The following is a 72,089-nucleotide window of genomic DNA, read 5'->3' as shown; positions in this document are numbered from 1 at the left end:
CTCCTCCTATTTAAATCTGCTGACACAAGAAAAAGCAACATTAGCTAATGCACTACTTAAAGACCATAATCGCTCTTTCCCCTACTGTTAATGAATGCTAATTAGAAGTCTGGAGCAGTTTCTGGCGTGTGCTGGCTGCTCCTCTAATGTGCCGTATTGTTCCTCTCCTTGCTCCAGCTCAGCACTAATGCTGCTGTGCCAGCTATTAAAGTCAGATAAGCTATCCATCTTTAGCATTGCCAGCCAAAAAAGCCACTAATAGCTTAGCCACAAAATTGTTAATTTCCATGGTTTCCTTTTCTTGTTTGAGAGTTCTCTTTCTGTGTATAAAACGGGCAGATATTCCTCTTGGTCTCCATAGTGTCGCTCTGTCTGCCTGCTGCGCTGCACATGATCCATTTTCTTACCGACATTAAACACCCCAAAACACTCTGTCAGGGAAACAGACCGCTACATTTGTGGGTGCCTCTTTACAAAGCCTGTTTCACCATGACACTTCATCATGGACACTGTCATGAAAGCTTAGAGGCAGTACACAGTGCTCCATCCATGATAAATGTGTATACTACTACTAAACCAATACAGCAGTGCATTTTAGGAAGCCATCTTAAAAATGTGGGCTGTAATAATGTGATCTAATCCATGAAACGACTTGGCTGTAATAAGGTTAATCACAACCACACTTTTAACGAGGATTAGGAGACATTTTAGCTGCCACATTATTCTCATTCCAGATTCCTGTTAATTTTACAACTGATTTTAAGATCTGGCAGTTATCCATTAGCCAATTTAGGCTACATAGGCCACAGAGGATTTGAAGTGAGACCTGGGAGCAAGACAAAAATAATACAGTCTTGTGCATACATGTTCCTGTGACACACATTTCTAATGTCTGTAGTTAATACATTGACAAAAATAACTTTATTAATAGTAATTGTTAGTAATTGCTTATTTTAAAACTGGGCTGATCAGCTAAGGGCTAAGGAATGGATGCAACTTTTAAATTATATGTTCAGTGGAAAAGTTTTACAACACAATGAGTTTTACCCTAATTAAAAAAAAAAATCCTCATATAAACTTAAACATAGGCAGAGATCCATATCCAGCCTTAAAACTAAAGTTTAAGAGCAACGTAGAAATGGTCTGATAACTCCTGACAGTTTTTATCACTTTATAAGGTCGCGACTTTGAACCTTGTTTTGCTTTAGCTTATTGCTTTAATTCCCTTTTTTGCCAGTTTTGACTCTGCTTTAAATTGACTTTTTCTAACTCTTCTAGGCTGTAACTAAAATTGAACGCCTTAATTTTGTTTTTGGCTTTTTATGTTTTGTGTGTTATTTTATTACCTTTTCTATTAGTCTCTGAAAAGCGCATTAAAACTTTGACAATACAATCTCACCTTAACGTCTGTTTTGTAGCTCTTCTGGAGTTTTTGCTCATATCAAATGATTTTTATCAACAAACAGAGTGTTCCCAAGTGTCATGGTGTAAATCTAGAAGTTTTTGTTTAAATTGTATTTTTTTTTTCTGAGCACTTTAAGGGCTTCTTGTCCACGTTGGCTAAGATTGAGCTTAAAAGTGTTCCTAGCTTAAACAAAATGCGATGTGATATGAGCTGCTGTTTCGAAATGTACATAAACATGACTATCATTTAGTGTAAGTCCTTAAACTTTCTGTCACCCTAATGATGCTCCATCATTCACATCCTGTGGGGAGTGTGAGCAGTCCAGTGTCACTGAATAAATCAATGACCTACATTTTGCTCTGGTGAATGAATGAAAAGAGAGTCAGTCCATGTTTGTGAGACACACTTTTCAAAATCACCGTGACACATTTTGGTGTTTCTACAAAATTAAAGGTCTGTAGGGTCAAACACATCTACTTCAACAAATAATGTCCTTAGTTCAAACAACCTTAAAAGGCCTGGGTGCAATTTGTGAGGTGATCACCCAGAGCTATCCAAAAAATGAATTTAAATGTGAGTGTTTCGAAGGACTGAAATAGTTGTTACTCAGACCATTTTTTTTGAGAAAGTGCCCATAAGCCCATAATGATGCTTTTTCCTCAGATATCTGACATAAAAAAACTTCCCAGCCAGCCAGATGTTCAGTTTTGACACCTACAGACACCCCTGTCTAGGTCACACCCAGACAGAGGCATCTTATTTCATGAATCTGAAACTAAATCTATGAAAGTGTACAGGACAGTGCCTCTGTGAATGTAACAGCTCCCTTATGAAATGTCTTTTTTTTTGCCCACTGAGTATTCAAGAATCAGGTGATACGCGAGTGTAAATTTCAAAACCCCAGATTTTTCATCTGCACACAGATGAAACTGTCTCGCCTCAGAGTGAGGAAACCCATCAACTGATTAGTTTATGGAGCGTGCATGAGTTATGGTCTTGTGGTTCTGCAGACGTGCCTCGCTCTGTGGCAGCGCAACGTGGGAAAAGTGAACTTTTAATGCTGTGCAGCTTTATGATGGTTCATCATGTGTTTTTCTTTTGACATCTACAAATGTGAGGTTTACCACTTGCCTTGATAGTCTGGTGTTACACTCACCAAAGTTAATGGATTTAACAGATCCTAGCAGTGCTTATATTTACGCCAAAGTTCTGTGTGTCACAAACAAAGAAATACATCTCCTTTCTACATTATGTGTGTAAATGATTTATTGTATATTTTATGGAACAACACAGAAGCTAATTTCAGCCATAATAAAAGATAATGGTTTTACCCAATCCTAACATAATTCAGCGTTTGTGCTACAATTAGAGACTAGTTATTATCAGTAGGGCTGCAGCTAGCAGTTATTTTAATTATTTTTAATCCGCTGATTATTTTTTATGATTAATCAATTAAATGTTTGATCTATAAAATGTCAGAAAACAATGACTTATTAATAATTTCCTAAAGACCTTGCATCTTCAAATTTTTAGTTTTTCTGAACAGTTTAAAACCCAAATATATTCTGAAATTCAGCAAATCATCACATCTAAGAAGCTGAGAGCAGAGAATATTTGGAATTTTTGCTTGAAATTTGACTAAAATGACTAAAAATGTTGCTGATTAGTATTCTGTTGATCAACTAATCAATTAATTGACTAATCATTTCATCTGTACCTATCTTAGTCATCCACTCATAACATATTAGGAGAGAACAAAACTAGATCTAGTGGCTAAATATTGCCTTTCAAAGTCAACAACACTAAGAATATTGTTGGCTGCTAATTTATAACTTTTACATACCGACTTTAACATCCACTGTTTAATAAGATTTGATTAAAATACGCACAGTAATGCATCTATTTGAGGATAGAAAACCACATGTACTGATTTGAAGAGTTGGTATTGATTAATTTAAATTATTACATTATAGTACTTCGACATGTTTCTGTTCCTTCCTCATGTACAAACACCACATACTGTGCCATTAACAAAAATAAAAGACTCTGAAACAGTGCTTTTCTGTCAGATTCACATATGTTTAGGGAGAACTAGTTTAGTTAATGTTTTACGATTTGCATTTGTAGGAGCTGCTTTACTCTTTGGATGGACTGAAATTAATTAGATTAAATAGAGAATTTATGCCACTGAATCAAGAGACAAATCAGATAGTTTTTGGGTTAAATTATTACTTTTGTGTGAAATATCACGAAAATGATGGGATGGATTGCCATGAATTTTGGTTGAGACATTTCATGTTCTCCTGGTGTTGGTGAGAGAGATCCCTTCCCTTTCAATCTATTACCATCATCATGTCAAAATTTGAATCTGTGCAGTTGCACTTTGGTTCAGCCACAGCTGCACTTAGTGTTTAGAGCTAATTAGCAAACTTCAGCCTACCAGCTCACTGAACTGAGATGGTGAAGATGGTAAACATGAGCATGCTGACACCACTGTGCCTATGTACAGCCTAAAAGAGCCAGTAGACATCAACATGTCAATATTAATTCAGCCAGAAATAAGGTGGTGGTATTAACCACCTGAACACAGGCCAGAGGGAAACACATAGTACTGATTGTGTAAGCAAGAAGACAAACAAAGAAAAAAGTTAATCAAATTCATGGAACTGCTATTTCAGTGTGCGAGCGTAAAGCGTCACACATGACCCCCCGCACCCCCCCGGCACTGCCTCAGGCTCTGGGACCTTCAGTCACATCACTCTTCCCTTTCATCTCTTCATACGTGTGATCATGTTACAGGTCTGAGTGTGATTACACCACAAACAAGGAGGAGGACGCAAACCAGTAATCTTCACACACTTATATTTGTTACATATCAACAATTAGTCACAATGATTGACAACAAATGACAACTATCCACTAGTTGAACTCATACGAGAAAACAAACCAAATGCTTTTCTCTGACATGTGGATGAGCATGCCTTCAGGCTCCTACAACCTTTTGCTGAACTGTTCTGCCTTGATTGTGTTGTGCAAACGTGAGGGTTGTTAATAATCCAACGGCTCTGCAATATTTTTTTTCAATAAAATCTCTCAAATCTGGATTTGAGTTCTTCTTGTACTGTCACTCTCCAGCCAGGGGGAGATGGCTCCACAGAGGAGCATGAGTCTGATGCAACAGCACTTAAATTATAAACCTGACACTGTGGGTCGAATACCACAGAATACTTTAAGATCTGTTTGCTCCTCCTCTTAGAGAAATACTATCTACAGCATCCTGTAATTGTCAGCGGTTTCCCAGTGATGTGCCTACAGGGTGGGGTGGTAACAGTGTGTGGATTGACAGGTGGTTGAGCGGTTAGCTTTAAGTCATCCAGCTCTTTCCTCAATCCCAGATCAGTGGAGCTGTTATATGTGACCCACACACATATCCCTTTCTCCACCCCCCACTGCACCGACACAGCCACTAACAAACAACTTAACATGCTGTGGAATGTGGCTCAACACTAAAGCAGACAGCGAACAGGTCTTAATGAACCACAAACAGCCGCAGGACTCTGGGGCGCCAGCACCTCATATAGCAGTGACTATTATTATTATTATCATTCCTTCATTTGCTCTATCATTTCTCAGATAGTCTGGCTGTTGCCAAAACAACAGCTTGTTATCTAAAGAGTGATCAGCATGTGCTAGCAGAAGGTTTGCCCGGGTGAATTCTCACAACAGGCTTCACATTTGGGTGAAGTGCTACAGGTGTGAACATTCCTTTGCGGACTGTGGAGGGATGAAAAGATTGTCCTGTGAATGAGGGTAGGAAACTGCCGCACCTTTGAGGCTCAAGATTCCTGAGATAAGGATTACCTGTGAACCAAAGGTCAGACAAAAACAAAATTCCCACCAATCTCTACTCCATCTATTTTATCCTTCTATAGCAACTCACAAATCAGAGATGCTGTTCTTTGGTATGATCTCTGACAAGCATAATCCAAGACCGTGTTGCACCTCTTTTAGACTTAATTGCTACCTGTCACAGGACAGGAATCTTCCCTCTTTTACAAGGCCCATAATAGCCAAGAGCATTGATCTTCTTTGTGGTGTAACTCATCAACCTAAATGGGTGGATAAGTAATCTGGCAGATGAAAGATAAGAGGGAAACTGTGTGAGTCAATGCAACCAGATAGAGAAGTAGCTTGTGGTAAAATTCTTTGTGTTTTTCTGGGCGGTGCCGCATTGCTTCGTTTTGCCTTTAGCACAAAAGGAAGAAGCAGTGCAGCAAGCTTAAGCAGCAAGGAACCTGACAAAAGGTGTCCTGTGGTGTTCACTGCTGCCTTGCCTGCCAGGCAGATGGGAGGTGGTGACACATCCTGGGTGTCAGCCACTCCCTGCCCTGAATCGCTCCTCTACCACAGAATGACGCTGAGGGAGAGGGAGGCGAGCTAATCGCAGCATTTCAAAGGTGAGTGATTTATATGGCAGCTGTTCCCCAGTGTGCCGTTCTGAGTGCCCATGCCCCATGTTTAACAGCTGACAAACACATGCTTTTTCTGTCATGGTCGCATTTATGGCCCCGCACACAATTCTATTAGCGCAACTTCAACCATACAAGGATATAAAGAAGTTTTTATGATGCTGTTATCTCAGTCAATCAAGCAGGATGACTAGTTCAGCAATGCACACACTGACATAACAACGCAGGCATCAGCACGATAACAATGACTTAAAGAGCAAACTGTTCCAACAGCTGAACTGTTCTCAAGGACAACACTTTTATTTGTTGTTTTATTACTGTTTACATTCAACAATCCCAAAACTTTCTCTTTATATGATGTCTGAGCTCCTTAAAATGAGAGAAGGCTCAGAAGTAGTTTCTACAATTGTTTGATATTTGAGACCTCTCCATTAACCCACAGCAACACACTGGGAGAGTGTAACCTTATTTCACGCTGGCTCTCAAATAGTGCTGAGAATTTGTGAGGCAGTTAGTGGCCGTCATTAATAACGGCCTAGGCTGGGTTGACAGCTGCTGATTGGAATGAAGAGCCGCGCTACAGCAGACAGCTACAAATTTCCCTGACAGCCAGGTCTCCATTACTGGACGTCAGCTGCCAAAACAGCAGTAATCAGAGAAGGAGAGAGGAGAGAAAACACGCTTTCTCGCCACAGACACCTTCGTTTTCCCTCTACTGTTAGAAAACAACACACAAACACGTACGTACGCATAGAACTTTCTCTGTTCCTGCACCAGATTAACTGCTCAAACAACTGGTGAACATCTGATGGGTTCTGTTTCTGGAGGCCATTATTAAATAACCAGTCTGGTGTGCTCTCGCCTTTACTGGAGTTTGTCCCTGTCAACTAAATTAGTCAGGTACATCTCAGTCTCAGTAAATGCCATTCATTGAGGTGTCTGTATTATCTAGCTATATAGCTAAAAATGATGTTTCCACATTACAAATTTGCATCAGCAAACATGTTCTGAGAGAAGAGTAGTGCTGCTCCAAACGTGTTTTTCAATAACATAACACTGGTCTAACAAACATTCAGCACATTTGTTCGACCTCAAGGATACACACAGTGAGTTATGGTGAGTGAAACTGAATGTTAGCATTGCTTACAAGAAAAGTGTACCTTTTAATTTGAACTTCAAGGGACGCATTCAGTTTAGGACTGAATCTTAGATGAGGCACAAAATTTGTTAAAGTTCTAAACAATTTATTTCTATCAGCAACCAGTGTGGTACAACATTAATACGTATTAGGCTCATGAATGGGTCTGCCATTTGGCTCAACCATGTAGTGGTGGCAAAGTGTGTAAAGCTTCCTTTCCACTTTTCCCCTGCTTTCTGCATAAAGCTGAGGCAGCATTGTTTTTCACAAAGTCAACTACTTTCATTAGCTTTTGAAACTTGGTTCTCCTTCATTCTGACTGGCATCCTTAAACAGTAAATTGCACTCGCTGGGTCCCCACTTTGTTTTGTGCTCTTATCATATAGGGATGTCGTACAGGAGGGTCTAAAAGTGGGAAAGAGGTCTCAGACTCTTGGACCCCTAAGTAAGACAATTTTTCCCATTCAAGTGAAGTTAATGCAAATGTAATTTATAAGACATAGGGTTTTAGAGGACATTTAGAGAACATATATTGTTCCCCTCTGTCTTTGCTTTCCTGCATAGAACACTCAACGAAAGCAAGCCAGAGACATTTTGGCCAAAGGCAATGCAACCAAGAGATTTAATATCTATGTGCAAAACTTCAACAAGCTGCCACAGAGTAATACAGTAATTTTATCAAAAATAAGCATCTGCATAATTTTCACAAGGGCAAAATTATAGATGCTGGGCAACTTTCAAGCCTCACAGTATTTTCCACATGAATGGCAGGCTGAGATCTACTAAAGCATGCATCGTGTACACTTATGCACACACAATTTGCTAAAAATGGGGACCATCTAGTGTAATGGCGAGAAGCCAGAATTACACCAATATGGTCCTCAAACTGTCTGATCATGTAACGATACTTGTATACGTGAGTAGGGCAGGCGCAGCATTTTTTTAGTGGGAGGAGTAAAAGTGAGAGTCTGTGGCCTTGAACAGTTTGATCCCTGTAATGACAGAGGGCTTTGGTATGGGTCAACCTGTCAGCGCTCCGCTTCCACTGATCCCTGCTGCTCCCTGCTGCAAAGCATTTGAACATGGTCATCCACATGCTGTCACACGCGCACACACACACACACACACACACACACACACACACACACACACACACACACACACACACACACACACACACACACACAGAGAGAGAGAGCTTGGAAAAATGTCCCTGGGTGTGTCCTACTGTTCACCAGAGAAGCTGTATCTACTGATCCTGATGTTTTAGACTAACTGAGATAGACTAACTGATCACTGAAACACACAGCACTGCTCAAATGTTGTTTTATGGATGGAGCCGTTAGCTCATTGTGGGTTCTGGAAAAAATATTTGGGACACTTAATTTTAGCCAAAACTCTGTCAGCCGAAAAACAGATGCAGTCAGCACATTAAAATGAATCATTTCTCAAATGTCCTCCTGATGTTGTTTTGCACATAAACTTCTGTGTGCACTCTGTGGCTGGAGAACAAGACAGATTAGGTATCAGAGATACCACATAGATTACAGTGACACAAATAATCAGTGATGCCTTATATATTTTAGAAACTCACTTTCTCATCTTATACGACATGAACAAATAAGCTCACAATGCACATCAACCCCCTACATGCATATACAGTACATCTGAACATGCATACAGACTGCAGAGCTTTCACAGGGGGTGGCAGACAACCAAGAATGGGAGGCTTCATTTTATAGCTGCCTCTTCCTTGTCAGCTTTACTCCTGGCAGCAATAAAACACTCCATAATAAAAGGCATAAGTATCCAAGAGAGGCAGCAGGACTGCAGCTATAGATAATCCACTCAGCTCACACGGCTTGCAGAGCGTTTGCATTTCTTGTCCCAGAATTCATTTTGAAGGTTTACTTCAGTGTTCTCTGGGTTTGAGCGTAATGGAAAGCAGAGAGCTTTGGCTTAGCTGCTGGATCAACATGAACAAAGCAATATCATGACCTTAGCTACAAGTGGGAGAGCAAACTGCTTAATTAGCACCTACTACATTATCTAAACAAGACCTTTAGAGAGAAGACGTAATTAAACCTCCAGATAAAAACTAATAAGGGAGAAAAGCTGTCGGGTAGTAAATTAATATTTGCATTTTCGTTTCATGTAGACACGAGTTATTGCAGTTATTCTGTAACATAATAAGAAAAAACCTGCATGTACTTCCACATACTATAAGGCTATGTAGCAAAGCTTGGTCACAAAAAAAAAAACAGGGCATAACTCTACACATTGTCCACGTGTTTCACTGAATACCCTCGCTGCCTCTAAATCATTCACCGCAATTTATGTCTGTACTTGTAAATCTGCGGTCAAGGTTACTTGGAAGCATAGCAGAAATAGGCATGTGCCCTTATAGGCACTACAATTCACACAATATTTATTACACAGGATGTCCCATCTGGAGGTGCTTCCTGTCTGCTGGCCCCCCGAGGATGGGCTGCCTGGAGCTAGTAGCACTTCTCTGGGACATCTGCTCTTCTCCTTTGGGTGTAATGCAATAAGGCCACCCCCAGCTGAAAACAATTTGTCACCAGAGATGTTGATATGATGTTTTTGCTGCAACTATTGATTATTTTCATTGTTGACCCATTTAATCTAGAGCTGAAAAGATCCGTTAATCACTTAACTGACCAGCAGAAAAAGAAGTGAGAAAATATACTGTTAACTGTTATGTCATTTGTCCTAGCCCAAGCTGTCTAACTGCAAGGGTCTGTTGCTCTTTTTCTCTGTTTAAAAAAAAAAAAGCTCACCAATTAACATGATATATGTCATTGCTTAGAAGTACAAAAAAAACTGCTCCTGAATTGTTTGGTTTGTCCAACCAGCAGTCCAAAATCCAAAGATACACAAACCCAAAGTTTAATATCATAGCAGACAAACAACATTTGCCATTTAATTAATTGATTCGTCTGTTGAACTAATAATTTCAGCTCTATAATGCTGTTCAGTACACTATATGCCCGACCAGTGCAAAGAGTTCACAGCTGCAGAATTGGCAGGTGTCATGCTGGATCGCTACAGTGAAACATCAAGGGACGGTGGATTATTTGTGCTATTGTGAGGATGTGTGTAGATAACACTGTCAGTAAAAATATCTGTACATTTGTCACCTTATAATAACCATCTTTTTATATCCTAATTCATTGGATTTGGAGGCCTTGGTATCAGATGGGAAAGGTAGGTGTGGCCTGAGGGAGCAGACTCTAACAAGGCAGCAGCCCTGATTTAACACAGCGTGAAACTGCTGTTAGTCATAGATCGCCATGACAGCAGCTCTCATTATCACTACCTGGATATGCATGGCATGGTTGTCAGAGCGACGCAGGCACAGGGGACGGATACACATGATCACCACAAATCAGCCGAGAAATGGGATGTCTGATCATTCTCACCAAATCTGATAGAAGAAATTCAGCTCTGGCTGTTTGACTTTATGGATATTACAAGTGGAAATACCGATGCCTTATTAAGGTACAAATTGAGAGGCAGAAATGTTCAACTGAGTTTATTTTCCTGTGTTTCTTTTAAACACAAAGAATAAAGGTGAGATAATACTAGAATTTCAATGTAACAACACTAAAAACAGGGAACATTTGAGGAACAGTCCTTAGTTTCGCCACCTTCCAGCCACTCACAATCAGACCAGCCTCTCATCTCTGTGTCCTTCTGTCAAGTGTTGCTGGGTTGCCAGTTCCTCTCTCCCCCACCGCTCTGTGTGCTGAGGGCTCCAGGACTGCAGGTGCACAGACTGTCTGCCCACTACAGGTGGGCCCAAGAGAGAGCTCACATCTCACCCTCCTCTTGGCTCATTAAAACCTTCAGCTGTTTCCCTCCCTCCTCCCCATCCTCCATCCTTCAGCCTCATACGGCTGCTCACACCACGCTGATCACACCAATCAAGCTTTGATTTACAGTATTTACACCATCCTCCTGTCCCCATTATGGCAACAGGGAATCTGTGGAATGCCCCTCCCCTCCCTGCCCTCAGTGCAGCCAGAATGCTGCTAAATGTGAGCCAATCATTGGTGGTGGGTGGAGTGCCAAGCCACAGAGCACTTCTTCCGTTGGCAGCCTTCCCTGTGGTGGCTCTGATCACAGAGCAGTGTTAACAACACGTGACCTGGCCCCGCAGCCCACAGTAATTGAGGTTACATCCCAGGCAATACCTTGATGAATAATTAAAAGGCCAGAAACAGAACTCAGAGTGACTTAGCCAGCGCCCTGGGGTCTAATAACGTGCTTGGACTGTATTAGGTAATCTATCCACTGGTGCCAGTTAGTGTCGCGCAAACGCACACACACGCACACACACACACACACACACCACACACACACACACGCACACACACACGTACACACGCACGCACACACAGACACACAAGCACACAATTGGGCCCAGATAAAGGCAACACAACAGTATCAGTCATTGTCAGGGCAGAGTGCTGGTTATGGCTCTGCAGGAACAACATGAGGAATTATTTCAGGGAGAGTGGTGGGGATTCATCTTGCCAGCGACATAGAGTAAAACTGAAAACGCAGTAAAAAACATTTAGTTTGGTTTTAGGTAATGTACAAAGACATGAACTGCTTAATTATAAGAATGTTTTAAATCAAATTGCCAACAAATAAAACCAAACCCAAACAATATTATTACTTTCCCTTGAAAAAACAGCAAATCAAAGAAATCTGAAACATGCATGTGTATGCTGTATAATATATGTGTGTATCAGCGTTTGTGTGTACGTGCGTGAGTAACAGGAACTAGTTTGTGACCTTGACTACACTGAAACCTGAGTGTGGAAACACTAGCCCCATTTATAAGTTGCCATCAAGCCTGCAAAGGTGATAAAGATGTACCTCCATACCAATACCAGCCGTTAAAGCCACTAGCGTCATTCACAGGGTAACAGAGGTCATTCACACTATGCTAAAATATGACTTGTTTTATGGACTGCAACCCTGAGTATAAGATTAGAAACTGCACATCAAACTGAATCATTTCTGTGGTGACACCTCTACAAACAACATAGTCTTGTAAGAGCAAATGAAATATATGTAATCATAAATAATGTGTTGCGTATAGATAAAAGGAGAAGGTACAAAGAATATGTAATAGCAATATCAGAGAACACCTGAAATTACACAATTGGCAAAGTAACTGTGAGCGAAAAGATGACAAATTCTGTCAGCATGAAGTAAGTACTAAATACTGGCACAATAAATGGCACTAGGGTGCAAAAAAGAGTGTTGCTAATTTAAATGACAGGTTTGTGTAGAGACTACTGTGTATATACACTGAAGCAAACTGCTGTTTACGTGTTCTGTGGGTGCAGTATGTTAGGGAGAACAGTGTGGGCCTTTCCTCTGACAGGCCCCAGTGTGTCACAGCTTCAGCAGTGAGCAGAGGGGAGCTGCCAGTGCAGAATAATTAAGACCTCTGTGGAAGTGACAGGGTCACTAGGAGGTATGCAGCATAGCAAAGCTCCTCTTCTCAGCTGCTTCCTCTGTTAGCTGTCACGGCCGCTGCGTATTTATAGCAGCATGGTGCGGCACTCTCCTCTCCTCTCCTCTCCTCTCCCCTCTACCTCCCAGACAGATGTCACCTTCAAGCCACCATCTCTGGGGCTAAACACAATGCTTTCAGCAGCCTAACAAGCTGCACACACAGGCAATCAACAGAACAACAAGAGTCTGAGGACAACATCAACGTCGCCTCATTCATGCTGACTTTGCCACGCATGCAGGCAGCAGTCCGCCTCTCCCATTGGACCAGGCTTCTTTACATAAGAGCATAAGCCAGAGCTAGTCAGTTACTGTTAGTCTGCAGCATGAGGGCCTGAGGCTAATGACACAATAACACACTCAGTCAGGAAGAAAAGTTACAATGTCTGCCACTCCAGAACAATGCTTCAGCCAGCACTCAACCCTGAAAACTTATTTTTAATAATTTAATTCAATGCTGATGTTTTTGGGTACAAGTATGAGATTTTTAATTTGATTCCATCAATAAATAATAGCTTTCAGTGCTTTCTAATCTTTGCGTGTTGTAAACAAGGCAAACATGTCCTCACGGAAGACAATAGAAAGATTTCCGAACTCATTTAAATTTCAACACAAAAATATATTTAGAGAATAAACACGGGGGACAGTGGAATATCGTGTGTGTTCGTGCACACGTTCTGTGAGTGTGTGTGCGTGTGTGTGTAATGTAGCTGACTGTATGTCTGTGCCTCAGATAAGAGACGACTGGGTGCCTCTGTAATGTAAGCCTGGCTGACTGAATGTGTTGACATAGCTTTAATTCAGCTTGATACCAGACACCAGTAGTCTGTCTGAGCCTCTGAGCACAGGGGGTGTTAACCTCTCAGAGATTCTCAAAATACACAAACACCAAGCACGACTGGCCAGGAGGGATTAAAATAACTTTTATGAGTGCCATGCTCATATACTGTTGTTTCCACACTTGCCTTCGGTCAGCAATATAACTTATTCAAACATAGCAAAGGACTGATTAAATGATGAGCAAACCTTTTAATTTAATGATCTTTTAGGTGTGTTTTTGTAGATATGATTAGAATCACATTTAGCCGGGTACAATCGCTCTGCTCTGTGTATCAAAGAGGCAATAAAGTTCAATTACTGCGTACAAGCACATAAACATCTTGTACGGGCAACAGATGCAATTTATTACCGTGGCTATGATTTGATCCTTTAACCTTAAACAGATTGCTAATGTGTCAGACTATCTGCCCAGTAGTGTGTTCTCAAGGCTAGGGTAACACAGCCTGAGCCTCTGGATGAAGTGTTGGTTACTCAATATGAGCACGTCTTGCAGGTCATAAGCCTGTCACTGCCAAAGTGGGTTTCTTTTACTGCCACAGTGGCGATAATCAGCTGATGCTGGCTGTCAGTCGACGTGGCTATGGGACAGACAGGGGACAGACTCAGAGGACACACGATCACCCTGCTGACAAGTATCCCTAACCCCAGCTGCTCCGGCGGCTCCTCTGTCATGTGGGAGTAGCAGGGTGGGGGGGGTGTTGGAAGAGGGAGCCGGGTAGTGGGGGACAGGCTGACGGGGAGGTGGCAACAGGACCCCGCTGAGAAGGGGAGAGGGAGAGAGTCTTATGACAGCACAAATTTCAGCACCCCTACATTGCTGTGCTCTCCACCCCTCTCCGCAGGCTTTTCCCCATTCCCTTCCCTGTCGTAGTGCTTCACTAAAGCCCAAAGAGAGCAGGGAACCGCCTGGACGACAGTAACCACAGGCCCCACAATAAGCCAACAATCAGGTGCTACATTATTTAAGAGCTTTAGCTCAGATTAGACCGCTATTGTGAAATGTCACGGGGTGCTTCCATATGTGTGTCCTTCCTTTCATCCATATATATACAGTATAAATATAGTGGTGGAAGTACATTTACTCAAGTACTGTACTAAAAAATTATAACCTTTCTTTAATCTAGAATGCCTCATTGAGATGAAAAATATCTTTTTTGAGCACCCTGGCCAAGATAGGCAACTCTAACCTTGAAACAATCCACGAGCTGTCCAAAACATGAAAAAAAATAACCCTGTTATAAAACAATAACTTCATTCCATTGTAAAATACCCCAAATCAAGAAAACTGAATGCTGAGGTAGGTAGCATTTCATGCTAGTTTGTGCTTCACATCTTTTCAAATATTTTTAGTATAATATTTAAAATAAATTTTAATTAATTTTAAATATTTAAATATACCAAAATATTTGTGATAAGCTAAAATAATACTGATGATGTTTAACTAATTAATAATAATATCTGCACCTTTTACAGTACATTCTGCTGATATTGCTGTGCTTTTATTTGACTATAATGTATGCATATTTGCAAAGGGGAGAAGCAAGCATCTCTCAAGTCTCCCAATCTCTGCACTCAGGTGGCAGTTTTCATTTGGATTCAGCAAAATGAGGTGTTGGATAATGTTCCCAGCTGTAAATAATCCTGCTGCATCTAAGATTTAAATATAGAATTGGGTCCTGCTGCTTGGAAAGCTATGCATTGCCTTGAAAAGTTCAACCCCATTAATTAGTGTAAACTTAACTGTGGCCCCTTATAGACGTGGTGTACTCACTGTGCGCTGGCCTACACGCTGACATGCTCAAATGATCCTACATCAACACACATGCGGCAGGGTTCATCTGGAGACCCACAGTGCATGACGAGTTGAGGCTGTGAGAGCGTGCTATCCCCGGGGGAGGTGACCCCTTCGGTTTTGATTGGCAGGTAAATGGCTCAACCAGAATCTTCTTTCCAAGGAATGTGCTCGTGTCTGTCAGAGCAAAGAGCAGCTGGCAGAAGTAAAGACAGAAGATCAAGTCAGCTTTAAGTGTTAGAATAAGATCCTCACAGCTCTCCCTGTCATTTAACAGCACACCAGACTGTCTCACTTTAGACGCTCATTAGCAAACCACGGACTTGTTATTGCAGTGCATAAGAAATGCCTGCTCATGAACAAGACATACTTTATTCAGTCCAACCTAATGCTGTGATTATACTGACAGACCTAATGCTTATAGGACCCACAATTACTGACACACAATAAGGCATGAAAAACGTGTTCATAAACACAAGCAACTGCAATTGTGATTTCCCAACTCCTGGCATCAGCTATCATTCACATAGTAAAGGACTGAAATGTTATTCTGATGGCTCCTTGTGCGGATTCAATGCCAATGTTCTCCTGAGCTGCAGAAAGACACTCGCACATTCCCTCAGTTGCTGCCAATTGCGAGTGTTGAGGTGTTGAGTGTTGATGTATGCATATCCTCTCACATACAGCAGTCAAATTACCAGTGAAGAGGCCTGAAGTGCACTGCTCTCAGACTCTCACTGCCTCACTTCCCCAACTGAATGAATTAACACTCACGTCACCTCTGATTTAAAAAAAAATTATAATAACTTAAGGAAGTTTTAGTGTCATTTCTTCATAATGGATTAGAAAAGGGTACTCCCTGTATTAACACCTGTTATAAGAGAAGTAGCTTAACTGCATTGTATGGTCTGTGACCTTTATATGTCTGTTTATGAGAACACAGAACTGACACAGCTCAACAAGTCAAAATATCACATTAGTACTGATGACTGAAGAGAATTTGTCTCAAGGATGAATAAGTAAAGTCACTGCATGGAAAGGTCCTGACACACTGACTGCGGCCTTTTGGTCAGATGACCATTGGCTGCCGTGCCAGACTAACCCTGAATAAACCCCTTTATCTTCAAATCCCCAAACTTTCCTTTAACCCTAATCTATCACTTCAGTTATCCTGCATGATTAATCGGGGGCCTTAAATAACCGAGGCAGGCTTAATTAATCGAAAGGGGTGAGGTGTTGAGATCTGGCCTTACAGTGAATGTGCAGAGCCAGCACACGCCTTGTACTTCTGTGGCCACGGCCATCTGTCTCCCAGTGGGACTTGTTCCTCCACAGCGCCCCTCGTGATTATTCATCTACATTACTAACACATTTCTGACACATATAACAGAGATGTCCTTCTGCTGCGGGAAGTCCTGCATTGTAGAGACTTAGCAGACTCTTTGGAGCAGCACTCTGAAAGCTTGAACAACAATATAATGCTTCACTGACAGCTGCTAACTCTCTTAAATCATCAAAATGTTTAAGCAGCACTGTGGCATATACGTTTATATCTTATTTCATATTGAGTACCAACCTGAAAGGAAAAGTATACGATATGTAATATTACCTGAGCCAGCACATGTTAACTGTCTTGCCCAGTGAGAGTTGAGACAGTGGCAAAGAGGTCTACTAATGGTTCCTCTTGGGCAGCAGCCCTGGTGGCAGACAGACAGGTCAGACAGGTGGCACACATTTGGCAGTGGTAAATCTCTCCTCTACTGGCAGAGAGCACGCTTCTCCCCAAGCTGCAGTAAATGTGAACTAATACTGTATGCCTTTCACTCTGAAGGTGAGACGAGAAATTGCTCCCTGGAGGAGCTGAGAGGGGGTTTGCTCAAAAGAGGAGTCACGTCTGTGGTGTGTGTCTGTCTGTGTCTATGTGTAGATGTGTATTCATTTACAGTGTGCACATGCATTTGCCTGCAGTCTATGTGTAAATGTATATTCATATACTGTGTGTAAATGCATGTGCACATTTCAGTGACTATGCAAAACCCCTATCTACTTTTGTACAGTTTGTCCAGCAGTAATAGAGCCAGACCCAGGCTGATCCCGTCAGGAGTCTCTGTTTACAGGCTCCTGATGAAAAGTGGGAATGCTCAGACTCGTGCTTGTGGGAGTTTTGCATAGTTGTGCCAAAACATATACAGTAACACAGCATCTGTATAATAAGTATAATGAGTATCCGAGAGAAAAGTATTTTACACTCATTTTAACCAAAAAATCAGAGATTTATATAATTTACCTTGGGAAAGGCTTACATTGATTTGCCAACTCTGGAAAATTTAGGGAAGCTCAATATTCCAATATAAGGTCAGACAGACTGTAACACAGTCTGTAGGTACTAAATCGCCATGTTTTCTGTCTCTCATGAATGTCAACTGTAACAACTCTATGGTATTTTTACAGTATCATTGTTTGCAGATGGTTTGTCTTGTTCTGCTCTGTATGTATTCAAATTTTTGGTTTTGTGCATTTAAAAGACCCATCTAGGGATGGGAATTGCAAAATAACTTGGGTTGTAAATGTAGACTGTAAATAAATGTAGCATTGGTTCATGCTATTTACTTGTCCCTATGCAAACAAAGATTAAATAAATAAACTAGCCTACAAGGTAAAAAAAAACAAAACTCATTTGTACATATTTGTAGGTGCATGGACATCCCCAGTCATGGGCATGGGGCCTTTTGGTCTATGATGATTACTTTAAGGTGACTGGCGCTGTAAAATTTATGATCATCGGATATTCCGGTTATCAATTTGCAGAATCATGAACCTTGTTCTCAACCAAGTGTCTGCTCTGTCATTTTTTCCACATCTGAAGGTCATGTGAGCCATAAAATAGGAGATATGGACATCTAATCACTGCATTCGACCTGATTTTGGTCTCAATGTTGTATCCATATCTATAACTGGCTAACCTGAGTGGACAGCAAGGCCTACGGTGCAGTACTGCAGCTCTCGCATGAACAACACCCCAATTTAACTAATTTCACAGAAAAAACAACTAAGAATAGCTAATCAGGGCTACAATGAATTTCATGTAATAATCATGGCTTGTTTCACACTGGACTCAAACCTCTCTGTATTATTTTAGTGCTACATTTTCCACCCATCTGATAATGACACCACATACTGGCCTAATGATATCATAAACACTACAGTTAATGCAGCTATTAATACAAGAAGAGCTTTTTCAGCATGTCTTATTAATTACACCCTGATGAAATCTGACAGAGATGCTCCTGGGCTGGACAGATGCATATAATTACCACTGCCTTTCACATTTCTAGACAGTAAACACAAGCTAATGCAAAGCACTGAGACTTCCTCTCCGTCTCAACAGTTGCCATTTTGTCTTTTCCGCATGGCTAGCCATGTAAGGTAGGCTGACGCAGAGGTATTTTTTGTCTTCCTCACAGGCTAGGACAAGGTCAGTTTAATTTTCTGTCTAATCTTTGGTCTCTCACAACGCCAATTATGAGATGAGCTTGATAGGTACATAACCCGGGGCTCACACCAGAGACGACATCTCATTTACTGTCAGAAAAGCAGATACGAAGTGTTGATTTATGAAAAGTCACACAAAAGTATATTAAGATACTATTTACACACACATTTTGCTTCAGTTGACACAAGGTATAGATATATTGTATAGGATCTGATCAGTAGCAATAACTTTGATACAAACATAGCAGGAGTGTGGTAATAATATCTTACTTGTGATAGCACAGAAATGTCTAGATCCAGAAATCATTATACAATTACAATGGTATACTCTTCCTTGGATAGATATAATAAAAACTTAATATTCCCACTGCTATTATCTTCTCATCACACTGATGAAGAATGCTGCAGCTTAACACAGTTTTACTGGTCAGTGTCTTATTTTCCACCAGACGGGGGAGGGGAGGAAGTGAGAGGAACATTCTGTTAATTGGACATCGAGTGAGGCTGACAATAAGCTATGCATGGCGAGATTTGCCTCGGAGAGCTGGGGTAAGGATTTGGAAGAAGAGGAGTTATAATTGGCCGTAAGATGAGGAGCTCAAGCCAGCTGTACATGTTCAAACTGTGACAGTGGACTCTTATTCCCCTCTTCTCCGTGAAAATGAGCTCAAGATTCGGAGCCTCAGGAGACATAATACATGTCACAGCCTACAATAATGGTTAATTTGAAATCATGTAGCACCCCTCTCTCTTGCTGTCTCCCTCATCTCCCCCTTTCTATTTCACTTCCTCCCTCTCTCTCTCTCTCTCTCTCCCTGAAATAACCCATTCATCCTAAAAATGGTTTTCATCATTTTTTTTGCCTCCACCCCCAGCCCACCCCCGTACACCATTAGTCCCATCCCTCCATGCTCTAACGACCAAATGCATTTCCTAGATTTTCTCTGTAGCAACCCTTATTATCCTGGAGCTAATGTTTTAAATTCAATTGCAACAATCCATATCCAGGCCAATTTACTGTCTCCTTTTTAAAGGCAGCCCTCCCAACACAAGCTTTAGAGAGCACGTCTGTGGAGTGAAGATAAAAGCAGCTGGCTCAACATATATACAAGCATCCCATCCCAAAACAACACCACGTTTGTTGGTAATATATTCACACAGAATGTCTCGGCAATACACAACCACCTCCTCCATATTTATAAAAACACTAATGCAAATGGGTTCAAAACACGCATGAACATCTAGACATTCATAAATGTGCTCTCTCTCTCTCTCTCTCACACACACACACACACACACACACACACACACACACACACACACACACACACACACACACACACACACACACACACACACACACACACACACACACACGCACACGACCTGCATTGCTCTCTTACCAGCTGTAGGCAAACTGCAGCACTGGCTATTAATGTTTCACAACATAGTGTATCTGTGTCTCTGTCTCAGTTTTTTTTTCAAGGGCACACTGCCAGAGGGAAAGCGTGGGAGGGGTTTGGTGGAGGGTTGGGTGTTCAGACACAGACAATATTTCCCCCATCTCTAGTGCCTCAATGCTTCAGTGCTCGCCAGACTCAATCACATGTGCGGTGTGCTTTCATGAATTAATAACGGGCACTTTGGAGGCCTGGCAGGAACATGGTGACCACACGCTGATGGAAGTTTAATGAGCAGCACGGGGACCGCGCTGCCATGGCACCGGCGGGTCTCTCAGCGCACTAGGCCATGTCCCCAGCCCTCCCCACAGAGCCACACTGTTTGGGCTCTCATTACCTAGATAAATATATCTGCCCTCTGGATCAGCCCACAGGCCCTGCTTCCTCCACCCCCCACCCCACCCCCAAGAGATGCTATCACGGCCCTGATTACACTTCCCTGCCCTTGGGACAATAGCTGGGTTGGAATCACAAAAACACAAACATCAGTCTCAATTCACTCCTCTGCTAAATATCAAGCCTTAGCACAGTAGCAGCACAGCCGCAGCATTACATAGGTTCAGGATTGTCCAGGCTGAGATCACTGAGACCTGTGACTGCGGTGAGGTTCAATGGTGTTTCCAATAGGCAATTATCTCAATCGGATCACATTTGGATTCAGGCAGTAGCACAGGCTAATTATGGAGGTCAGTAGCTAAGAGTGTACACCCCTCCCTCCTCCTCTTTCCAAATGTCTATCTCTCTCTCTGTCTTCCTCTCCGTCTTCTTTGCTACCCAGGCTCTCGGGGGACTGTCCACTGATGAGTCTCTGAGATGCAACACACTCATTGATTTAAAGCCCGCCACAGGCATTGATTTGAAATGGCTGAGGTACCAGGGCGCAGAGCACCCTGCCCCTCCTAATGACTAGATCAAATGCATCACACCTCCTCAACTGGCCAATCCAATACTGACTACATTCCAGACCAAATACAATCACACAACTAATTCCCTTCTAGACTCTCAAATTTATTCTTTGCTCCTTCTTTACTTTAATCCATAGGAAGTGATTTGATCATATTGATAATTTACCATGAATGAAAAGCAGGTTAGACTGCTACAAGAAAACAGCTCACAACCAGTGGTGGAGGGGCACCCTTGTGGCTTAGAGGTTAAGATGCCAACCAAGAACCTCAATATCCCTGACATGTCTGTATGTCTGTCTGTCTGTCTGTCGTAATGGTGCAAAATGCCCAAAAAATACTATGAAAAGAGCAGATTCAGCGTTACATGCATCATATCATATAAGATATGATGCATCATTATTGCTACGTGGTTAAAATGGTTAAATGAGCCTCAGCTTCAAAAGACTGCTTATAACAACTCAATAATAAATAATAACTTAAAAAGGGACAGGGGACAGCACATTCTAACAATAATATTTTTACTTAAGTAATATTTTTAATGCAGGGAATTGTCCTTGTAAGAGTATTCCACACTGATATTGATACTTTCACTTTTATGTAAAACATCTGGATATGTCTTCCACCACTGCTCTAAACAAGACATGTACAGTGCACATTAATATATCATAGTGGTCTGTTGGTGCAATTTGTATTCAAAGAGTAACTGATGGCTTTGGAGGCAGATGTAATATGCACTTGTAATGAAATGGAAGGGCCTCCTTGAATTCCCCGGTGTGGAGGGGTCTCTTCGTTTTCTTGCCTCTTGCACCTCTTGCTCTCATGTTTATATAACAGTATAGTCTCAATCATTCTCTCCATCTGGTTGAAGGTTACCAGGGGCAAGAGGGGTAACAAATGGGCTCCGCGCACCATCTGAGAGCTAGCAGGCTGAAGGCTGGATAATGGCCTGTCATAATGGACAATATAGGCAGAACCCTCCTGAGACCAGGAAACCAAAGAACAAGTAGGCTGAATTATTCATGGTTACCATGGCGGCCCGCACAGCTGCATTACATTAGGCTCTTCATTAGCCGTGCCGTATTCTACAAAAAGCTTGAAACTAAAATATGACCAATATTTCCCATTGAGGGAAGACATTATCATAAGCTCTCAAGGGGGTTTATTTCTGCTTAAATGTGCCTGAGTGCTGACCTTCCTCACCACAGTAATAATGTGGTGAGGATTAAAATGTGATTCCATCCACGACAAGAGCTTCTCATGCTTATTCTAATGATGGCTGCACTGTGACAGCTTGGGCTCGTCTGACACTGCAGTCATTTCCCACTAATAAGACACTTAACACAGGGCCTCTCGCTCCTCTCCTCTTGTCTCTGTGAATACTGCGATGAGGTAGACACAAGTAGCTGAGGGAAAATTGCACTCTAGGTTATATTTGCTTTTCACCTATATGTACAAATCCGCCTGTCATTCTCATTACATTTAGAAGATAATATGGAGAGTGGTATAGCATTTTCTATATTACAAAAGGTTGTAAGCTTTCTGTGTGCATACACAGAGGGATGCAATCAGGTTTTTGCTGTAATTTTCAGAAGGAACGAGTTAAGGAAAAAAAAAACTCTCCAAATTTGCAAGTGAGATTAGGCACTGTATTTTCAATCCTAGCCAGGAATTTATGCCAAGAATTAGTTTGTTCGTCAAGAAATTTTAGAGCTTCTCAGCCAAAAGCCTGAACTCTCCTTACTTATTATCACATTCAAATCTGAAGACTCGTTGCTCAACTTATATGAATATGAATGAACTTATATGAATTCAGCTCTGTTGTCAAAATGCCAGCCCTCAAAGTTGTGACAACAACAGCTCATGCTTACATGTTCATGACTGAGCCTCAAGTAATAAGTGGATATAAATTGCAAAAACCCAAATAAAGGTTCAAATCTCAAAAATACAGATTCAGACCTTTCAATAAATAAGAAATTTAAAGCCACTATGAATAGAATATATGTGTGATGATAGCATCTTTTAAATTATTCTGATGCCATGTGTTTCTGTTTGTAGAAATGTGGCTAATCTCATTGAAAATTGGTGCAGCGTCTCCGATCTTACACTAGCTCGAAACAGCGTTATTGTCTCTCACATTTTAGTAAAAAAGTTGGAATACAAAGTCTATTTGAAAACTTATCTGCTGATTTATCAAGGTCAACCTCAAAGCTGTGTTCTAAGAAAGAAGACTAAGTCAAGCTGGGGCTATATAAGGCTGTTTTAGGCAATGCAGTGCTTTGAACTGAATGCTAATGTCAGCATGCTAACATGCGCTCAGTGACAATGAAAACGATGTTTAGCAGGTACAGTGTTTGCCATGCTGTTTAGTGTTTAGTATGCTGGCATACTAACATTTAGCACAAAACACATTACAAATGAGGCTATGTTTCACAGAATGAACAAAAAATTGTACCTACTGCTGGCACCAGAGGAAAGATCAAAGAATTACCCAAGTCATTAGGATTGCTCCTCTGAGCACCATGAATGTCTGTACAAAATTTCATCACAATCCATTCAATTATTGTTGAGATATTTCAATCTGAAGCAAAGCTGTGGACTGACTCCAACCAACTGACTACCTGAAGACCACTCCCAAACCTAGAGTAGTGCAAACAACATACCCATGGTAAAGCAAAGCAGAAAAAAAAATCTTAGACTTTGAACATGTGTCATACATTCTTCTACTTAAATAAAGTACACACTTCAGTATCTGTTACACAAACTTCTGACAAATGATCTTGTTCGGGTACAATTGTGTGAACAGCTTGCACCTCTCAGCTACTGAAACTGGTGAGAGATGAATGCAGTAGCACGTCAGCAGTGCTGCTATTACATTGACCGTTGTACACACACACACATCATTTATTCATAGAGGGCAGTCAATCAGAATAGAATGGCTTGTGTTGGCCACTATACCTCCAAACCTGCAGCTCAGCACCAGTGAACAGCCAGACAGCAGGTTCAAAGGGTCATATGACCTGGACAATCCAAGTGACCTGTCAGGTGGCTCCTGATTACAGAAGTCTCTTGTTTCACAGCGACAAAAAACCTGCTTAAATCTAAGCAGCTGGTGAGATATTTGACAGAAAGACTGGGGCAATTAGTCGTGTCATGTTTGACTTAATTCCATAAATGGGACCCACATGTTGACACAAATGTACACACAGAAATTTATCCCCTCTACCTCACACAGACAGCATATGGAGATACAACGCACACACGTGCTACGTGCAGCCAGCTATGCATGACCTTTCATACATAAACAAATGCACACACACAGACACAAAACCCATCCACCCATTCAATTACACACATGCACGCACGCACGCACGCACGCACACAGAGGCACACACAGAGTTAAGGATCCATTTTCAGGGGGGAAGCAAAATGATTAGCACTGCTGAAACATGAGCGGTTATTAAAAAGTCAATACATTGTCATTATAAGTGAAGATTGTTCCCTCAGAGTGAAGATATTGATCCATTCATGTGCTTACTGGTCATCGACCCAGCCAGTAATTTGCTCCCAAACAGATTTGAGATATGAGGTTTCTATTCCATGATGGTTGGTATGTCTGTTGCACTCACAGAGCTGAAGGCTTCAACACCAAAATGGTTTCAGTGATACAATACGATTTAAATATACCCATGGTCATGCTCCCACATCTCAAAAAGCAAAAACATAATGCGGTCATTGCATAACACATTACCTTTTTCATATAATTAATTACTAGCTTGCGAGAAAATAATTTCACTACAAGGTCCATCAATTGGCTGTTCTATATCAAATGATTTTCATCAGCAGATGGAGTTTGATGGAATTGAAAATGTTACAATTAATAGTTACAATCTACTAATTGACAACTTTACACAAATGATTTCACTTATTTACAGTTTATGTAAATGATTTACATATTTATATAAAAAAGTCCATAACAAAAGGGAAAACTCCATCTGGTGATTAAGAGTATGTGATATTTAATTGAAAGCTCCACAACAGCTACTAAATGGAAGTGAGCTCAATTGCTGTTTCCAAGGTCCTGATTTGAAAGATACAGCAACAGATGACAGTTTGCACCACTAGAGTAAAAACTACAACACAGACTTTTTTCACAGCAGATACTTTCACTTTGTCACAGAAGGAGAAGTTTTAACTTAAAAAAGTAACTAAAAAATGACTAACAATGGCTTCATTTGATATAAGTATCCCAGGAAGCCATACACAATGCATGTACGGAGCTGGGCCCTGAAAACGTCCAGTTCATTAATTACAATTAATTGCACCTTTGCTTTTCTTCCTGCCATGCCAAAAAAATCTACTGCGAAAAAAAAAAAAAAAAACAGGTCAGCATTTAGCACAAACTCACATATAACCCCACATGGTTATATGTAGAGTGTTATTAATTACACCTGTGCCTCTCCAGGTACAAAGCATCAAAACATCTGCCAAGCAGAAGTTATGTTGGTGAACACAAAAAACGTCAACGGCAGATCAATTCCCTCATCTAGTGGAGTTTCTACTCATACTTTGTGGTATGTGTTTCTACCAGTGTTTAATGTTTTATAATGTTTCCAAAAAACAAAAATCTCTCACTGTGCACATATAGAAGCATACCATATATACCCTCTGTGACAGGCCTGTTTGTGTTAGAAATAATGCATTGTTTAATTGGATATTATTCAGAGGTAATTCAAATGCAGACCTAGTCATAAGAGAGACCTTGGAGATTTATGTTTGCTTAATCCTTTGAATTTGTGAATGCTATGTGATTCAGCAATGCACTGAAGCAAAACCCAATCATTTGAAAAGAAAAAAAATGCCCTCTTTAATATTTATAATCCCTTTTGAACTGTAAACTCCATCTGTAGTTTAAAGTGATGACTCATTCAAAGCATAATCTTAATCCTTTTTTACGCAGCTTAGTTCTGAAACCAAAGGGAACTGAGGGAAATTGAAAGCTGCCATCAATGCAATAAACCAGAATCAAATACAACCAGAAGGGCACAATCTAATTCTCATACAAGGGCACTAATGCTGTTCATCTGTGTCCCTCACTGCAAAGCAATGTATTGTTACACAAGCTGAGAAAAATAATCCGGATCTCTACATTAGAAAACTTGATTCTGTTGAATTGTGAATAATGTAAGAATCCAACAGACACAAACCACAGAAGTTTCCAGCAGTAGGTCATTATATTTTTACTTTCCCATAGTTTGGATTTTCCTCAAACTCCCCTGGCTTCACTGAGTTCACTGTTCATTGCTGCTGCTTTGTTTTAAATTTAGACCACTCACATGAACCACAATACAGCAATCTCACCATTCATGAGAGTAAGGCAGGTGTCATGTCAGCACCTTAACCATGTTCTCCTATTCACATCAAGGCCATTTTAAGAGTGATGATTATTAGTATTATAATTAGTAGTAGTATAGTAAGTGAAAAACAATAAACACCAACACAGTCTCTCCATTCGGCCCAATATCCCTGGGAATTAAGTTCACATTGGATGATTTTGCAACTCACGATTTATGTCCAACGCCAACATTTAGTTTCCATGAAGAAAGCAATGAGTACATAGCGAGAAGGAAAGCGAAGAGCGTAGAGGATTGTGTGGTGGATGGGTATGTAGAATACATGCTGAACTTTTGTGCAGGAGACCAGAGATTGCCTGCTATCACAGTTACTATTACTGCAATCTTTCACTAACCTTAACCAAGTGTTTTTGCCCTAAATTTAAAGACGCTATAGTTGCCATGCACAGATGTTTAAGGCAGAACAGTCAGAGAGGTGAAAATGAAGAGATTTTCTGAAGATAAAGTATTGACTCTTTGGCGCAGTGTCATAAGTCCAGACAGCGCCAAGATCTCACTGAGGAGGTGGACTGCAGTTCTCACAAAGCATTAAGAATGTGTCTCAAATGTATCTCGAACGACCAATTGAACAACAGCTCTCTTGCAGAACATGCAAATACCCAGTCGCGCCCTTTCCTTTTCCAAAGATCAAAGCTAACACTTAACATCAGAGGTCTTGAGTGACAGCCTGACCCACGACAATAATGTAGATCAAAATCAGATCCTTTCATTACTGCACTTTGCTGTGTTTCATCCACCTCAGACTGATTGTGCTGCAGCTCCTCTCCTTTAAGATAACTGGCTTCTACAGTGAAGCATCCCTTTGCATAAGCCAGTGAAAAATAAGCGTGCGAAAGTCAAATATCAACAAGTGAGTGACTAAGTTCAGACACTGTAGCTGGAAAGATACACAAGCTCACTAAGCTCTAATCATTAGCAAAGCAGTGAAGCAAACATTCAGCTGCTGCTTCTCATTTTAGCTGGTGCCAAATGTCGCTTTTGGTGTTTAAAATGACGAACATCGCCGGTGGTACGTCATATCAGCTGTCACTAATTAATGTTAATTCGGTCAGTAACTTGATGACAGGCCTAAATTAAACATGTCTGTTTTTGGTTTGTGTGGCTGCTGTCAAAGATAGTTTGTGAGGGAAGAACCTCCACTCTTTAACACCACTGTAAAGCCAACAAATAAACTCAGTGTTTCTTCAGTTCCAACAAATCCAACAGAGTGAGATGTCTTCCATCTAGTGGATTACATAATGTCACTGTCAGGGATGGCAAAAAAAATGAACTTTCATTCATATCTTCTATCAATTATTTAAGCCTATAGACTTTATATTTTCAAACCATGACTTGTGTGAGTATTTGGTTCAAGAAGCTCATAAAAAATAAGGTGTTTGAGATTAACTAGTTATTACGTGTCAGATACACAGTCTATTTAATCAGCAATTAAGTCTTTTAATTTAAGTATGGGATCAATATGCCGTGGTGGAAGGGCCTCAATATATTGATAACTATAAGCCACTGGCAACTGACAAGGCCCATCCCTATTTAGAATTCAGCACCTGGACACACTAAACTAATTTCTATGTGGTGTGATCACATGACTTCTAAGCAATAATGACTCCTCTGCTAAATAATGTAAACAACTTGTTTTCCATAAGCCCATCTCATTTAGTTCTGGCTGATTTGCAGAGACATTATGCAGGTTTAACATTTTGCTGTCCTTATCTCTATCTGTTTTCATTAAACTTTGTGTGGTGATGAATGGAGTGCTGAGAGTTACGGATGGGTTAGCAATGAGAGCTCATCTCATTAGACAGTGAATGGCATCAGTGCTGAGTCTACAACGTGCTGTCAGAGCTCTGATGACACATTCCTCCACAGACCTGCTTCAACAGCTCCCCGTGTTTACTGATCTGTTTATAGGTGGTGACCACCTCATCGTGCCCCCTGCCTCTATATCACACTACACTAAACTAACATGATGAGTAATTTTGTCACAATGAATATTGCATATTTATTGCATATTCCGGATGGAAAAATCAAGTTGCTTCAACGTTGATTTTGCTGAGTGGCTCCCCCAGAGGGTTTCTAACTCATTTTCCTCCCAAGACTATCCCCAAACCTTTAAGGAAATAATCATAATGCATCACTTATTGAAAAGGAGTAAAAAATGTCCCCTATAGTTATAGAATATGAGAAGAGAAAAGAACATATACTTATGGAAGAGCTTATTGTTTTTCATCTTTAACTTCATTTAACTGGTATCAGGAGACGTGGTTTTGTTTTCCCATAATCAAAAACAAAGCTTTTCTTGAACTAAGTTGGATCAGAAAAGAAAAACTGTTACATCAGTAACCAAAGTTAAACTATGCTATGGAATACAAAGCCACATATATCCAGCCATAATCCTTGTGATTCAAAAGGAACACTTCACAGAATTCCTATCTTATTTGTCTGTAAGTAACTTTGATAACAAGCTGATCTCATCTGTAATTGCTGATATAAGTGTATTATTCACTGTCTGCAGAGGAATGAGCAAAACCCAGACAGGTCAGAAAAGGGCCACCAGTAAGAGGCCTGTATCCTTGATCCACAACACTGTGATTGTGTTGTAAAATGAGATTTATAGTAGGTTCATGTGATGCGTCTACAATAAAAATGAACCTGTGTTCAGAGAAATTGTTGGGGAGGTCTCATGCTTCAAGAGGCATCTTGCCTTCCTTGCACATACAGTGTAAATTTAAAAAAAAAATCACAAAATCAGGGTCATGTGAATAAGGTAAATTGTGTTTTTTAGAAGCAAATGCAGAATAATTTAAATTCCTTGGATTCTGTAAAGCATATCTTCTGTCAATAAGAAATGAATGACCAGAGAGTATGTTTCCAACTCATAAAAACAGCCAATGCTTTCAATATTTCTGTCCTCAAGGGACGGCATGCCTGAAATCTTCTGTGCACAGAGAATAGCTCAAATCAGAGAGTGGATGTCTAGATCTCACTCCAAGTACCCAAAGCGTGAATGAACACACTGTGTTAAATAAAGCTATAAAATGAAGCACTTTGGCCATTTTATTTTTACCTTGCTAAGTGTTGTGGCTTAGCCTAACATATACCCATTTAACAACGTGCCATAAGTCATTTTTAAAGTCCCTTAAGAGGCAACAGAGGGATTAAACCATTTTATTCTCTATGTTTTTCTGCTCCCTGTTCTTCTTTGGGTTTTGTTTACTGAATTCAGTAACATTTTATAGAATAATATGAAGATTTCTTAGTCACTCTTCATATCTGCTGTATCATACACTGACAGTGACTTTGTGAAGTTTGCAACCTGCTATTTCGGTCAGCATTCCAGTTACCACTCAAACAACTGGCCTTAACAACAACTAAAATATTGTAACCCGAATCTCTAAAAAAAGATTCATTTGATGAAAACGAAAATGAATCAAACAGGTGTGACAGTTATTGGTTTTCTATTAAAAAAGAGGCTCGTCACTTTTCACTGGGTATCAGATAAAAAATGGTGTTTTCACAGAATCTAAAAAAGAAAATTATGACTTGAAATTTTTCACTTGCTCAAATTCTCAAGCACTGAATCTGATGACAGAATGTATTCCCACAAGAAACTTCCCTTTCTGCCTGATTTTATCTCTACAGACAGATACCTCCATAAATGCTCTGATATCAGGTGCAAAGTGTCTCTAATTTAGAATCTAATTAGGTTTGATCTAACTAAGTCATGGAGCAGGTGTGAATGCCTCTTCTTCCACACTGTCTGCTTATCTTTGACACGGGAAGCAAACCAGCACCAAGCCACAGTCATATCTCTGTAGCACCTTGCTAACAATTCGCACGTCTTAATAATTTAACGATTCTGGCAATTGGACATTAAATTCCTTATTTTCTAATCATGAAAACCACAGGAGCTCTCTCCATATTGGTCAAACACAGATCATTTGACAAATCTTCCCCCTAGCAGGCTTAATGTCTCGTGCATATTCATAGCTTTTTCGGATTTCCAATCAAAGTGGCTGGAAGGTCTCTGGTGTGAGCTGTGCCTCTCACTCCTCTATGAATCATTCATGCTGTTTAGCTCACAGTTGTTTGGGTGCATCTGGCTCGGGGAGGTATGGGGTTGGCCAAATGGAGAGGCCACATGGCGGCTCCAGATGTTTTGCTTTTGTATATGCACAGCTCATCAAAAACAACAAGCAGTGCCACCCTGGAGTCTCTGCCATCTGGGGGAGACCAGACAACAGCTTCTCGTGTTCCCTGGTGAAATATTTGAGGGCTCTTTTGAAAAGATACGAGTTATTTTCAGGCAACCCTCTCGTACCATAATCAGCAACTATGAAGACAAGCGCACAGAGTTTACTGTTGTTAAATTTTAGGCAGCAGGCTGCTAATTTGAAGACAGTTTTTCAGATGGAGGCGCTTGATTTAAGAGAAAGCAAGCATCCGCACAACAGAATTGTACTTAAGCAAGACAGCAAATCCCTGTAGCTATGGAAGATGTTTTGTGGCTGCCATGTGTCTGACCTGCCCGTGTAAAAAGGAGTAAAGCAAACAGACTTCTCTCTTAAGGGATCAATACAAAAAATGATTAACTATGCTCTTCCAACACTAACTTGTCTTTTACTTTTTACCGAACTGCATCACAACACAAATCAATCAAAGTAATGAGAGAAATGTTTGAGAGCTGAAGTTCACTTTTCGCACAAAGTTTTGGAATATCTGTCAGGTCACATTATTCTGACTGCTGTGTGCTCTGTTCTCTGCAGGCTCTTTGTGTCCAGCCCCCTGTGCACATCACACCCATCCCCAGATCCCTGCCACTCTCAGTAAAATCATTATTTAGTCCTTTTGTAAGCAAGCGGGGTCCCAGATCACAAATTAATCTTTCATATGTTTCCAAGATCTAGCCTTCTGTAATCCCATCTGTATGAGACACAACAAAGCACAGCGAGAGAGCGCATGAATTATTCATTCATTTCTCATGAAAGGCTTTCGTTATGTCTGTCATGTTTCACTCTTGCAAGGAAAATCCATTGATCCTTGCCTTTTCTCTGACAACAAGAACAAACAAGCGACATCGCAAGGCTGTACATTTTCTCACACTCCGACAAACAGATCTGAGAAAAATGCATCAGCAATAAGGCAATGTATGATATGCATATGTGCATAATGTGTACACACATTACAAATGCTCACACACACACCATGTGCACACCACATTAAACACATCAACGTGCTCTTAACTAATAACTGCAAGTGCAACCTCAGGGAAAATGTTTGAACTAGAACACAGCGAGGCACAGTGGATTAAGTCACATGTGCCTTGCCAGTAATCATTTATCGTCGGTAGTATTATAATCTAATGGGCATGTCTTCTTTCTGACAAGTTGCCTTCATAATTCAGTGCAACAGAATAGAGAAAACAGCATTGTTAACAAGAAAAGGCTTTAAATCACAAGCATGGAGTACATTTCCTGTGAAATATTAATGTGGAAAGTGTGTTTGTGTACAAGGAACAAAGGGCAGAATGTTGTACATCAATGGGCTGACAGTGCTGCAGGCTCCACAGAACGGGCTCTGCTTACTCCAGCTATGGCACACTGTGTATGTATAGGGGGCTGGTGCATGGGGGAGAGAGGGTCATTTATAATGTATAGACCTGCTGGAGCGTGAGGTGTTGGGTCTGCTTAGGTTAGTGTGCATAGCTCTGTGTGGCTGGTCTTCACCCCACTCTGAGCACTTGGCTTATTTACTTTAAAAGCTTTCCTCTGGAGCCTCGTTTGGAAACTTGGGAGGCTGGATGGATAAGACAGATCCAATTCACTAATACCTCCATTTTTACAATGATGAGCCTATCGCCTTACAAGATTGGGAGTAGGCACAACTCTCTCTTTGAAAGTCACACAGCCTTGTAAGTCCACATTAGTGTCTTGTTACCTGCGATGTAATGAGGTTAGTCGGGTGGTTGTCTGCAGGGTGCTCCAGTAATGCTCTGGGTCCTCAGGTTGGAGGAATCTGACTGGATCCTATTAAGAAAAACACAGTGGCTTTTATCTCCATTCACAGCAATGAAAAACGGAACATCAGACACATTTAAAAAAAAAACTGTACATTAACTGTACGCTTACCATTAGTCCTAGTGCACCTGTAGCTTGTTCTACTCTTGTCACTCATGCTTATTTTATAGTACACTGCAGCTCTGATATGACAAGTTGCTCATGCTGATTGTGTGTACTTGACTATGTAGATTACACAGCAGCTTGCAGGATAAGAGTGCTGTTGTTGGCCCAGGCTGCCTCCTCCCTGCCTGTCAGCGCCAAGCGGAGATGAGCTTGTGGCCCGTTCTGTCTGCTGTTAATCCTGCCTGTTCTGCTTTGACAAAGCTGCTGTTTGAACAATGGAGCTGTCTTCTTGTCTGCTAATTTAGGAACAAACATTTGCCTGCGCAGCAAACAAGCTCTCCCAGGAAGTGCTATTAATAGGATAATTAAGCAGACGGTAATGAGCAGGATTACTGCTAATTATGACAAGATTTGTTTTGGCATTTGCCTGAGAGGCAGCGGAGTGTTAAAGTCTGCACAGGAGTTCATCAGTGCACCGAGCGAGCAGGCACCTGAGTAAACAGACTGGGACTCACTGGGGGTATGGGTGTGCTGTGTGCATGTGTGTGCGTGTGTGTTTGTGGGTAGATCGGTGGGGGTGCTGGGATAAACAAAGGGGAGATAACAGCAAAAGCACAGCAATGTCAGAGGTACTGCCAGACCAGGCTATTGCTTTGAAACAAGGTCAATCCAACCTGCATCTATGGCCCTGTTCAGACCTGGCATTAACAGGTGTCTCGGGTGATCCGATCAGCTCTAAGTACAGGTGTAAACGCACCCAAGACACACACATCTGAGCATTACATTCAGGGGTGGTCTGGGCCACTTACGGCCACAATCTTTTAGAAGCATGAACACAAATGTGTCCTGGCTATAATGAAGGACCGCCGTCCTCTGCGTACCTGGAACTGCATGCTCGTTCACATTCTCAAATAGTGTAAGCTGGCTTTTCTTACATCTGAAAATTTTCAAAAAAGCCCACAGAGATATATTACGAGTATGTCAAACATCTTGGGTGATTTGGTTTGCCTGAAACCACGCGAAGTGAACTTTTTAAATGTCTTGTCTTGCTTTGTCTGACCAATAGTCCAAAGCCCAAAGATATTCAATTTACAGTTACATAAAACAGACCAAAGCAGCAGACCCTCACATTTGAGAAACTAGAACCAGCAGCTATTAAACAATTTTCTGACATCAGAGACTTCCTGTCCAGTTTCTGACTAATTGATTAACCAACTAATTGTTTCAGCCTGATTCCCTGATAAAGGTATGCTTGATTAATTTAATATGTTGAGGATATTAGCCCTTTTTCTGGCTTTACTGGCTTGATTATTCACACACATGCACATACACCATTTGCTCTAAATGAGGACCAGTGAAAACACTAACATATTATGATAATGAAATTTGGTAATATTTGACGTACAGCAGATTAAAACAGACAACTTATTTGACAAACTCATTAGGCACAGTTGTGGAACATCTGTTTCAGTTTTCCTTGTTTGTCAGAACAGCATCTGACTATAAAGGATGCTTCTAATTAAAAATGGCTGCCGTATATTGAAAGTAATCTGTAGATAGATAGATAGCTACTTTATTTATCCCCTAGGGAAAATTCACATGTACTGGGCAAATCTGAGGTATGTTTATGTTTTCAGCCAGTTCACATTATTGTTGTCCTCTCAAAGTCACAGTAGAGGCCTGAATTAAGGTAGATGACTTTGCTACTCCTTATACAGCTACACATCTTTAACACCATGGGATTATTTTTATATTTACCTCTGTGTTTATGGTTTTACTCTGCATGTACAATTTATTTTTTCTTGAACTTTATTTTATTTTTTCTTTCGTGAACTACAATAAAGACAAATGCTCGTTGCCTTCTGATGGACAAAGACGTTTTTTAGGTTCTAGGTGGAAAGGCGACATGAATTTATCAGGTGGCTGGCTGAACAAACATACTGTCTCAGACTTTCTTTCTCCAAAATAAAATGTCTCACTTCCAGTTGAAAGGAAAATGTGTGAGTGAAGCAAATGCCTTTTTTTCTGAAATATTCAGCACAGTCGTGTTTTCAAAAAGCTTTGTTAAATAGCCATTTTTTCTGGAATTAGACGCTTAAAGAAGTGGCATTTTGTTTGAAGTAAAACTTTATTCCATTAGTATAAGATGTGTGATCAGTTCTTTGTACTTAAAGGTTTTGCTCCTTTGCAGCTGACATGGCAAATCCTTTGTTTTCCACTAGATCAAAAGTTTGATTCTTTTTCAGCGTATTAGTGTATTATTAGTTGTAGTTATTGTCATTCTCTCGCATGATAAGGGATTAAATTAGACTGTTCATTCCTGGGAAAACAGTAGTCAGAAGAATTAAACCGTGGGGTGACTTTAACCGAGATGAAACCTTAATTCACAAGATTCAATCAAAAACTGACAACAAACAAGCCTAGTTGAGGTGAAGGGGAATCTTAATGCGATTGTAGCTAAAGCTCAGACAGTGAGCCGCCTCCATTAAAGCATGCCACACGGCCCAGCAGCTCCAGATAAGACAGCTGAGTCTGGGATTTAGAGCTTTGGCTTATCGTCATCTTCACACCACTGTCTCACCAAGAGCAGAGAACATGGCCACCAAATCCTCTCCAACAGGGAACCAAGTTTGCCTTTGGGCTGTAGGTGCAGTCCAAGTCAAGCGCAGGTACATTAATGGGTTATAACTCTCAATTAGGACCTTGATCTCTTAACTTCCTCAAAACACACAAGCTTTGGCATGGCAACAAGACATTTTTCATTCTGTAGCAGAAGCTGTGATAAGATTATGGAGAGGGAGAGCTATGTGGAGTACTGTTTCAGAAATAAAATTGCTTTTATTCCACCCAACATGTGTTCAGTGAGATTAAGGCATAATCTTACAACGTTTAATAAGAGCCCGTTTGTGGCCTTCCGGCTGAGGCAGAAAAAGTGGAGCATGCCTGCTCTACTTTAAATCCTGTTTATTGAATTATAAAGAACCTTAAAGGATCAGGAATGTGACTCATACATTTAAATATTTTATGGTATTTCACGTCAAAGCACATCATCGAGTAAAGTATGCACTGCAGTGTTTAGAAAACTTTTTATATCCAGCAATTTAATTTTCTAAATATAGGCGAACTGCCTTAACAAAACAAGGGCAGTATATGGAATACTTTAGGGTACACGGTATGACTTATTTTCTATAAATTCAGGCACAATATCAATTACCAACAGATACTAAGTACAACATGTGTAATGATTCCTTCACTAAAGATCCCACATTAAAGAGACAAAATGATAAAAATGCAGATTTGCCATCACAACCTACATTCAAATCCTGCTCTATTCTCAAACATAAGGCCATATTGGAAATCCCTAACCTCAATTTATGTAATCCAAAGCCCTTGCATGAACTTCAGCTTGAGCTCTGGCTTTCAAGAGGTATTTGGAAGTTAAAGTCTCAGATCAGATTTGGACAGATTAGAATTAAGAGTTGGAAGTCTGGGAGGGGTGGATATGAGGATTTGCACTGCTCCACGAGACGGCCTTGTCAGTGATAAGTTATACTGAGCCACGGGTAAGAGGATTGCCCAGACTAATCCGAATCAAAAGACATACCATGTGAATTACATCCCGAAACAGGTTCGCTTACAGAGATTAGGAGCCTGCATGTAAATCCTGTCATACTCTACTTGGCGCTCGAAGATGAGCCAGAAAGAACAAACACAAACATGTGCTTTGTAGCCTGCTGCAACTGCTGGCACCAGGTCGCCTACCAAAATGGTCGGTTTCCTTGATTACAGCTTTCTTTTACGTATTTTTCAGAAGATTAGATGTCCATTGATGAGACTATCTAGGCCAGGCACACTAATTATTCACACCACATCTAAGAAAGTGCTTATACTAAGGGTTGAGAATAACCCTCCCCTTGTGAACTGACACCCACATAGCAGCTTGCTCACCCCTCCCTTTCTCTCCCTCACCATTCCTCCCTCCCACCATCACTAAGCTAAGCTCTAGTTCAATGAAGCATTTATTTCTCTTCCTGTTTGACATGGGTGATTCTATCAAGGCATCTGGCAGCAAGTGCTGTAATACAAGGCTTTCTGTTGAGACGTCAAAGAATGTTACTCTCTGCTGTAGTGAAAGAAAAAAATAGCTTACATTTTTCTCTCTTTTTTTTTCCTCTCTCCAAAAGTACTGAACAAACAAGACTTGTATCCCTGGCCCAGAAATGCTTCAAAGAGCACATGTCTGCTGGGACTGGCTGTGAAATGTAGAGCAGTGCTGGCTGCTTAGCTTTGCATTTCAGCCAGAGCAAGCTCATAAGAGCACTGCAGAAATTTGGGCAGATCTGTAAACCAGGGAGAGTGGAGTATGAGGCACAACCTCTCTCTCCCTCTCTGCAACATCTTCAGATGGTGGAAACATGTTACTGCAATAAAAAACAACTGCAGTTTCCTAACTTATCCACTACTCACATATTTCATACCCTCTGAACTGCACGCTCATTGCTGTGGGTAATAAGACACAGTGATCCCAGAAGCCTCTGAGTTGCACAGAGTCATAGGTACATGCTACTGATAAAAACTGATGAATAATATCACAACTTAAAGATGGAATTAATCTGTTGGGCTCTCATGTGTATAAGGGAGATATACTATGGTAATTACCCTACACATCAAGTCTTGTGAAAAATGCAGCAAAGCAAAGCTATTTTGTTGTAGATTGAATGGATGTAAATGCTTTAGGGCACAGTGTAAATGGAAAGCACTGAGACGAAAGCAGTAGGAGCCGGCATAAGAAAAACCATCAAGCGGTGGTGCAAAACTCTCTGCAGCGCTATGAAGCATGCCGAATAGAGGTCTCTCGCTGCAGTATAACGGCTCATAAAGCCGCAAATGGTATTTCCACTTCATTCAGTCTCAGGGCCAGGTTCCAAGCAGCTCCTCAACGATGGAATTGAACCCATTAGCAATCGATTAAAGAACCAGCAGGCAGTCACCACTCTGCCTGCGGGGAGGATGGGATCTGGCAGGGGTGGGGGCCTGTCGGCCAGCAGAGACCCCTGGGGATTGAGGTTCAAATCTTTGTTTATGTAGAAATAGTGGCGAGCACTTTAACCTCGGATCCCACCCCCGTGGAGCAGATTAAGACAGTCAGATTGTGAGCGGGATGTGCTTAGAGATGCAGAGCATGGCAGCTTTTGATTGACACATCATGTCACTGACACACAAGGTACAACACCTCTCTGAGATAAGACAGAACCCAAAGGACACCTGCTGCTCCTCAAGAGATGGTGGGTTACCAATTTGATGAGCATATTCATAAGTCTTATCGAATGTTTGAGCCGTGGATGTTTACCCAGACCATGAGATATGAATGATGAACAATTTGACCTTTGGAAACAGATTAGAATTTCAATCAAGTGACCACAAACCAATCCATAAACTATATGAAAATGGAGAGTTGAGTCATATAATTAGCTCAGGCTTAAAACATCTTAAAATGATCTCTCTTGGTTTATACATAATAAGATAGGAATCTATACAAGTTTTTAAATCAGATTTTTTCTACTTGTGATTCTACTCTCCTTCATCCCTATACTATATATGCTTCATACATAGCAGCCTGTCAGCTTTTATTCTTGGGGCCGACCTTTGTCTGCATGGGCCTCATAACTGACATTTTCAATTACACTGCAAACAACTTATCAATATGCATGGATTTCCCAGCCAATATCAGAGCAAACAGAGTCGTTTGGAGAGCTGAGTCTGTCAGGGGAGAGAAATAGGGCAGACATGTCAAGGTCAGGATTTTGTTAATGAGGGACGGGCCGCTGAATAATTGAATGGGCTGAGCAGTATCGACTGTTGAAGCAGAAGCGTTTAAAGCGTTGGCGATCGTTAAGGAAAATCCTCCCAGCACTTTATGTTCCATGGCAGTAATTTATGCACGGGCATCCAAGCGGGTGCCCTATGGTTCACAGCACTGAATGCACAAAGCAATGAGTGGATTAGCCAAGCACACTTTAGAAACAGCAGCCAAGCGTGCAAGTCATTCCTGTGGATGAAGTGATGGCTCTGGCAGTGCAATTATTCAGCTGTGCATTTTAAATACACAGACAAATGGCAACGAGAGAAGAGCAGAATATCTGCTCTGTGTACCTAGCAGAAACATGGAAAAATAGCTTAATGTGAACAGAATGTCAATGCTGAAAGTGATCAGTCTGCAAATTATGTATCACAGAAAGCACACTCAAATACAGAAGAGCTGCAGCAATGACAGAGGGTGAACCAGAGTGAGGGAAACATACCATGTGATTTTATGCTGTGTACTCTGTAAACAGGTTCCTAGAGAAAAACGATCTGATGGAGGACTAAACTGATGACATCAGCTGGTGCTGTTGGATTCCCTGGCAGACACAACTGTAATATTTGGCCACAGAAAGCAAATTCTAATAACTGAGGGATCAAAAGCAGCAGATGTAAATGCATGTAAACAAGCTAAGTAATACTGTTTCCAAATGTCCCCTTTGTTCTGAGCGCAATCTGAGCCATTTTTAATCTGCACCAAGAACTGCTCAAGCTGTTGTTGTTGCAGTAACATACTTGAGCAGTTCTCAGGCCTTTAAGCCTCCACCCCTCTCTCCTCTCTGCAGGTTGAGAGCTTTGGGGGGCTTCTAATCCCTCTATGTAATTACTGCTCCCTGCAATGGCCAGACCATCTCTGTGTAAATCAGATTAGCTGACCTAAATCGCTCTCGTTTCTCTCTACCCCATCAAACAATTCCTTATCTACACCCAGAGAACTAAACAACACACAGACACCACTCCTCCAACCTCCCGCCCCCAAAGACACGGCCTGTTTATTTGATCAGTGCAGGAAAGCAAACAGTTTCTCCATGATACACAAACAGGCTGGGCTGGGCTGGCCCTGCTGGGTGGCAAGAGAGCAAGGGCAGGGCTGAGTTGATAGCTGGGCTGAAGACATGCAGATAACCACCTCCATCACGTCCGCAACTTCCACACTGGGCCATTAAAAGCAGAGGAAGCGAGGCAGACGCATAACACGGACAACGATGTTGCTCAACGCGCGGTAAATAAAGGTCACCGAACATGATAGAGATGTATTACTCCTCTCTGTGCTCCCTCCTCGCCTGCTTCCCATCCAATTTATTCCTCAGGTCATACATTTACAACTTTGATAGAGGAGGTGGGGGGTGTATAGAGAGGAAATGCTGCTCTTCAGTGGGAATAGAGACAGGCTAAAGGAAAGAGGGGGAACAAATGAGGTCTGTGATCCTGCCTGTCCCCTCCTCTCCCTCCCTCTCCTCCCCCCCGAGCCCCAATCAGGCTGAACCATTGCTCTCAGCGCGACAGCCAGGCCTTTGTTGCTGTCTGAATGGAGGTTAAATATCCCTCGAAATCAGAGCTCTTTGGCTTTCTGGACGCATAGTCAGAGACCCAGTGCCTTTCACATGCTAATGCCCGTGTTTTTTATTTCCTTTGTAACCATGGTTAGACAGCAGTATCATGCTAAAGGGCGATGAATAAAGCGGGTGAATTTGTTTTTTTCTCAGCTTTTTTCCTCTCTCTCCTCTCTTTCCTCATGTCCCTACCCCCTTTCCCTCTCTCCCTCTTTTATCACCATCTCTTCAAGCCAGCCCACATTCCATCCCCCTCCTGCAGAGGTTTAAAAAAGCACAGATGGTCTCTCCTGACCTGCTATTCATCATTGTGTCAAAAGCTTTGTCAGAATAATGCTCCCCAACAACAAGCTGAAGGATTTTATTTGTTTCTATTGATGAGGCCCGTTAATTTCACAGACGTCTCATTAGGCTTAAACCACCAATTAATTTCTTTTGTTCTCATTAAATGGCTAATTCTAAACATGAACCGCACTGACAATGAGTGCTGCTCAGAGCCAAAGCCAGACAGCGCTGCTCCCGCCACAGAGCTACTGGAGCGTGAAGCAGGCAGGTAGAGGGAGAAAATTGAAGAGCAGGAGGGAGCACGAGATTCGAAGGGGGGGGGGGGGGGGTAGGAGAATGAGAGAGAAAGTGGTGGCAAGAGCGGAAAAGAGCGAGGGAGCAAAGGAGAGCCCTGACAAAAGCCTCTGTTAATTTGTAGACACCCTTAACACTAGGCATGGATGGCAACTCATTAACTGCTTGCAGATTTTTTTTCCCTGTCGGGAGATCAAGTGGCCCTCAGGAGTAAAGGTTGCAATCATCTGTTGGTGGCAGCAGCCAGCACTCAGCTCTGAATAAAAACGAAAATAAAACGATAGCAGAATAAATCAAAATACAAATGGGAACAAAAGAAAAAATGAAAAGCACAGACTGGGAACCAAGGTAGTAATTTTTCTATTGGAAGTGTGCTCACAAAAGCTATCTTGTGCCTGCACTCCATTAAAGCAGTGCAAGCTGTCATTATGGCCAAGGATATATGGAAGCCTCATAATATCCAGAGATTGGTAGTTTGTTAGACAGCACTGTACAATTTGCTGCAGCCTTGAAGGATCCTTGAGCCTCTCTTGACAATTTACCAAGGGAATTGCCGGAGCGTTGCCTTTTGTCTGCTGGAGACACAGGGGCAATTATCCAGCCTCCTGTAATGTTTCCCTGACTTTAATCTCCTGGCTGAGAGCATAAAGCAGAATGGGTAAGGTTTCAGAGTGCCTCTGGGTTCTATTAACACACAACTGCTGTTTCTGTTCAGGCCAGGCAGCCAAGAGAGGACTGCAATCTGACAGACAGGCCTCCCCTGGGCTTTTAGGGAGAAAACATGATTATGTCATAATATATTTTCAAAAAGAGATCCATTTGAAAGATTGCCCCTCTGTCTTTTCAATCTAACATGGCTCTGCTTTTGTCAGGCACAGTGGGAGCACTAGGAATGACAGATGCTTCAATGAACCAAACAGGAATAGAAATAAAGTGTTTTACCAGAAAAAAAAAAAAAAAATCACCAGAGACCGGAAGAAGGGGCAAGAAAATCCAGTTTCACTAACAATTTCATCAAACACATCTCATTAGTCTGGTGTCATTTCCAAGGTTTATTTAAATGTACTTTTTAAAGTAAATACCCTGCAGAGCTGTCTCCTTTAGTAAAAGCAAGTCTGTGGTTTTGCTCATAATTAACATCATCATAAATGAGGAAAAAAGTACACTTCAGCAAAATACTAGAGAGAGAACAATAAGCTGATTAATTGATTAATAGATCAACAGAAGATCAGTTGGCAACTACTTGTATAAATCAGTTAATCAATTTTGTTATTCAGTTATTTGTTCAAGCAAAACATGTCAAACACTCCAGCTTCTCAAATGTGAGAAGTAGTATGATAGTAAACACAATATCTTTGGGTTGAATAAAAATCAGAGATCTGTATACATCTCATCGGGCTGTTGGAAATTATAAATTATAATTATTATTACATGTATAGACCAAACGAGTCATCAGTTAATCGAGAAAACGCCTACTGAGGCCCAGTAGGTGTGCCTGTCCTCTCCACTGAATGATAGAAAACACATCATGTGACTGAGAATAACACTTGAGTCTCAAAACAGAGTTTCTGAATGGTGTTGAGCTCTCCAGCATAGAGATCATGCCGCCACTTTATGACTTATAGGAACAAGAGCTTTCCAAAAAGCCAAGAGACAGGGGTGGGCTATCTTGTGATCAAAGTATATGCCTTTTAGAGTGTAGGCTACTCTCTGCACACCTCTCCAGTTATGACTAAAGTGTACTACAGCAACAGTGAAATGAGAGCATCTGCTGTGAGGAAAGCAAAGGCTCTGTGTTTCCTAATAGAGCATGAGACAGTTACATACAAGACAGTTACATTGCTCAGGTAATGGGTAAAAATATGGCCTTTCCCCCACACTAGTCCATTTACTGTGCTGTCAGAGCTGTGCTGTCAGGATGTGTCCTGTAGAAGACTAATAGTAATAAATACTGCTACTACTGAAATGATTCAGAGTAGTCTACCAGTACATGGAAAACTATCACCAGTCTGTACAATCAACACTTTTAATTAGGGTCACTGTTTTAATTAGGTCTCTGTTATCAGATATGTTCACTCAGTTGGCAGTTTATTAGGTACCCCAAGCTAAAACTAATGCAGTTTAATACAACAGTCCTGCAATAAAACCAACTTTCATGAGGGTTTTGTTGAAACTGTTTTAGCGAGCTACTGATTGTGTATGATCATTTTAGAGAAAGTTTGCGATGCTGCTCAAATGTATCACAAGACACCGACTGATGTTTCTATTCATCTGTCCACCCCATTTAAATCAATGAGGGTACACTATCTAATTATTTATAGTAAAGTGCAGTTAACATAATGCTTTTTTTCTGCAGAAAGTCAAACATTATGCATAGAGTTATGATGGGATTACGATAACTGTAATCAGAGTGAAAATCATTTTAAAGCAATTTAGGAGAAAATTGGCTAAAAATGTTGAGCCACATAAGTTTCAACACAAAGTGAACAATTAATATAGTGTGTTACATTTTCTGAGGTCCTCTGAGTTATTTTGCTTCTTGATAAAACAGACCATGGCTGTTAAACACTTCAACAGGTGGTGACTAACTTAAAAAGAACTGTTAACATCTACTTTGTGATGATGGTGATGTTAAAAATGCTGTCAGACTGAACAACAAATTCAACAGTGTCTTTTAAATTCAAAATAATCTGTCATGAGGCTTCATCCTCAGAGACTGATTTAGCTAAGTGAGTTAGCTTGATTTGAGAGTCTGGATATTTTTCAGTTCTTCAAAGTTGGAATAAAATGTATCTAGAGCTGTTGTCACATAAACCGATAACAAAAACTCACCTACTGTAGTAGGCTTGGCAGGTGGTGTGAGATGTTAGGTTTGTAGTTCCCTCTCAATGTCGGAAGCGGCTGTGGTTAGCTTGAAGTCGGTTACAGTGTATCCCACCGTTGACGACTTTTCACGACGGAAAAAAAGCACCATAGACTGCACAGAAATTATTCAAATCTTCCCGCATTAAAATCCGTTTCCCATCTGCGAATCTGTGCTCAGCAGTTTGTTGACAGCGGTCATCATGTTTGTCAAAACATAGCTAAATAAACTACTTCCGGTGTCAATTCAAAGCGTGAAAAAGTGAAGTAGCTAACCGCTGTCGGCATACGGCTAATCAATAACTGGAACTTTTGTTGTAGCCTATGAACGAGATATTTCCGATGAATAACATTTTTGTGTAGTATGCTGAAATCTTAGCTACGAGCCAGATTTTATTGGCCAATATGTTAAATGGAGACTCGACCGGAAGCTCGTTTTTAAGATAACAGCACATAAGTAAACCAGCAGGAAGAGTATACAGGTGCACAACTGCATGGGGGTAAAAAAAAAATAAAAAAATAAAAAAAGAAGTTCAATAAATGAACATGATCATGGACATGGAAAATTATCAATATTTACATTAATGAGGAGTGTATGGCTGCATTTGCAGTTACGGTAGCCTATATATACTGCAGTATATTTACCATATGAACCTGTTTCAAAATTATCACTCTATTTGAATAGCATCTTTATTAAACTAAAGCTGAATTGACTGGAGAAGTTTCTACATTTTCCTTTGTACAGCCAGTTTGCAAAATGTAAAATTGTGAAAAGTTGGATTTCAAGAGGAATATTAGCTTTAAAGTCTACTTTAGCTTAAAGGATAAAGCTGGGAATCTCTATTTTTTTCACTGTCAACAAAGCACACGAAAAGACCAAAAGTAACAGAGGATTTCTCCTATTCACAAATACTGCCCATGTATTAAAAGCCAAATATAATTGGCTTTTTGGAAATATAAATCACTGTAATACTTAATACTTACTTAACTCAAGGTAGAGATAAAACATGGCTATCCCATCTTATCTAACAACAGCAATGCACAGAAAGCACCATGAAGTTAAAGAAGTTGGGAGTAAGTAATATTTTGGTCCTAAACTGTATTTACATGGTGTTGCATTAATTCACTCAAAAATTATATACATAAACTGAGATAAATCCATGTTAACATTTTAGGAAATATAGGCCTACAAACGCTTGATATTAAGTGAACCGCTTTCCTTTTACACTTTATAGTATGTGATCAAGCTGTTAATCAGTTTTATGTAAACTAAAAGATATCTTAGAGGTAAACACAGGCAGAACAACGGGCCAAAGGGAAATCCAGTTCCCACCATTTTACCTCAATATCACAATTTCCTCTGTAATTAGTCATGTTTCTTATACACCTCCAGCTGTGCCTTAATCAAAGAATGTGTGTGGAAATATAATTAGTATGTTAGCATAATGCACATGATAAAGTAGTACTTGTTGTCTTGATCTCAACATCAAAGAGCATGTTGGTTCCTTTTCAGGGCATTTGTATCATACAAAAGTATTTACTTTGGGTATTGAATTACTGGATTTTAGTGGATACTTGGAACAAATACAAAGGAATGTCCCGACAGTACTCCGGCCCTCCAGTGAGAAACCGCCATTGCAAAAAGGGCAGACGTGAGAAGATGGAAAAACAACATACTGATAATGTGTGATTCTCTGCTGCTCAGGACACATCAGGAGGAATTTAGTGTTCCTAGCTTCACAGACCTCCAGCTGTGGTGACACAACCTGCCCAGTGCAGACAGTCCCTTGACCTCAATATCTAAAATAGCATCCAGTCCATTACTATGGCTGTGTCCTCTGACTAAGCTCTGAGACTCCACATGGTGAAGTGCAACATCAAGTTCAACACAGCAGCGGCAGCAAAAGCAGCAGCAGTGGTGGCGGCGGCAGCACAATCCAGCCTAATCCAAATGAATCTGGGTCTCCCAGGTTTGTTCATCCTGGTTGGAGGGTGATGACTGCTCTGCTCTGCTGGGGTGCTTATCTGCTGTCAGTGGTCGGTGGCTGTACAGACCTCGTGTTATCAGGGCTCAGCCTGCTCAGGGATTGGAGGGCCCATGGAAAGTAAACAGAGAACCTGTCCTTTGCTTATCTATCCCAGGAGAGACAGAGAGAGAGAGAGAGAGAGAGAGAGAGTGTGTGTGTGTGTGTGTGTGTGTGTGTGTGTGTGTGTGTGTGTGTGTGTGTGTGCGTGCGTGTGTGTATGTGTGTCTGTGTGAGAGAGAGATGCAGAGAGAGAGAGAGAGAGAGAGAGAGAGAGAGAGAGAGAGAGAGAAGCTTGTTTCCATGGCAACCTCCTCCTTTAACCCCCCATCCACACCCCTCCCCTCTAGAGGAGAACCCTGGTGGTCTTTGTGTAATGCGATTCTACCAGAATGCACTGTGGATTAGAGCTGCACTGCCTTCGGGCCCTAGGCAGGGCAACAGTGAAGACATTATTACCCAGATCAAATGCTGTAATCACTAGGCACTGGGGGCTTTCACATCCATTGCAGATAAAACCTAGGACTGGCAATACTCAGGTGATTAGGGGATTATTATTCTGCATTTCAGCACGGTGCCAGTCCCTTGCTGTTGGAAAAAAAAGAAAAACCCTGATTCTCTGTGTGATGGATGGGGGAGGGCAGAAAACAGAATGCCAGCTAAAGGAAGCAGCCAGAATTCTGGTGGACTGTGATCAATGCCTGGCAGCTGAAACTAAAAAAAAAAAACAAAAAAACATTCACACAGTGGTTTGCATGTGCAAGCCCACATATTGGCATTACAGACCCCCTTTGATTTTCTGTAGGGTCTTGGCTCTAACAATTAGAGCAGAAGTAGAGAACTGGAATATGCTCTTATGTTTAGAGTTGCTGTAAAACACTTAGGCCACTCTAATTTCTTAGTCTGCACTGTAGCCCTCCTCTAAATAGAACAGGGCAGCATGGGCTTTCGCATGAGAACCTGCTGAAAGCCCTCCATTGAGAGGTAGATGAGTGGAAGGCGAGACAATGACCCCTTAGTGTCCAGCAATAGGCACTCAGAGGTACAACCTTTCATCTGCAGATATTCTACTGTTTGATTAAGTGAGGAAGAAAATTCTACTTGAGCAAGGAGCTTAAGCTACAAATGCACACAGGAAGTACACACTTCAGCGATGTGGGAAAAGAAAGACTATAGCCTTTAACAAATGAGCCCGTGAGAGCGGAACATGGCGGCTGGCTCCATGCTGAAAGCATCCGGCCCTGCTTTTATAATCTAACAACAACATCTCTGAAGAGGCAGCCATATGAAGGGCTCACAGCTTCATGCACAGAGTCCTAGAAGAGCCTTGCACTGGAGTGGAAGGACTGGGCCATTCACCTCATCCTGGCCAAAAGTACTCAGCTACCAAAAGACCACTCAAGAGAACTCAAGAGCAGTGTTTTGCGTCATATTTCTGAAGTGGCACTGTATAAAACCTCTGCCTTATTGTATCATTCTGAGTTGGTACTAACATCATACATGGACCCAACCCTAAATAAAGTGGCAGATGATAGTGACCACAGTCAGTTATGGTACAATGTGACTTTGAAAGCTGTACCAAAGTGATCTTTCAAATATTAATGCAAGCTCAGTAATTTTCTGACTTAAAGCCATCGCCAGAGGGCCGTAGCAGCCTCTCTAACAGCACCCAGAATGTCTTCCGCTCATGTCTGCGGTTCTCCTGAGACAGTTGTCAACTCCTATCTGGATGCATTTACAGCCATTTACCGATGGACTTCCATTTACTGTCAAAGAGAACCTGTGAGTAAGTCTGTATTCACTGCAGATGCAGACTAGCGGTAGTGAGAGCACTCACTAGCAGAGCACAGAGCAGGGAAGACTTTAAGGACACATTTCTAGATTTCTAGTTTTCAGAGGAGAAAAGTAAAGCCAAGAAATATTCAGCATGTCAACACACACCATGCATTTCCTTCAGTTACCAGTGAACTCAACAACAGTTGCTGCTTTATCTCGGTTACACTCCCTGTCCCACTGCTGAATGCAGCACAACAACAAATATTAAACTGCATCTAAATCCAGCTTACTTAAAGGAGCAGTTTGACCTTTTCAGGAATGTGCTGAATTGCTGTCTTGCTGAGAGTTAGATGAGAAGATCAATACTGCTGTCGTATCTGTATAGTAAATCTGAAGGTACAGATTGCAGCCAGGTAACATAGCTTAGCATAAAGACTGAAAACAGGGGGAAACAGCTAGCCTGGCTCTGACCAAAGGGAGCAAAATTCAACCTACTACCACATTATTGTTGTTTCTTTAACCTGGACAAAAACAAAGTGCAAAAACAACACATTGTCAGACTACTTGCACAATCTTGTCATCACTGTGAGGTTTGCTAGCCAGCGAAACTACTGTGCACAGCCAAAAACTAGCAATAATAATAGTTCACACTTAGGTTTTTTCAACAGATTAAATAAACGATATATTAGCTAACATATTCCTTATTGAGTTGCTGGCAGGTGGATTTTGTTGCCTTTGAACAGAACCTAGCTAGCTGTTTCCAGTCTTTATTCTAAGCTAAGCTAAATGAATTCTGGTCATAGCTTCATATTTTGGTACAGACATAATGACATTGATCTTCTCATCTAATTCTTGCCCCCCAAAAATGCAAAAGAATATTTCCCAAAATGTCAAACTCTTACTTTAAAACGTGCAAGAGTAACAAGGCACCAGCACTTTAGAAATTCAGTCAAGATGATTTTATATAAAAACAGTTTATTGATTTATCAACAACTGTCAGCTGTACAATCCTTAGGGATGATGACACGTGTATGCTACACAGTCTAATGTGTGTTTATGGAGAGACCAGTCCTGTCTATGAGAAGACTGCTGTGGAATTTTATGAAATACTGAAGAAAGCTAACAGAGAATACCCAAAATGTGGTAATGGCTTTGCCCGCTACCTTTATGACTAACCATGTAAGTTTTGCACATCAGTCACATCAATTAACTCTTATAGACCGATGACTAAACTTTGCTGAGTGAAAAAATGAAGATTCATACAATAGTTGAGTCAACAGATGGAACTCAAGTCACAGCTGCTTCTCGATATAACCCATCAGTTCTCCAGTTGGTAATTATCCATGTTAATGTTACTGAAAGCAGCCAGTGTTCAGGGATAGGTCTTCATTTCAAAGCTGAATTTGTGCTGATCAGGGCCAAAGGGTAGAAGTAACTGGAAACCATGATTTTCTCCTTCTTCCAGTCTGACAAAAGGGCATTTCCATAATTCTCCACTGCTAAAATCCATTGGACAAACGTCTGCGTTCTGTGTTACAGCAAATAGCGAAGAAAAAAAGCCGTTGTCAGGGAGGAAAAAAAAATCCAAATTAGATTTCCGAAAAGGTCATTCTGGACAACGAACATGAAAAAAAGCAGAGGAGGGAAAAAACTGAAATAGAATATCCTCTTACAAAGTCCTAATCTAATTTCCATCCCCAGAGGGGACAGAAAATCATGGAGAGAACAAGAAAGAACCATCACAAGCGTAACTGGACACCAAAATATAAATCTATAAAAGGCCTTTTATTACTCCATTATGTACACTTTTCACAGGACCTCCAAGGAGAAGCTCCAGAGTGAAGCGCCGCTTCTAGTTGTGTCATGGAACTTTATCTCCACATTAAAAAGGACGAATAAAAAAGAAATATCCAACAAACAGAAAAACAGCAAGACATTATTTTCTTCTTAGTGCCTTGGGGAAATGCACTCGCTGTACAAGTGTTCGCTGTATGAATGAGGAAGGGCAGAGCCGAAGGACACGGCATCCAGGGCCAAAACAGCACCAACGTCCATTTCAGTCTGGCACTGCCAAACTTCCTGCCCATCCACCCCGGGGCTGCAGGCAACATCCATGCTGTCTGTGTGAGGGAAGGTAGATGGAGGAAGAGTCTGTTGTTCCTGAGCATGAACATGCTCCGATCCAAAGCAGTCTGCTCTAGTAGATCACTTCATATACAGTGGCCTTCTTATCACCAGAGCCTGTCACAATATACTTGTCGTCTGTCGAGATGTCACAGCTCAGGACAGATGAGGATTCCTTGGACTGTTTAGGGAAGAGAAGGTTAAAAAAAATATTTTTAGTATTGGAGAGAGTTAACATGCTCAAATACATTTGAAGTTAAGTGGAGAAGATTAGCTGACTACAGGGCAAGATTAGATTGCAGCGACATCAAGCTCTGGCTTGATGCCCCTCAAAAAGACTTCTTTGTCAGGTCAATAATTCAGGTTCAGTTTTCACTGATAGGAGAGTCCTGTCAGGCAGCGGTCGCTGTGCCCTTCCTCTCAGAGACAACTGTGCATACTTTTGGACTGGCTGCAGACAGAGTGTATTGATCTGCATACCTGGAATATGCTGGCGCCATAAGGAGTCCTCCAAGCATTCAACAGATTGTCCTTGCCAGTGCTTACGAACCATTTACCTGCAGAGAGAACAACCGTGCAATCAGGGTTGAGAAAAGAATTGCCAGGTCTGTAACCCTGAGAACACAATAGACATTCAGACTGTAAAAAGGGCAGTGAAGTTTTAACACTAAATAAACTAGGTCAGGCTAAGGCCCCTCTGTGGTTAAATAGAGTCAGTATTATCTCCCCTGCATTTTATGAGTGCGTGTTCATACCACAGTAGGCGAACTTGAGAGAGAGGACGCAGCTCTCGTGCAGGTGGAGCTGATACTTGTCAGGTTTTGAGTGGTGGAGCACCTCCACATTACTACTTTCCATGCCCACAGCAAGCCACTCTCCAGTCGGACAGTAGCCCAAGGAGAAGATCTGGAAAAATAACAGAACAGTAATTACTGACAGTTTAGGGGCTAAAAGGAAAGAGAAACCACCCTCCACAGTAGGTCTGTGGGTGTGGGTGTTATCCATCTCTTCCATGTTGCTGATATTCTTCTGTGTTGTACCTGTGAAGTGAAGTCATGCTGCTGCAGCTGTCGACCCTCCCTCAGATCCCAGGAGCGAACAGTGTTGTCAAGACCGCCTGTCCACAGCTTAGTACCATCATGAGAAATGTCAATACAGCTAGCACCATCCGTATGACCCTGGAACTGCCTGCAATCAAAGTCAGACAGCATGCAAACATTTATCGACATCCCCTTTTAAAATTACTCACACACAGCAACAATCCAGTTGTGGGAACAAAGCCCACACAGAGCGAATAAGTGTTTTCTACCAACCTAACGAGAGTCTGGTTGTGCAGGTCCCAGACGGCAATGTTTCCATCACTGCAGCAGGAGAAGCAGACTTTGGCATCGGGGCTGATGGCCAAGGCGTAGCATGCCGGGGCTGAGGAGGTGAGCTCAGCCTTGATGCGGGGTGTCTGAGAGGCCAGATCCCAGATGGTCAATGTGCTGGCCTCGCCTCCAACAATCAATGTGCGGCCATCAGGCAGTAGCTTACAGGAGCGGATGTAGTTATCCCTGTTCTGTTGCACAGAGGACAAAGCGAATCAATACATGTTCAGGGCACTGGAGCTAGAGATAGATTTAGGAAGAAGTCGGTGGGAAAGAGGATGAAAATCCTTCTGTTATAATAAACCAGCCTAAGGGTATTCTCAAATCTGGTCCGAACCGAGTGGACACATTTTTGGTTTGTTGCATTTACACAGTTATTCAGTTAGTTTAACATTTCAAGTGTAATTTTTTGGGAAATGTTGTGTGATGTTTATCATTTTTTTTCTTGGTTGGTGCCAAAACTTTCTTCTATTTAACACAAACACCGAGTAAAAGCAACAGCTGCATTTGTGTAACAGTACATTTGCTGTCAAACTGTCGATGGATGTGCGCTTGTTGTGGTCCTCATATATAACAAAGGCTTATCCCATTGCTAATGGAATGACGTTGTGTATAAACAGTTAATTGAAACAGCTGCAAAAAAAAAAAAGAACTAAGTGTAAAAAAGTTAAGAGTCAAACATGAGTCAGTAGCTTCCTCACCAGACAGTCCAGTTGGGACACAGGACTTTTGCTGCCGGGTTGGCTAATGTCCCAGATTTTGACACAGCCTTTGCCACCAGTGTAGACATGGCGTGTTGGATTGCTAATTGTAACAGCGCACACCACCTCGCCGTGGCTCAGTGTGTTGATCTGACGGGCATGGCGAGGAATACCAGGGCCAATCAGGGCATCGGGTGGGAAGGGCACAGGCTGCATCTGACCATCTGCGCTGACGTGGAAGGAGTAAGCCCTGTAGGAGAAGATGGAGCCGTGTTAGTGTTGTCACATGCTGTTTTTAAAAATGTGTAACACCTTTGGTGGGACACTTACGGTTTGCCGCCAGAAATGGATGTGAGGCTGGCTGGAAGGCCTGGGGCTCTCATGTGGGTGTGAGGATCAAACCCCTGAAAGATGACATGAAAGACTTGAATAACAGATCTGTAACCGACCAGTCACACAGCAAAATCCAAGTGACATTATGTGCAGTGTTTCTAGGTGATCCCAAATGCAGGAGAGGGTGTTACCATAGGGGAGCGTCCATAGGCTGCAGCTGCTGCCGCGCTCATCTGAGGGGAGATGTGCAGACCAGCATACACACCAGGACTAGTCAGGCCTCCATTCATTTCATGATGGCCCATCATGGCAAAGGGGGTAGGGTAAGAGCCTGCGATGGACAGAGGGGTACGCAAAGCTGGGGCTGCTACAGACAAAGACAGGAGACGGGTATCGGCATGTTAACATAACAGTATATTGTGAAAGGGTGGAAAAAGATTATTTCAGTTGCTATAGAGGAAAGAGAATGGCACCAACCGAGAGCCTCCATGCCTGGTGGTTTGCCCAGGATGGGTCTGAGCCCGGGAGTGGAACTGGTGCCAGGGGTGGGGGCATCGTTGCGGGGGGTGGGGGTGTTGGACTTGAGGCCAGGCGTGGAGGATTTGTCATTCTGCCGAGGGAATGAGAAAGCAAGCACATTCACAATCCCGGAAACCAGGCACTGTGCAGACTGACAATTTGAGAGCAAACTGAACTTAATCCAATCTAATTCTGACAACCCTCATAGTCCTGCAGAGCCATAAACTGCTATTTATTCTAAAACCTATTATGGCCACAATGGAGATGGGGCCGTTTTTATCCCCTTACTGCTTTGGCTTTAATCTTTTAGTGAGGCAGAGGGGGGAAAAAGCCTGGAATAGTTAAATACATTGAGCTATTAACAGAGAAGACCTGACTGATCCTGATGCGGGACAATATTATCCCTGACGTTTAGTCATGCACTTAAAGCACCGACAGTCATTCCTAATCCACTGCACATATCCCTTTGCACTCTCTGCAATTCTCATTTAAACCCCTTTCTGTCCTAGTTTGTTGGTAACTCTCTTGGTGTCTTACATGACTGAGCTCCTTGGCCTTGGAGGATGGGGTGCTTCCCGAGGACGCCACTGATGCAGGACTGTTGGGTGTGTCCTTCTTTGGAGGGCGAGGTTTGTCAATGCCATTTTCAGGTGGTGAATGGGCTGGGCTTGCCCGCGGAGTGGCAGGGTCCTGGAGAAACACAGTACTAGAGTTTCACATCTATGTCACAGCTTCATCTCACATCTCACCACATCAATAAGCCATTTACAACGTCATGCTGCACTGCTCACCTCATTAGATACGTCTACCACCAGGTCATCACTTTTCTCTCCATCACTGTCCTGTAAAGGTAATTGGAAAATTAGTCACCTCAAAAAATCTTTTTTTTTTAATGAAACCTTTGAAATACATCTCCGGCCACAGGTTTAGGAATACTTCAGCGTGTTGGACAAAATGTAGAACCATTCCTTTAATGACTTACATATCTGCTCATGCTGTCTTTCTCTTCCACTTTGCGTTTTTTAGAGTCCAAACTGTAGTCAGAGGAGCTGCGGTGCTTCTCACTGGCTGTGCGTAAGCTTTCTGATGGGGATATAGAGTTATTCTGCAAAGAGAAAAACAAACACTTTATTACCATTTCGTCTTCCTTCGTAAAACAGAGTAGTGAGTCATTCATCCATTACAAATTCACAGAGAACACACTGTGCCAATCCAAACACTAAAAATGCCTCATTCACAAAACTACGGATGCCGCAGACTCTTAAAATGCAGCTGTAGGCCAGCTCCAAACAGTACCCTGACACCAGCCAACCCCAATCTCACACACAAGCCTGTCCCTGGCCACACAACAGAATGGGCCGTTATCTGAACTGAAAGGAGGAGGGCTTGTTTTTTTGAGCTGAGCTCCCTCCTCCTCATAACTGGACAACAAACAGCCTCACAGGGACATGAGCAGTGTGTTGTGGCTGAACAGAGGGCCTTTTCTCCGGAGTCAGTCAGGCTAAGCGTGAGAGAGAGAAGGGAGGAGAGACAGAGAGAAAGAGAAAGAGAGAGAGAGAGGGCGGGAGAGAAGCTGTATGTTGTGGGCACTGGGCATTGATTGCCACAGCGCGCTTGGGCACCATGTCAGCCCGGGCTTTGAGCTCTGATAAAGAAAGAGAATCTATATCCTGCCAGTGGGCACGGCAGCGTGGGACTGACTGGTGCTTCTTCATGCAGCCTTCCTGCCCACACAGGCTGGGACAGCTCACTACAGACGCCAGCAGAAGGGGAGGATCTAGGCAGGTGTCCAGCGGCTTTCACAGGAGTTTGCCATTTGCCTGTAAACTGCCAAGTTCTCCTGATTCTCTCTGTCCCTTCCTCTGAGGACCAAAGCAACAACATGGACTAAGACAGCCGCAGCCCAGAGAAGTGAACAATGGCCGATGGACTAGCAGCCCGGGCAAAGGGCCACTGTCTGCATAATGGCTGACTTTTAAAGAGATGCTTAGCGTGACTCATTAACCAAAGTCACCACTCTGCTATCAGATGACCTGGGACAAGAGCACAGAAACAAAACAGGCCTGCTAATCGCCCCAGGAGTTCCATTTCTTCAGACATGACTGCACCCATTCAGCTAGCCCAGCCTACAGAAACACAATCTCACAGTCCCATCACAAGCCATCAGAGATCGCAGCCATTCAAATAAAATGCTTTAGCAGTTCCAGCCAGACGGGGTGGAGAGAAAGAAAACAAAACAATCCTCCATTTTTGTTCATAAATATTCATCACATGCCAAGCAGGAGAAAGAGTGAGCTGGTAAACAAGGGAGACAGTAGAAGGGATCAAATAAATCCTTTAAGAAGGGGAAGTCCAAGTCTTTCTTTAAATGTGATGAAATTACAAGGCTTCTAATCTCTCCCGAATGATACCAGTCATTTCCCTTCTGGATTAAACACACAGGACTTATGTTCCCAAACTTCATTTCTAATTAATAATTTGACTGAAAGCAGATTACAACAGGGCAGGAAATGCATGGTAGCATGCGGTTAGCAAGAATTCATACTTGACGCTTGCAGTGGAGACAAAAATGTGAAGAATTACAAAACAAAAAAAAAACAAAAAAACAAACAAAAAAGTAGTAGTTGCAGATTTGGACACTCACCGTGTTCTCTATATCGTAGACATAACAATGGTGGCCGAGGTGATGATGAACCCAAGTGGAGCAAAGAGAAAAACAAGTCAGTTAGCATATCATAACAGATGCTTCTGGCTGAACGTGTGAGAATCAACTGCAGGGCACAAGGCCCCTCTTATCTCCGTGTGTTGGAGCTGTTGAATAGCTTATACAGTCATGGGCTGGGAATGTACCAGCTCATTACCCAGACAGAATGTGAACAGACAGGATGTGCTCCTCACCTAAGGGCTCTAGGATTCTGTGAGAATGAGAGTGAGAAGCACTCTGCACTAAATTGTTTTTTCTCTGTTTAACATCTATGTGATTAATGTTAAAATTAATACACATTTCAATTCTTCTAAACAAACTGGTTAAGCAGCTTATGCCTAATTGGACAGCCATATGCCTAAATTTTACTTCTCACCTCTGTGCTCGAGATCGTGATGGTTTTTCTCATCCTTCACCGGAAGGTGGGCTTGGCTGCCCAGGGCACCAAGTGCCAACAGGCCTGATCCAGAGCCCGTCACAGGTGGGATGCCAGGCGGCTGCAGGCCTGAGGGGTGAGGTGGCAGCTGGACCGGAGGCCCGTGAGCAGCATGGGAGAGGTGCTGTGCCTGGAGCTGCTGCTGCTGTAAGCAGACAGGGAAACAGACAGACAGACACCGAATGGGTCAGAGGGAAAAGACAAGACGACACCAACCACTAAACATGAGGCTGATCATTTAAACCCTGGATGATATTAGCACATTCACACATCTATTACTGTCAGGATCAGACAGCAATCCCTCTCAGTGCTATTTCCATACCAGGCCAGGGTGGCATAAGCCGTAGATATGTGCTGAGGAGAGTAGAAGTTATGACTCATAACGCATGAGATGCAAGGCTCAGTCACACAGTGTTAGTAGTGCACGATGAGTTGTAGACAAAATAATAGAAATATCTTTCATTCTATATTTATGACAAAGAGCAAAGCAAAGTCTGATTCAACTACCACTTAACACAGAGAAAATGTTTCACTTCAGGTAAACGAGCGCATTTAATACCGCAGCACCACAGTACACCTATGCCATCAGTGAGTCGAGCAATCCTCTTAAGGAACATGAAGCTGTGTAGGAATCTGTCACCCTGTGGGCTAAACAACTACCTGCTTTTTAAACGCTTCAAAAACACAACCAGCGTCTATTTACTCCTCTCACAATCACATTCCTGGATTAACAGAACATGAATCATTTGCACACTCAAACTTTAAGAGACTAGGGGAACACTAAGTGCTAGAAGCTGGCACTCCATCCCTCTCACTCTGAGCATTTCAGTGTGTGTGTGTGTGTGTGTGCGCCTGGAAGGCTGCTCCGGGAGCCAGGACCAGGGGTCCCATGCTGGCACTCAGTCAACCCTCCAATATTCACCATCAATATTTGAAAGGCACAGGGAAATGGATGGGAGTTAAAAGGCACTCAGCATGGAAGTAAGCAGTTTAAAGCAAGGTTAAATAATACTTAGCTGAGACACCAATAAAAACATCAGCAATTTATTACTCGTCTACAAGCCAGCTGAATAATTCAGCTGCTGTTACAGCATGCACCTCCTTTCTTTTACAAGACGGACTTCAATCAGTGACCATTTATGGCCATTTCAGAAATATTAGGCACTTTGTAATGACTGGGTAGTGGTGCAGCACATAGAACAATAAGGTGAATGTGCCTAACACATAGTTAAGATACATTAACTCAGTAGGAGTTTGCTTTTAAATTCACTTTTTAAAACAGAGATATTCAGTCACTTACAAAGGGCACTTACTGCTCAAATATGTACTCATATCTGGAGGGTGTTTTTAATTGCTTCTTGCTTTCTGCGTTATCTACCCTGGGGGCAGAGAGGACTAGATTGGAAAATAGTGAGGTTTTTAACTTGCAACCTTGTCCTTTGCTCCACAGGACAGATGTCAATCCAATTACAAAATATACTCAGGGCATAGAGAGTGAGTGAGTGAGAGAGAGAGAGAGAGAGAGAGAGAGAGAGAGAGAGAGAGAGAGAGAGAGAGAGAGAGAGAGAGAGAGAGAGAGAGAGAGAGAGTGGAGAGCAAGAGAGAAATTGAGTGTGTTATAATATTGTGTCCATGAGGGAAATTAAGGAGCCAGTTCATTGGCAGGGGAGAGCCATCCTTGCTCATTGTGTTTAATGAGGCACTGATGGGTAATATGCATGGTTGATCAGCAAGAGCCCTCATTAGAGAGCCATAAATGAAGACAATAATAAATAAAGAAAGGAGTCTGGCCTATTTCCTCTAATTCAATATTCTAAGATAAAGACCTACTCTTTGCCCCTTTTTATCAGACTCAGTGTAGCTACAGGAAAAAAAAACACACACACAGGCAAAACTGAGAAAGTGTATCATGGCAGTCTCTAATGTGCTAACTAAACTAACTATAGTGAAACGCATAGCACTTGAGCAGGAGAAGTGCCATGCGACATGCACAAGCCCTTCAAGCCCAGATGTGTGCACAAACAGGCCCATTAACAACAGCACATACAGATATTTGTGGATGCCACTGACCATGAGAGCAGGGTAGGCAGCTTGCTGCTGCTGAAAAGGAGGACAGAAAATGGTCAGAGCTACAGCTGCTCTAGATGCCGTCTCTCCATTACTATATACTGAAAGTGATGGCCTTACCAACAAAAGAAATCTTTTCTACTCATTGTTCAGGACTCCTTTAAAACAAAGCCACAGCGTGGGTTTATCCAGGTGGCCACTTGCTGGGAGAAAGGTGGATCTGAATTATCTGAATATCTTTATTTTCTAATCAAACAAGAAGCACCACCAGTCAGGTTCATCTCAACGCAAGCAGCTGCCCTAGTTGCATCCTATTAATGGCCCTCAGCCCCATCAATAAGGCATGCAGTTGGATCCTGGATGCTGCCTGTCTGCCTGGCACGCTCTTTCACCCCACCTTGCTTTACAATATGCATGAGGATTTTGGCATGCCTACAGAGCTTCTCCTCAATGAATAACTAATGGAAGGGTATTCGTAAAACATACAGTAGCTACATTTCCACCTCCTCTGACATGAGCAACCAGCGTGACTAGGGTGGAAGCTGGTCTGCTTCATAAAACAGGCCCAGTGCCAAATAGGACAATAAACTAAAATCATGAATGGGCTCGTACAATATTCTATAAAATGTGGATTTTTTAATGCTACTAATTTTAAATCATAGAAGAAGACTAACAGACACCCACAGTGAAAGGCCACAGTCACAGGACCATAGCTGGAAATTCAAAAGTACAGCAATATCCCCTGCTTTGGTGAAAGTGTAATAAAGGCTGTGCTTCAGTCCAGCAGATAAAAAACAAACAGCTCTCCATCACCTCAAGACACCTACTCAGACAAATTCTAGGGAGCAATTATCTGCGAACAAAAGGTCACCAAGGGGGCATTAATTGAATTCCAATATGTGCCTTCAGTCATCAAGTCAGCCTTTTGGGCCGGCCTCTTATGCATGCTAAATACACTGCAAATTTCAACTGTAGTAATAAGATCACCGATAGCCAGAGCTTTGTATTGAGAGTGAGACCAATCACTTCTCTTTTAGAGGGGCAGGGTGACTACAGCTGATCAATGAGGAGCAGATGGTGTTTTGAAGCAGTGATGAACACCACACATTACTGCTCAGTGCTGTGGTGTGCAAAGAGAACCGTGCGGCAGGGCTGTGACTGCTGACTGCTGTCTGCACTGTCTGAGCGAGCTTGCAGCGCTGGCTGTGTTCTGCTCACTCTCAGCCTTCTAATTCCCACAGCTATCCAGGTCAGCAGTGAGGGATGAGGCTCCTCGTTAAAACCTTAGCCAATTAAAGCAATACGGGCTGCGAAGGGGATCTCAAGAGCTCTCAGGCTCGCATTTATAAACACACAACAAGGCAGTGAAGATGCCACCGAGACCAAAGCTTCAGCAACAGACCAGCTCCTGAGAGATACACTTGTTGTGTATATAATCCAGATTTATTATTAAAGAATATAGCGCTAAACTGGAAAAAAAATATTTTAACACAATTGTTTTAAGAAGAGGCAAATATGCACTATTATACCTTTAGTGGGTGGTCTATTACCTTAAAACAACAGTTCAGACTACTTGGTGCATGAAGAAGAGGATGTGGAAAAGTACTATTTACAATTAGTGATCATCTTTTGCCATCTTTTTGCAAATGTCCCTAGCCAAGGTCAAATAAAGTAATAAAAGGGGGTATACACACTGTGAGAGGCAGATTGGGAAGTCCACGTACCCCGATGATAGCATTCAGCTCAGTCATAGTCACCTGCTTAGCCCGCTCAACTGCCTGAGCAACCTGCTGTTGGTGCTGTGGGAAGACATTTACAAAACATGATTGGGACAAGCCAACATCCATCACACACCCAAATATCCCACCTCACTTATCTGTGAATTTCACACTTTTCAATTTTCATAGTGTTACTGCAACTTTAAAAGCGAGGGCAAATGCCACACACAATTACCCCAAAATGCTTAGCCTGAAAATTGTTTGTAGTATTATCTTTAGCATACAGGCAACAATAAGTAACTTTATTTTAGTACTAAACTGTGACCCTGTTTGGGAGCCACATTCAAAACTCACCTCTTGTGACAGGAAAGGCATAATTTGAGCTAAAATTGCGTTGAGCCGTTTGGCAATCTCCGTCTGCAAAACAAAAGAGGAGCAAAATGAGACTGTAAAGTATGAAACAGACAGTGACTTCACATAACCCCGCCTTTAATGTTTACACCGATTAAGTCAATTGCCGCGGCAATCAGAACTGCTTGACTCAACATCCTCTAAACAGCGTGATATTGACATTTGAAATATTTAAAACATTAGGAGAGCCCAGGGGGATGGAGCACAGCTGTGCTGAGAGTGCACTCCATGCTAAACGGATATGAGCAGGCAGAGTGCTGCTGCGTTGAGAGGATCCTCTCTCACTTTGCCCTTCTTCCCCTCATCTTCAAATGCGCTGTCCTGCAGTTAACCTCTGAGTTAAACCACACAACCACACCCCAGGAAGGGAGGCCCACTAACCAGACTGCACAGTTTACTTACATGTTAACGTGTAAGCAGTTTACATTAAGGGTTATAATTGCAGATTGAGCAAAGAGCACAAACCATAATGACCTCAAGGGTAACACACCTCAAATCTATGATCAATACCATTAGAAGACAACTACCAGTCTGTAAATGTTAAGAATGCAGTGAGAGCTCTGCCTTTACAAGACTGAAGGCCAGGCCATTTCTCACTGCAATCAGCTGCCCAGCCCACCACCCTCCCAACCTCCCATCCATCCACAGAGCCCTGCCTCCATTCTTCTGCTTGTCTACCAACTGCCATGGCAACGGCTGCAGCCCTATCTTGCTGGGATCATTATGCAAATGGCACCTCTGTTTGACCATAACAGGCTTTAAAATCATATTACGTGCTTGGAGGCAGGTCATTAAATTGAATTTTCAGCCTGTCGATCACATGAACATAGCAAATGAATGGTGGATAAAAAGAGCAATGGGAGGAGGTGTGCACAGGGGGTGTGATCCACCCCCTCCCCTGTAAAAACACAGCCAGCTTGCTCTAACTCCTTTCTTCCAGGGACGGGAGATGAGACTCTCAGGTTGAAGCTCAGCACTGGGAGCAGAAAAATAACAGTGCCAAAGCTACATCATCTATGGAATTTATGAGCTGCAGTTCAACCCAGGGCCACTGCGGAACACAAACACATCACAGGGATTTTCTCCGATTTTTCATTTGGAGCAGCACACACAATGTACTTTGCACGCTGCCAGCTTATTTATTACACATGGCAGAAATGCCAGGCAGTTTTGGCAGCCAGACGTATTACCTCTGAGCAGAGCCAGAGAGATTGGAGAGTAATGTCCAACAGAATGAGACCTGCTGACCCAAGCTGCAACATGGATAGCCACTTAGCCATGCAAGCCAGCAGTACAAACAACAAGGTAAAGATGAAATATCAGATGAAACAAAGTAAAGCCTGGGATCAGAGGAAATAATGTGAAACTAATTTGTGGTAGCGTGTGTTACAGAAAGTACAACAGTCCATAAGATAATACTGATTATAATTTGATTACTGTATGCTGTTAAGAAAGTCACTGAACTCCAGTCTCCTCTGACACACAGTATATGTGACCTACAACCAATGAAGCGATGAAAGGGTTAGATAATGGTTTTATGGGCATTAGTATTAATGCAATGTAGAAAGTGCTCTAGCAAGAGCTCAAGAAGGCCCTCTGAAATAGTTGAAAAGCTACAGAGCCTGTATAATCCATGTTTGTTGAGATAAGCCATGTCAATATCAGTCAAACATTTGACAGGATTTGTGAAAAGGCCCTGAGCGCACAGTCCATTCCTCTGTAGCTTAGTGTCATGGTGACAGCTGGCTGGGAGAGGTCAGGAGGTGGCTGATCCACTGCGCCCTAAACAACTGGCAGCCTCGACAGTCTCACAACACAACATGTAAATACATGGAAAAGGAATCAACTCAGCTCGCCACTGCTGTCAAAATAGATACAGTGCAGTGCTGGAAGGGTTTTTTTTTTTGTTCTGCTGGCAGATAAAAATGGGGTTGTTGCCACTTTAAGTAGATGACAGCTTGGCCCTTGAGAGGCCAGCTTTGCGCTGCTGCTACACAATTACAGGTACTCGGACCTGTGTAGCACCACTTTAAGAGCACTCTCAGGCTGGCTTGTCAATGGTGTGCAGAAAGGTATTCGCCTGTTGCTATCAGCAGTGGTAAAATGGAGCCGAGACACTGATGAGTATTAAATACAGAGGGAAAACAACTAGTGGCTCTGGTCACATGATCCATCTAAAAACAATACTTGACTAGACAGATTAAGAGGGCCTCCAATTTGTACAAGATGGCAGCATCGCCCATTTCCTGGTTTTTCTAGTTGGATAAAAATTAGACAGGTACTTCACTAGCAGCTCCTCTAAGCCAGAGAGCAACGCATGTTTCCACTAAACTGAGATGTTGCAAAAAGCCTCAGAGCTGTTGGAAATGTGAAGCAATTCCAGAATAAATTTCTATTTGGCATTTGAAGTTTATCTGTTTTGATCTTAGTTAGGCCGAAAGCCTGCCTAAATGGAGGCATGAGTCATTACTATGATTAACCTTGTCAGCCGCAGCAGCCAGTCAGGTGACTTTCTTGGCCAAAGGATGACTTCCATCTTAAAACCATAAACTTTTTCTAAGCGAAACAGCATAAAACCATAACCTTCTTCACTATGACACATCTTAAAACATAATAACTTTATGTTTATATAAGTGGACCTGACACCCAACAGTTCACACCCTGTAATTATTAAACTCCAGTCCAGTCCCACATGACAGACTGGGGATACGGGAGTGTTTATGGCTTAGAGAGCCACAGTTTGGCCAAACCCTTTTTACTGCACCTCTCTTTTGTAAGAACATTGCTGACTGTCCACTGGCTGACTAACTTTACTTTGACCCTGGGTATGGCAGATACAGTAGACTGCTACTTAGCAAATGCTTCCCACAGCCATTGGTCTCATGTCTGTGTTACAACAACAGGTAACAGCCAAATCTGATTGAACCTCACCAACACCCAGGCCCATAAACCATGTGCAGCTCTTGGAAACAAGCACCAGATGATGGTAATTACTGTCTGACATCACGCAGCAGAAATTAGCCGTTTGCATCTACATACTGTCATGCCTGATAGAGAGGGATCAGATAACACTGCCACATCAGTCTATCTGAGCTGTGTCTGTGTGTGCATTCTGAAATCTGAATTATGTCCCTGCACAGTAATGAAAAAGGCACAGTTAGAGGAATGGATTTCCTCACTATGGAATAAATCTCCTGGCAGGAAAATAATATGCCTATGCGCATCCAATAATCCATCCCAACCCTGCCTGTTAACCACTCCCCATCTTCTCCTCCTCCCCTGCCTGAGCCGTAAGCTGGGGGAGCTGCATGGACGGGCCCACACTGTTTGCTCACAAACACTCCGTTCAGCAGGTTAGGGCCCCACTGATGAATTATTCAAGTGCTTCCATCAGCTCTGTTGAGGTTCCTGATAAAAGTCATGCGCTAAAATGGATCAGTCGATTAACCTGTTTACACAGAGCTGGGCTGTTGCCCCTCCCCCCAGCTCCATTCTCCAACTTGTCTCCAGCTCCCATCCCCCTCCTCTTTCCTCTGGTTGGCGATAAGTGCCTGACAGAAGCTATCAGAGCGGCCAGAGCCCTGACAGACATGTGGCAGTGTGACACACGGCCCAGACACTGATGGATCACCCTACCACACCAATTCGCCATGCCTCCAACGCTGTCATTAACCAAGCTGGGCTGTTGCAAGAGATGGGACAGCCTCGCTGGTTTAAGAGTAGCGTAGCATGAGAATCTGAGGATTACTCATTCATACAATCTTTATCTCTTCAAGCATCTGTGTGACTGATCTGTGGAGCAATACGAGATGGGATCTTTTGATGATGGTAAGGGCACAATAAGTGACAAGAGGACTTTTGCCCCGTTCTTGTAATTACTGTTCATCTTAAAAAGAAATACTGACCTATCAGCAATCCTCTCCATTTAATCATCAAGTCAAAGGCCGAGCCTGCCAAAGTCTACCTTTAATCTTATCAAAAGGCTGAGACAAATCCTGTCTTTACACCACATGCAAATTTCAAAAAAAGGGTCACGGCAATTATATAAGTGGTGATACAAGTCTGCATTCGCACCGCTTTGTTTGTTTGCAATAGATCCATCTGTTTACAGCCTTTTACTGATACTCAGTTCAGTTCACAGCCTATAAGCGGCTCCTCCTGGGTCTGACATCCCCTGACACTGCGGAAAACCACTGAGCTGAAAAATGTGAGCATCATGGTGGTACCTACCTGTTTGTGCATCTCTATGTTCAGCCCGTAGGACATCTCGTAATACTGAAATGAAAGAAAAGATTCAATTGTTATTAATGAAGTCGATAAAGCCACATGTACACCAATAAGTCTTACAGCAGGATTTCAAAACAAAAAAAACAACAACCATACTGTATACAGCCACAAATCAATATTTTAATTGATCACTACACTAATTGCGTCATCACATGGTACTGAACACTATGATTGAAACCTAAATACAATCCAGCTGTGGGCAAATGTGATCAACTACAATCAGACAGAAAAAAAGGGCTTCTTTGAGCTGCTGAATACCCAATAAATCGACAGTTTGTTGTTTAAAGTGTGGGCACAGAGAAGAAAGGGTTAGATTTATTGATCACCATCTTAAGCTCTCAGATCTCCAGGATGTCTGTTTACTTAGCGTAACGCGATTGCTCAACACTCTTGATATTTCAAGCCAGGTCAGTCTGTCTGGCTGAAATGTAATCCGTGGAGCCCACAAGTGGCAGCCAGGGCAGAAATGGCTTTCCAGTCAGCGTCTATTTGATGAGGCCAATGCATTATTCAGTCCATTAGCTTCTTCGAAAATTACTCTCAAACAAGAGAGCCATTCTGTCTGAGATCAGAGCCCCACAGCCGTAGCGTAACCTGACACCCAGTGCTGGCTGTGGGATACTTCCCTACATGTTTACCTAACCTCCTCCCTGTCAGGCTGACATGTTGTTTTCCTGTGAAAAGAATGTTTAACTTAAGCCTGCATGTATTGGTTTAAGTCATCCCCGGTGTGTTTACCTGGGACAACAGAGTACACTGCCACAGAAGAACCTTCTGATTGCGTCACGTCTGTACTAAATTCCTGCATCATAGGCACACCTATGTTTTTCTAAAAGGTTGCTAAATTAAAAGCTAATAATTAAGGTTTACACAGAAACTATGGTCGACTTATTGCAAAATAAACTGCCGCATGTTCCACGTCCTCCATTTTGTTTGCCGCGGTGCATTTTCCCACACACTGCTCTGGCCCTCCACCATCAGCTCTCACCTAATTTATGGCCATGCATATGTCTGAGCGTGGAGTCTCCTAGGAGAATAATCAGATCAGCACACACAGAGGGCAACGCTGCAGTCGACCCTTGGAGATCAGGGGCGCACTATAATGGAGCCTCAGCCCACTGCCGCCTGCCTGACAGGAAGAGCTCCTCCGTAACAACCAGCTACATCAAACTCCCCTGGGGGCTTTCACAGGCCTGTACCTGACACTCAGCCCGCCCTAACCACCACCACACAGGTGATCACAATAGCCTGTCTCACTCCACCCCAACTAGATCTTCAACAAGCCTTGCAATTTGGAACCATAATTGCTCCCTATTGTAACATAATCTTACCATGACATAGTGGCGCTGCATCTCTGTCTTCTCATTGGCCAGTTTGTCATACTCCACCTTAAGACTAAAATAGAAGACAAGGTGTCAATTTCAGGCGTCTGTATCTCTTCAATAACACAGTCACACTTAACCACTTGACAGCACTGTATGGAAGATTAAAAAAAAAATGCTGTCTTTTTTCATTCTTGTAGAGGTCAACAACCAAATATTAGCATTAACCTTTACTATTCAACAGAGAGTAAATGTTGACTCTGGCATACTATAGTGATATGCTTTGTAATCATTACCTGTGATATTGGGCTTGCAGGAACTGAAATTCATCTTTAATCCTGTCACAAGACTCTGCTACGGTGAATTTGAAGCCAGGCTGACCGGGCTGATGTGGAGGCTGAAAGAAGGTTGTTTAAAAAACAAACAAACAAACAAACAAACAAACAAACAAAAAAAAAAACATCAGACCAGTAACAGTACAAGGATTTATTCATTATGTTCTGCATTATGCCTCGTGCTACTGAAGGGAGCTAAACAGTTCTCATGTTATGATACTTTCAAGATCATATCTCCTCTGCGGTAAGTAAGACATTACCACACTAAGCAGGTGGGTCTCTTTCACACTTCCCAGCAGCTAATAACACAACATAAATAGGCTTTCACACTGAACATCAAATCCAGTTTCAAAAATGAATTAAAACCACCACCTGTCCTCATATTCAGCAGAGTCATATGTTAGTGCATGGGTGAGTAAATATCTCCAGGCATGCAAACCATCTGCATCCATTTACCACTAAGTGCATATTCTGAAGTGGCATAAATGCATTGTAATTTAACCATATAGAAATTTGATGAGCTGCATTAAGGGTGGAAAACGCTTTGCAGGGCAGATTCAGGGGGAATCAGCACAGTCAGGAACCATGTCAACATCAGTGTTGTCAGATAAATATGCAAGCTATAGTAAGTATAGAGGAAGCGCTTCTTACCGGATGTCGGCCTTGTGGATACATCTTGAAATGTATCCTTTGTTTTTCTCTCCAGTGTACAGGTCCTTTGGCAGAATGGTTCAAATTTGCTCACAGCCACGCCAGTCTCAGTAGACAGGGGTGGGGGGGTAGGGGAGATCGTGAAAACCCTGTGTTGAAAAATAACGCGGTTTAATCTTTGGACGAAAAAAAAAAAAAGAAAATAACCCAACACAAAACAGTTCACGTTGTTTGCCAATAATCAGAACAACAAACTAGTCCCAGTTATTGCAAGCAGTTTACAGCTACATTTTTAAAGAAGAAAGCAGCACTAGTCCTACGCTTCTGTCTTCTTGATGACCTTATTCGGTCAGTGGTCAGACTCGATATACAAAAATGTCTCAATTTATAATTTAACCTGACGCAAACACAACGCGGACCAAATAAAGATGTTTCCTTTTCACCGCAGAGTTTAAATGTTTGCATCAGGTCCGCTTGTTTGTGACTCTAATCTTGACTCATGTTCGCTAAAGGACCAAAACCCCGCTGTAGGACGTCTACAGCCAGGCCAGAGCCGACAGCAGCTGGCTCCTACCTACTGTTTGACTCCGCGGAAAGCGATGGAAACGGTGCGCTGTTGAGCGTACGCCCCCCTCAAAAAAAAAAAAAAAAAAAAAAAAAAAACTGAAACAGAAATCAACAGCTCTGGTAAATACATACCCGTGCGTGCTAACCTTCCGTCCGACTTTTGTTCCTCAAGAAAAAACAGAGTAAGCTGTAATTCATGCGTTTAATCCCTCGTAATGTAAGCGTGGTGGACGCAGATCTCGACAAGCATCCTCTCCCTCTCCCTCTCTCTCTCTCTCCGGAGCGCACCCAGCCAGACTGGGGGAGCAGTTGGGCGAAAATTTGGTGCGGTCGGGCTCGATTAAACTACTTTATTCTCAGCCGCGAACCTCCGAGGAATGTGCGCCTTCTGTGGCCGGTTAATCCCAAAAAAGAAAGAAAAAAATATATTAATATGCTTCCAAAATCTGTCTCCTGACTCGAGTAGGTTGGAGATTCTTTAAAAGCGTAACATGGTACTCTCCACAATCTCGCATTTCCCCCAGTTGTCCAGCTTACCCCGGTTGCCACACACAGGCAGCAGGGCTGAACTGCCGTGAAAGCGCCTATCTGTCCAATCGGATTACTCGGAAGGAATACGGTCACATCTGCCTATCGGAGAGCGACGGCCCCCACGTGGGGTGCAACGATACATGACATCATCCCGCGGATCCACAAGGCATCATCCGTCCGTCCCACCGTGTACAACAACAACAGCAGGCATTGATGTGCCGACGGTGATATCCAGATTTGACAGAGACAGCACAAATTCCACATCCGCGCTTCATTAGGGTGTTTGCTATTTTTTTTTTCCTCATTTGCCGCCCAAATAAAGTTGATGATTTTTTTTTTTGGGTGAGACCACCACCAGCGGGACGGGGAGGCAGGGAGACAGGGAGGGAGGTGTGCAGTGCAACAAGCATTCTTGAATTTTTATCCCCATACAAGGAAGCCGGGTGGGGGGGTGGGATGTTTGTATAACATGGTTATAAAATGTGAAGCGATGTTGGTGTGAAATATCTTAAGTAACCACCAAAACTAGAAATGTTCGGGTTTAACAACTCCCCCTCCTTCCTAGCACACACACTCACGCGCGCGCGCACACACATGCACCGTGAAGGACACAATAATGACCAATCGATCGACGATACCCAGCAAATTGAAGCAATGGGGGTGACTCGACATACATTTCGAAGTTTCTTGTGATTCTTGCACAACACATCCGCGCGCCTACCTATCAGCATTTGGGTGATAGTTGCACTGCGGGGAGAGAGGAGATGATTGCCTTTGTCTGATATGAACATCAGCCATGTCTGAGCGCAGCCTCTCCGCCTTGTTTTGAAGGTTCAACTCTGCCCCACGTGGGACTCCTCTGCGGCTTTAAGGCCTCTCGTCCAATGGCGGCGCGGTGCACTTACTCGCCGGCTTCCCATTGGTCCAGCCGCGTCGAGCCTGTCATTCACGGAGCAGCGTTGTCAATCAATACCACGCGGGGTCAAGCGCTGACAAATGCCTGTGCTCTTCGGTCCTCTGCCGGTGAATAGAGCCGGGAATGGCTGCTTAATTAGCTCCGAATGGCTTTTCTCTCCAGTTCAAACAATCTGTTACCACCACGTGGTAATGAGAGCCTACATTAAACAAAGGAAGAAAGGAAGCATGCAAACAGTTGTAACATTACAACCTGTAGTTTTCCTTCACATATGGGCCTGTGCAATGAGCACACAAAAGGCTCTTGTTTACCTATATCACAAAGGCCAAACGACCTGTGCTAACATTAAACATGAACCTAATATGCACGTGATGCTCTATGGATGGAGGTTGCGCTTCCACAATCATAAAAAAGTACCAAAAAAAAAAAAAAGACACTTGTCAACTTGTTTTTATGATGGACACAAAATAAGCTGTTTAAATCAGTTTATGTTTTTTGTCAGCTGTGATATCCAGTCTCTGAAATGAAGAAAAACAACACCAGATGCATAAAAATGGCAGACCAATTATATTATCTCCAGTCTTTTCATGTACAACACATAGTCAGAGCTGCTAAATTAGCAAGAGACGAGACATGTGGAGTCTTTACACATGTATAACGTAATCTTATACAATACTGAGCTTAATTATAGTCATGCCCACAAAGCAAATTTAAATCAATGACATACCTCTGATCTGTCTAAGGTCGGTACATTATAAACAAACAGCCTGCAGACATACAGATTAGACAAAATAAGATGATTTGTTACATCTCTGGCTGTAATAAAAGAGCACATTCAAGTCTAGGACATTTGAAATTAATAAAATGGTTAAATGTTGTGAACAGAAAGCAGAAATTCGTGTGTATCAATGTCTAAATGGCCAGGAACCAGGCTACGCACAGGTGTTTGAGCAAACTAGAGACAGACACAAGTACAGTATTAGGCTTAGTCAAAACTCGGTCAAAATTCCAAGATATGATGCTTTTGCATCTAAAATTTTTTTCCGTGCGTGGAGGCTCAAATTTGAAACAGCTTACCTGATGACATGAGATCCTCTGAATCTATTGTAGTTTTTAAAAATAGATGCAACACCTTTTTTATTTAAAGACACAGAAAGAGGAGATATGGTTGAGTGAGTTTAATATTTTATCTGCATGTTACAACTTTTGGGGACTAGTGTAGCAGAGGTACAGCAGTCTTTGTTGTTATCATGATTTGGTGAAGACAAGGATCACTATGAAATATGTTACTTGAACTTGTGTTTATATCCTGCATCGTGCTTCAGTTTTATGAAAAAAAAAATGCTTTGAATGCTGCTTGTGCTTTGTTTTGTATTATCCTTCTCGTGTATGTTTCATGTTGTATTGAATTCATGTTTTTTTTCTCTTTTTCCTCTTTTGAACATCATTTGTGTTTGTGGTTTTTTTTTTTTTATCGTGTGGGTTGACTTATGATAAAATAAAACCCAGCCAATAAAATGACGAAGACAAGCAGCCATGTTTTACACTGAGTGTAGCAGTAGCTTTTTAGGAATGCTAAGGTCATTTTGTCATGTTAAGGTCTGAGATTGCCCAGCAGTCGTCTTACTTGTCATTCTTGTCACCTTGAGGATGTGGGATAACTGTGTTATTTCCAAAAGTATAGAGGCAGTCTGTGAGAAACTCAAGCACACACAAGAGCTGGCAGGCTAATCTCAGCCAGGCACCCCCTCATGCTTTTCAATAGAGAGTGCTTGGATTAAAGGCAACAAAAGGCCAGGCCAAACCCCAGGGAAGGGGGGCCCTCCGCCCACTGAGACCCCCACACTGTTTATTTACACGGAAACCCCAGCCTCAGTGAAACTCCCACCCTCAGGCATTACACACTGGCCTATTTGCAGAGGTGGCTCTAATTCTTGACAGAGCAGGGATTGTCCTCTCTCCTGCCACTTTGAACTGAGTGGCAACTCACTTTCCACAGAGCTCAGATAGAGCTAGTGAGCAAATATTTTGCTTCTTCTGCAGAACAATCACTGTGGGGTCATATTGTCCAAAGGTAGCTATAACTGTCATACTCTGCGTGTATTTCTGTGGAAAAACTGGTATCACTCCACCACAGTAGAGTGTTTGAATTCATGGTTTTGCAGCTGGAGAACGAGGCAAAGATCAATGATATAGTGACGCTATTTATCATGAACCTATATTGGATGTATCTGGAGATCACACAGCATTGGCTCATTAATGTGACTTCCACTTAATAAATGACTTGGGTATTTTTCTCTCTCATACAGCCTTACTTTCCTGTTCATGAAGCAGAAAATGAGGGCCCTGTTACTGCAAAGGCTGGGGTTTGTGTTGTAATGACTTGCACATCACTGTGCTGGCATGCTGTTTATATGGAGATGCACACAGACTTACATACTGCACGTTCACAAACAAACGCACACATGCTGTGTATAGCAGGCATGTCGTTCACAGGCATGAGGCGTACACACACACACGCAAGCACAGACACATGCACACACATTCCTTGCAACAAAGGGCCTACAGTGTGTGATGGAAAGATGAATTGCCTGTTCTATATTATCAGGATGACTCATCAGACAGTAATCAATGAAAACAGGATGAAAGTCCTTATCAAAGGAGAAAAATGCAGACATGAAGAGGGACTCAAAATAAAAAGATGAGATTTTTGGCAAGAATCCGAAGCGGTTCTTAGCTCTTGGCTGAAGAGGACATAGAGACAATTGCTACTCTGAAATTAATATTCTCTTCTTTCAGCAGTACCTCACTGATGGAAATAAGTACAAACATTAGTAACAATGCACAAAATTTTGCCAGTAGAAGTTGCTTAGTGAGTATGTGATTTTTGATTTAAAACAAATAACTGGTAAAACACATGTACATTTTTATTGGAGTTTTAAATCTAGAAACAATTACACGTGAAAGTAGATCAAATACAACACAACATAAAACAAAAACTTGATAATACACTAAAATTAGACACATTGTATAGAATCTTGAAAAATAATGATTAAAAACCATATGTACTCTCAGCTCATTTGCTAAGCCCTGTATGTGATAATATTTGCTGAGATTCTTCTCTCTTGTGGCTCCATATGAGGTGTAAATTCTGTCACATTCAAATTTATTCACAGAAAACAGCCTTTGGTTTGCAGAAAAACACCAAATTTGGTACATTAACATGCTAACATGCAAAGAGAAAACAAACCAACAACTGTATTCATCAGACACAACTGTCAGAAAACTAGCTGATGAAATCAAAAGCACATTGTTGGTATCCAGAAAGTTCACATGGCAATTTAAAAAAAAAAGGCTACAGGCAACAATAAATCTGTCTTTAGCATTCATTGGCTGTTTGTTAACCTATCCATGCTACTATCAATCGTGACTTCCTCAACTTTTAATTAAAATTTAGTCATATAAATCAGTGTTTCAGTTCAGCACACTGCTCACAATATTCACTAATCTTCATGTTTACTTGTTCATTACTGTTCATATAGATGCACAGTGTAACAAAAAAATACAGGAAAATCTCGGAAATTCCACTTTGCATTCACTCTGTGACACATCTCATTGCTTGAACCAGCTGGACTCACACGTCTGATTCGTCAACACTTACTTATAGCCTCATCCTTGCATGAGAAGTTGTTGTCTTGCTATGTTATTGATGCTGTGTGTCCACAGCACACAGCAGAGCCGGAGGTTAGCCAGATATATTCTGTCCACTTTAATTCAGCAGCCTACTTTCAGAGAGGTGAGTGTGGCTTGCAGTAGCTCTTCTAAACTTCTTTTTTTACTCACACTCCATAATCAAC

General features: G+C 42.0%; 1 protein-coding gene across 10 annotated transcripts; it reads right to left on the bottom strand.

Annotated features, from left to right (window-relative positions):
- Positions 1-48,219: 48,219 nt before the first annotated feature.
- Positions 48,220-67,349, bottom strand: tle3a (TLE family member 3, transcriptional corepressor a). 10 transcript variants are annotated; one of them, XM_041037810.1, is made up of 22 exons: positions 66,918-67,349; positions 66,219-66,367; positions 65,529-65,629; positions 65,242-65,305; positions 63,854-63,898; positions 59,567-59,629; positions 59,189-59,293; positions 57,498-57,527; positions 55,368-55,572; positions 54,932-54,939; positions 53,270-53,392; positions 53,079-53,129; positions 52,825-52,977; positions 52,246-52,378; positions 51,960-52,132; positions 51,766-51,839; positions 51,436-51,685; positions 50,678-50,925; positions 50,405-50,552; positions 50,120-50,270; positions 49,845-49,921; positions 48,220-49,545 (listed from the first exon to the last, which is right to left on the bottom strand). In XM_041037810.1, exons 2-22 carry the CDS (start codon positions 66,240-66,242, stop codon positions 49,438-49,440), a joined length of 2,334 nt encoding a protein of 777 aa, XP_040893744.1. In that variant the 5' UTR covers positions 66,243-66,367; positions 66,918-67,349; the 3' UTR covers positions 48,220-49,437. The 10 variants fall into 10 exon arrangements, with proteins under 10 accessions (XP_040893744.1, XP_040893743.1, XP_040893746.1 ...); XM_041037809.1 differs by having other exon boundaries at positions 51,960-52,135; positions 66,918-67,348; XM_041037812.1 differs by having other exon boundaries at positions 51,960-52,135; positions 59,219-59,293; positions 66,918-67,348.
- Between the last annotated feature and the right edge of the window lie 4,740 nt (positions 67,350-72,089).

This window comes from Toxotes jaculatrix, chromosome 5 (genome assembly GCF_017976425.1).
Source record: "Toxotes jaculatrix isolate fToxJac2 chromosome 5, fToxJac2.pri, whole genome shotgun sequence".
Classification (NCBI taxonomy): Eukaryota; Metazoa; Chordata; class Actinopteri; family Toxotidae; genus Toxotes; species Toxotes jaculatrix.
This window is presented reverse-complemented; position numbering and strand designations above follow the sequence as displayed.

Coding starts and splice junctions, on each gene's coding strand:
- tle3a (XM_041037809.1), bottom strand. CDS start 66,242: ATGTATCCACAAGGCCGACATCCG. Junction 50,553..50,677: donor CACAACCAGACTCTCGTTAG/GTTGGTAGAAAA, acceptor CTTTGATTGCAG/GCAGTTCCAGGGTCATACGG. Junction 49,546..49,844: donor ATGGCGCCAGCATATTCCAG/GTATGCAGATCA, acceptor TTCCCTAAACAG/TCCAAGGAATCCTCATCTGT.